The sequence below is a fragment of the Eptatretus burgeri genome, chromosome 6, assembly GCF_056783735.1.
Source record: "Eptatretus burgeri isolate ZD-2024b chromosome 6, Ebu_testis_v1, whole genome shotgun sequence".
In the NCBI taxonomy this organism is placed as follows: Eukaryota; Metazoa; Chordata; class Myxini; order Myxiniformes; family Myxinidae; genus Eptatretus; species Eptatretus burgeri.
In genome coordinates this window covers 60,900,539-60,972,627 of record NC_140966.1, presented here as the reverse complement: position 1 = coordinate 60,972,627, position 72,089 = coordinate 60,900,539, and the positions used below count along the sequence as shown (strand labels likewise).

The window sequence follows — 72,089 nt, the reverse complement described above, 5'->3', positions numbered from 1 at the left end:
ACAATCAGTGCTGTTGTTGTGAAATAAACAGAATTCAGCATGCTGCACTATTTTTGAAAGAAAAGTCTTTGAAAACTACTCAGATCTATATTTTTGGTCTCACAATTTGTGAAATTACGAAAGAAAACGGAAAATGAGTGCAAAATGTCCTCCTAACCCCATGATTTTTTATTTTTTATTTTTGCCAAGGATATAAATAAAAAGAATAAACAAATTGCACCCACTCGCACCAATTTTTTGGAAAAATAAAAATAAAAAGTCAAAGAAACAAATAATGAACCAGCTCAGTAGCTTTGGATCTGACTTTGGTTGGCAGATCAAAACTTTCTCCAAGTGTCGTCAACTGCTGAAATCTTTCAGGGTCAGTTGAGAGATTTTTTCCAACCACTCTTCTTTCCCCTTCCTTTGAAGCAACTTGTATTGTCACACCCCGTAAGCGCATGGAATGGTAAGAGTAGCTTCGTAATTGGGTCGTCAAGCTTTTCACAAATGGCATCAAATGAAATGAATCCTACTCCCCGTCCTGTTAACAGTATTTGGAACACATCTTTCCAGGGAAAGCATCTTCGAAGTGCATCGCCAAGACCAACACATTTGTATCTGGTGACCAGATAACAGCGTGCCGAGTTTGGAATCAAGTGGGGGAGTAACACACATGTAGATACAAACCAGCTATCCGCTTCCTCTTGATTGCTATAAATCTCATGTAGATCCACCGTCTGATTTGTAGCGATGCACGCTACTTTCTAGTGGTTCACGAACCCACCTGCTAGATCTAAACTTTGGGTTTTTGCTCATCGTTCGCCCATGTCGTCTGCCATTTTATTGCAGGTAAAGTCATTGAAGTTGTCTTTTGTTCTTAGGATTGCTCAAAAATGCCTTGACATTTCAGGGAAACACCTGGTCCCTTGACTGGATTCAAACTTCTGGGGATTTCACATTCTGACATCTTCTCGTGCGCTCATCAGCCTTGATGGACTGTTCCACGTCATATCTATTGGCAATAACACGTATGACGTCACCTTCTCTGAAAGCACCCTCGATAAACTCTTGTAGTCCATCAACGAGATCACTTGTAGTTTTGATGCCAGCACGTGACATTAACGTATGGAGACACAGGCCATGTAATCCAAGAAAACTGCTTTATGTGACTGAATTTCAGGTCTGAGTTGGATCAGGAATGACTGCTGGTCCACTGACGACGATAGCAAACCTTCCAAATCTCTCAGCAGATGTGCCTTGTTCGTTTTTGCGAGTGATCCAACTGCGTTAGCAGTAGTTAAGGGCCTACTAGAAAGTTCATACCTGAATAGCTGCTGAAGGTCAATCTTTCTCTCTTTCGATAACACGAGTGATATACCAAACAATTGTCAATCAGAATCCAATGATTTCATCTTTCCCTCTTTAATCCAATGTGTTTCGGTGTTTTGCATCTGGAATACGAATCATTGTAAATGATACATTGGGTGACGAGTAGAACCTTGTTGTGCACTTCTTCTTCTTCTTCTTCTTCTTCTTCTTCTTCTTCTTCTTCTTCTTCTTCTTCTTGCATACGGCAGCTTGGCTGCCAGGTAGCTATAATTTTTTTGGGGCGCAACTATTGCTGATGCCGTGCCCCTAAACCAGTATACCGGTACTCATTTCACCGACCTCGGAAGGATGACGGCTGACTCAACCCCACCTGGTGTTAATTCAGCGGATAACAGGACTCAAACTCAAGACCCTAAGATCCCAAACCAGCCACCCTAACCACTGAGTTTACACCAGGCTCACTGTTTTGCACTTCTGTGTCTAGTTTGATTTCCCGTGGTTTCTCAAACATCAGCAAGCTGGGGAACTTGCAAAGATCTTCAGGGACTACGCTTTCAGGTCCCGCGGCACAGACGTCGTGTATGCCTATTGATGGGTTGATTGCCAGCCCTTGGCACTGACGTGCTGCTCTTCGAAGGCTCAGTGCAGTATGAAGTGAAGCTAAACGTTCTGGTTCGTGTTGCAAGGCTAAGTCCTCGGTGACTCCTTGCTCAGAAGACATCCTCTTGAGTCTTGCGATCTTGTTGATTGCAACCTTTATGTCAACCTGTGTACTGGACACCAGTTATGCTTGATGGACCTTTTTTTGCGACTAAAACTTGACCGCTTGCCCGAAGTGCTTCAGAGGGTGTTTCTTCAGCTTTTAGCGAGATAATTTTGACCGTCTCCATGACCACACTATATTAGGTGATTTCAGTAGATTTGCAAGAATGCATTCATATCATAGGCCAAACCACTCTGTACATCTTTTTGTATATCAAGAAGCAGCAAATCAAGTGATCTAGAAAATACATCTGCATTTTCCACGGATGTGTCCACACTTGTACGTTTCAGGCGATCAGCTCTTGTTAGTATCTGGGCTAGACATATTTTTACTTACGAAATCTTTAGATTTAGATTAAGTATATTGATGCCTTCCGTTTCTGTTTGTTTGTTTGTTTGTTTGTTTGTTTGTAGGCATGATAACTCGAGAACGGAAGAAGCTACCAATGTCAAATTACACCACATGATTCAGGAGGGTGATGGCTAGTGCTGATTAGATTTTGGTCAAAATCAGTCAAAGGTCAAGGTCACAGTGAGGTCAAACATCCAAAACATTCGATTTTTGATGGTTTGGTGCAGAATCATCGTAGAAACTTCTAGTTTGCGTCGCGACCTTCTCTCGAGACAGCTTTTATTACACAAGGTCAGAGGTCAAGTTGACGATTTCGTAAGTACCAGTCTATGACTGCTTGTTTGTTTGTTACTTACGAAATCTAAAGATTTCGTAAGTATATTGATGATTTCCGTTTCTGTTTGTTTGTTTGTATGTTTGTTTGTTTGTAGGCACGATAACTCGAGAATGGAAGAAGCTACCAATGTCAAATTACATCACGTGATTCAGGAGGGTGATGGCTAGTGCTGATTAGATTTTGGTCGAAATCGGTCAAAGGTCAAGGTCACAGTGAGGTCAAACATCCGATTTTTGATGGTTTGGTACTGATAACTCAAGAACGGAAGAAGCTACCAATGTCAAATTACACCACGTGATTCAGGAGGGTGATGGCTAGTGCTGATTAGGTTTTGGTCAAAATCGGTCAACGGTCAAGGTCACAGTGAGGTCAAACATCCAAAACATTCGATTTTTGATGGTTTGGTACAGAATCATCGTAGAAACTTCTAGTTTGCGTCACGACCTTCTCGAGAGACAGCTTTTATTAGACAAGGTCAGAGGTCAAGTTGACGATTTCGTAAGTACCAGTCTATGACTGCTTGTTTGTTTGTTTGTTTGTAGGCACGATAACTCGAGAACGGAAGAAGCTACCAATGTCAAATTACACCACATGATTCAGGAGGGTGATGGCTAGTGCTGATTAGATTTTGGTCAAAATCGGTCAAAGGTCAAGGTCACAGTGAGGTCAAAAATTCAATTTTTGATGGTTTGGTACAGAATCATGGTAGAAACTTCTGGTTTGCGTCGCTACCTTCTCCAGAGACAGATTTTATTAGACAAAGTCAGAGGTCAAGTTGACGATTTCATAAGTACCAGTCTATGACTGCTTGTTTATGGTATTTCCTTTCTTGGGCCTCATGTTCAAAACCAAATACGTTTGCCAGCAATGAAATGTCACCAATCCTTTGTGCAACAGACTGTGGTGCTGTTTTCACTGTTGGTGTGACGATGTTTATCAATTTGGAGTCGCCATGTTTCTTGACACAACTACAGATGATGCATTTGTATCTGTTAAATGGGACTGAGTGAGACCTTGATGTTCTTTGAGGGACTCCTGCTAAGTTAGATGGTCCTTCACTGCCTCGATTCGCGATGTGCAGCCTTTCATGGGTATTTTTGACGACACGGGTGATGACAAATGACAGGCACACTGAAGTTGGACTCTGTCACTGCTCCGTGCTCTCGAGCAGATCTTTATGCATCATCAATTGGTTCATGTCCCTCATCCAAGAAAATAATTTGTCCAGGCCTTGTGATCTGGCGTCGGGCAATTTGTCAATGCCTCTCTTCAGGCATATGATGCAAACAGTTTTGTCATACTGTAAGGAGCGTTTCTTCTTGGCAGGGGATGGATTAATGTTCAATCCCTGGTCCATGGGTTCCATTGTCAAAGCTACTACAAACACTCAAACTTTTTTTACACGCCGCTCGCCTATTCATGCAACACATTTAGACTGAAAGCTGAGATACACATCTTGTGATACCAGTGAATATTTTCTAACAAAGAGGTGCAACGAAAATTGCTTTTAAGACCCATCTGGAGAAATGCCCGCAAGACTAATATGTTGCAAGTGGCTTAACATGTTGGGTTCGAGTGCTGACATGATAATACCGCATGTACATCGAGACGGATCAACATGTTCCAGTACTCGAGTTAAGAGTGGCCTGAAAGTTTATTTACCCCTCCCGAGTGAAGCATTCGTTCTTAAGCTCGTAATATAAAGGTATTATTGTGCAGTACTTACAATAATTAATCAGTCATTGGATCTGTATGCGCTCCATCATTCTGCTTGCACCAATGAATTTGTCGCCAAGTCCTTTTAGACATCTTGTGCAGCATTTGTGGAGTCACCTGTGCGAAAGAGGCCACGACTGCAGCACACACTTTTTCAATCATCCTACACCGGTTCGTCAACATTTTCTCCTTGATGAAGCCCCACAAAGAGTTGTCCGGAGTCGTTAGTTCTGGACTATGTGGTGGCCATGCGAGAAATGTAGCGGGGGTAAAGCAACTCTCAGGCCACTTTGTACAACTAAAACTGCAGTATTATTACTCTGAAATAATATCGTTGGATGCTTTGGCAGAGTGAGCTCAGTTTAAACAGCCAGCTCCTGTTACTGGTTTATCTCCCAAAATAGAATTGAATGCGTTGGAAATTTCTTCAATCTAGACTTTCGAGCCTGCCTTGCTCCATTAATTACGACATCCGAGTTGTTTGTATCCTTTCAGTTTTTTGTTCTCCTTATCCCTGCATTGAACCGCTGATTGATTTATTCCTAGTGATTGATATTATTGAAACAGCTTGATGAAACACAGTGCTGTATTAAATCTACTTGATAGTAATTGAAGCTGCAGGGACCTTGACCAAGGACTCGATACGAGATAAGCTCTAAAGTACTACATTGTCTGTTTCATAACCAGACTCAGTGGTGTAATGGTAAGAGCATAGACTCTGAGTCTGGGAGATCAGGAGTACAAACCCCGGCTAAGTTATACCAAAGACTTTAGAAATGGCACGTACTGCTTCCTTGTTTGACATTCATCATTTAAAAGGACAAGAAGAGGAAAAAACAACCATACGTTGGTATCCATGCAGAGGAGGAAACTCCTCTTTCGGAAATGCCCCGCTGAATGTGGTGAGAAAGACGGCGCCATTGTTGTAGCCTCTCTGGTACCTAGAAGGGCCTGGGAAGTGATGACACTTCCTCCAATCTCAGTGACTGTTTGTCTCATCTAATAGTCCTGTGTCGTGTCTCGTGTATTCGTCTGTACGTCAATGTCTGCGAGATGTGCGTGCGGCAGCTCCACTGCGAGCCTTAGATTCTGTAAAAATAAATAAATAAATGGAACCACACTCTCTCCTTACAATTGCACTCGCTATCTTGTGCTGCTTGTCAAAGGATAATAATCATGATGAGTACCCAAACTTAATGATGTAAGACCCCATAGATGTTGCTCAGCTGCTCCTTCTGCCAGACTTTATGAATAGTCCAGTTCCTTCCAGGTTGGCCCTGTAAGCATATCTAAACACTCGCAAGCAACTTACCTGGCAGGAACTTTTGGCCAATTTAACATGTCTGTGTCTGTGTCTGTGTCTGTGTCTGTGTCTGTGTCTGTGTCTGTGTCTGTGTCTGTGTCTGTGTCTGTGTCTGTGTGTCTCTCTCTCTCACACACACACACACACACACACACACACACACACACACACACACACACACACACACACACACACACACACACACACACACACACACACACTGTTTGATGTGTTGCCCCATTAGTCAAAGCCACATTCACATCCATTTTTTTTCATGACACACAACATACGGAACATGACATGTGCAACAACATACAGTACATACACTCACCAAGCTTTTCCCACAGCACCGATGCATGTTTCATACAACAAATAAAACAATTGGACCATATATGCCCATCTTGAGTGCTAGGGAAGACCCTTTGTAAAATCAAACCCGTTGTAGTCATGATGAAATGTTTTTTTTTTTGTGAAATATCAAGGTTTTGTCCCATTCCTTTATCCCAACCATAATATAGAGCATACTTAGACTGCCGGTTTGATGAATTCCAATGAAATATTTTGTGATGACAGAATGTCTGAAATGTGTGGCCTTGCGTGACTTTTGTGGCAAGAATCCAGAGGAGCTGTTTATCAATGAGGGTGATATCATCCAGGTGACAAGGAAGGTATGTTTATGCAACCGTAAAGGCATTTTTCACAAAGCTTAGCCCAAAGTCTTAACTGTGCTTTTTGTGAAATAATTTATCTATACGAGGTGATTCTTTAAATTAAAATAAACAGTGATGTTATTGCATTTATTGCTGCAGAAGTTCTAACGGTGTGTTTCCTTATTCATTATTTTACGTTAGTTTGACGATGGCTGGTGGCACGGAAAAGTTAACGGTCAACATGGAATGTTTCCATCCACTTTCGTCAGACCCATTCAATCCGAGGTGACCTTGAATCTACCATTTGAGAATGTTATTGAATTTGCATTAAATGTGCATGCATTTTACCAATTCGTACAAATCTTTGTTTTTCACAGGAAAAAACGCTCAAACCATCTGACGCCGGTACGTGGTGATGAAAAGATGGTTATGGAAAGTATCACGAGGGAGGGTTATCATACTAAAACAAGCAATTTGTTGTCTGCCTGTCTGTGGTCGATGCATTAAGTCGTCACTTATCTGATCTCAAACAAATGTGAAAGGGGGAATAAGGGTCATAAGACAAGGGTTGTAGCAACTTGGTTTGCTTCTTCACCCCGGGGGTTTTGAATGTGAAGTCGATGCAAATTCTCAACATAAATGTGTATCGTGCAGTGCCGCTCCCACCGATGGTGGGAAAAAGGTATCACGAGTGACGCTTTAAAGGCCTTAATTGTATCACAAGTATATTCTGTAGGCCTTCGCGTAATTGTATCAATCGATCTTCATCTTATTTTCACACTCAATTAACCGATGTTGCTTTCGACTCAACTGCAAAAAACCCAAGGAATTCCATTGGCCTATTGCCTTTTTCCACCTTTGAAAAACACAATGTTGAGGTGTATAGACAGCAGCATCGTTGCATGTTATCATCACATTTTTCCAAGGCCACTTCTGAGAACAAAAGTAACGAGAAAGCACGTTAAAATGCAAAGCCCGTCTGCTTTGTATTCAAACTAAACTTGATGAAAACAAGTTAAAAAGAAAAAAAAAATGTAAAATTTATCAATTGCTGTTCTTCATATTCTCATAATAATGGTTTGTTGAAAATTTGATGTCAAAAGCTCAAATGGTTTTAAAAAAAAAAGAAGAAAAAAAGTTATGGCCTGGAAAGACGCACTAATGCTAAAATGGTAAATAAATAAAGAATAAAAATGGTAAACTAGTAAAGAAACACGGAAGTGATTGCAAAATCCAGCTGTCTCGTGCTGGCATGTAGCAGATGGGCTAATAAGACTTATTTGTACTTACTGTGACTTTGCCCTTTGACATTTTGACCCAATTATTAATTAGTGTTCTCCGTATTGTCATTATAAAGGTTTGTTGAAAATGTGATGACAAAAGCTTAAATGGTAAAAACGTTCTGGCCTGGACAGACACACACAGAAGCAATTGCAAAACCCGATCTCCTGCTGTGCAGTCGGACGGGCTAATGGTAGTAGCACAATAATAATATTGACATTTACAAAATAATAATATTAACAATAATGAGAAAGCATCTGTAAATGCAAAGCCCATCCACGTCCGCTTTGTATTTAGACTTCTTTTTCTTCTGTTTTGTAAACATGATGAAAACAGCTATTAAAAACAATTAACGATTTTGGGTGATCTTGACCTTTTGACCTCAAAAGCAATAGGCTTCAGTCATCCAATGTGGAAACCCTGCTCAAATTTCAAGTCAATCGGATGAAAAATATTTTTTGCAACTTTGACCTTTGACCTTTTGATCTTTAAAAATTAAATAAAATTAAATTAAAAAATCGGCTTCTAACTTTCGATTGAGCCAATTCCATGACCCAATATGTAAATTCTTAAAATTTACAGTCAATCGGATGAAAAGTGATGATCTTATGCAGCCTTGACCTTTGACCTTTGCATCTAAAAAAAAGAACAAAACAATCAGCTTCTGGCTTTTGATTTGTGAACCAATTCAGTGACCCAATGCGCAAATTCTTAAAATTTCAGGTCAATTGGATGAAAATTGACGTTGTTATGTGATGCTGACCTTTGACCTTTTGACCTTTTAACCAAATTATTAATTAATCTTCTCCATCTTCTGATAGTAAAGCTTTGGTGAAAATTTGATGACAAAAGCTCAAATGATAAACGAGAAAGCACCTCAAAATGCAAACGACAAAAATGAAGAAACGCAGAAGCAATTCAAAGACCTGGCCATGTCGCATCACACAGCGGTGGATGAGCTAATAAGGGCTATCTATTTGTGCTCACTGTGACTTTGCCCTTTGACAGGCGAAGGGCATGACTCCTGCCCCATTAGGTGTTCCCGTTGGGAGCAGGTGTTTGTTTTTAAAATTCCACTTTAGTACAATAAGGAGGGGTTGTCCATGTGCAACGTATTGGCAAAACCTCACACAGCGCAAACATTTTCGGACAAATGATGATGTGTGGCGTTGTGCATATATTGGAGGCTCGGGGGCGACAAGACAGAAGAGAGGTTTCTGGGAGGAGTCTGCGAAAGTATCATGAGGGAGGGTTATCAAATGGTAGTGGATCTGAAGAAAGGTTGTAAGAAACATGCCTCATGTTTCCTGGTTTTGGAATAAAGAAACCTGTAGGACACCGTTGAATCCCTCACTTTCGGAATACAGTACTTCACACAACACAACGACTTTTTTTTTGTTTTGTTTTAAGGCCTTTGAGCCCATCGGGCTGCCAGAAGGTAATAAGATTACCTTCCGGCAGCACGATGGACCGGTGGAAAGGTCTCATCTCGGAACACCACGTACGTTCGAAGTTGTGTGCATAGTTAAAAACTTTCAACAAAACACGCAATAGATCATCTTGACATCTTGCGATCAAAATCTGGTGGAATTTCTTGGTTGAATTACACATGGAAATTCTTTACCACAAGCTACTCTTCCATATAGGAAAAATTATTCTCTCCTTATTTTTTTTCATAACTTGGAATGGACCAATTTGTGGTGGGCATGTGAAGAGGGCGATTCAAATATCATACGATCATATGATGAAACCAATACTTTTCCAGGCGTTCTTCGGCTTTGGAGACGTACTGTCAGAATGGGAAATTTTCATCGACCTTCAATGGAGAATTATTTAGGGTTAGCAGTTAGCACATACAATTTGTACACTTCTGGACAAAGTCAGTGTGTGATGTCATTCTTATTGCCTCCTTTGCATTAAAAAAATGAAATAAAAACCGTGCTCCCAAGATGCTCTTTAATGCATCCTCGATAGGCAACCATCATTATGACATACAATCAATGTGCAGTCAATCTTCTGTAAATTTCGATACACTTGATGGTTTTGTTGAGCAGAAATTTTACAATGATTGGCTTTTCTGCCATCTTGTGGTCAATTATTTGTCTTGTACATCTCTGGTGAGCCTCGTCGGCAATAACAAATGCCACACGAGCTTTTTGGCGCCTAGATGACGATCCTTGTGCAATGTAAGGCACACACGCAAAACTCAATCCAAATCTGCTGGGACGATCTGGTGGCCACATGGTCTCCATCTGCTGTGTACACCGATGAAGATTTGGTCTCCTTTTTCGGGAGGCTGCTTTTATGTGGGCAAGGACTTGCAATCAACACAGGACATGATTTTCCTCGAAATAGTTCTTTGTGGTATGCTAGGAGCACCAGGCGAACCTGCCAGGGATCCCCTGCAGAGTACGACAGCCCAGATTTACATTCAAACTGGATTGGACGGAAACCAGGGAGCTAGATGTTTTGTTGCCCACCACGTTGAAGTTTGCCGTAAAGCAATGGTCTACGACCGCTGGGTCTGAGCCTTTCCCCTCAATGGATTGGTCAGTGCTAGGTTCCATTTACCGGATCACAGCAAAGATCTCCCCTGGTGGGTCGTGCTCAGGCCTGCGACTTTGGACCTCGACATCCTGATTGCGGTGCGTGCCCGTATCACTGTGGTGCTCTGAGTCGTGCACCTGGGCATTGCCCGATTGGCTCAGTCCTGGAGGCTGACCTCGTATGTTCTGCACCAATTAATTGCCCAGCGTGTCGCCGGTCATCTCATGAAAAGGTGTGGGCTTCGCTAGTCTGACATCTCCCAATCGGATGCCAATTTGACCTGCTTGTCCACCCATATCTCACAGTGGCCGGTAGAGGATGGTGAGCCGTGGCCAAATTAGACTCAGCTGATGGCTTTCCTCACTCATACTGTTATGTATTCCACCCAAGTGCCCTACGGTGATTCGGTATCTTGGTTTCCTGAAGAACCCATGAAGCGGTGGTGACTACTGCCAGAAACCATAACAAAGGGGTCTTGAGGTTTCCAAGGGAAGCTCATTAAGCAGTGTCACACGGCATGCAGGGCAGACCCCAATGTACCAGTGCTCCACCTTTTGGGGATACTCCATCCAGACACTCAAGTCGTAGGCTGTTGTTTGGGCCAGGCCTGAAATATGCGCCACTATGTTGAGAGATGGAGAGGGAGTTATCTACCCCATTCCATGGCGGGAGTGGGACGGGGGTCAGTGTCCGAATGCTGGTGAGCATTCAAGATCCCACGGTGTCTTTTTCAAGAGTAGGTTGTTGTGTAGCGGCACTCCAGGCCACATTCCAAATCCCTGCCCTTACATCTGCTGGGAAAGGCAATGTCAAACCACTCGGTGCACTCTCTGCCTCGAGACTGCTTTGACAGCACCAATTGCTGTTAAAGAAGTATGGACATTTTATCAGATAAAACATCATAAAACAATGTAATTCTCAAACACGTACAAACCGAATAAGTATTGATTTTGGAACAGTACAGATGAGAAGTGTTTCTTCCAGGTCTGATATGAAAGATAGATATTTGGAAAATGTAATGCTTTTACTTAGCTTGCTCTGTACCCCATTCTCACCCAAGACCTTCACTATGGAAAGGCGTTGATTGAAAATTTTCCACGAACTGAAGATGAACTCGGATTCCAGGCTGGAGCCATCATATTCATCACAAGCAAAGTATGCTATGTACCATGTGCTTTGTTTCGTGTATTGTTGTTTTTAACGGCAGCTTCAGGTTTTATGAAGTCGGTATGGCACTCAAATCAGATTTCTAAGAACGAGACACTCACAATAGTCCAAGACACACTTAGGTTTTCGGTATACTGTTTGTGGGGTTATTCATGATCAAAATATTGCAGTTATAGGGTGAGGGTGAAGATTTACCAAATGGTAATAAGATCAATTCTCCTGCCTGGAGCACAGGCCTTGGCTTTGAGAAAGGAAGAGAACAGATTGCTGAAAAGAACTTCCAGAGGGGTGACATGGATCTCCCTGAGGGTAAGGAAGAGAAATGAGAATACAGTATGAGGAGGTGGGCAAGAGTAAGGGGCATTAGCGAAGAGGCAGGTATGGGGTGGTGGAGCCAAGTTTGCATTGCTTTCAGAAAGTGTTTGGGAGGGAGGAGAAGGATGTGGTCAGGCAGTTCTTTCATATTGATACACTTGGCAGGAGGAGAAGGGGCAGACTAATATTGAGCCAGAAGAAGGTGGAGAGGGGCATTAGAGAAGTGGGGCTGCTCGGGATAGAGAGGTGTGAAGAGGGAAACCCATGCGCTTGACCCCATTTGCAGGGATTAATTGGAGCGATGAAAATCTGAGGAGCAGTAGTAATAGTAGTAGTCAGATCAGGTCAGGTATGGGAGCATGCGCTGGAGCAGTGAGTTGCTGCGTCCACTCCAGGGGTCTCCGTCTGGCCATCCCCCAGGCAGATGCCTGGCCCATCCCCATCTCCTTGAAATGCTGATCAACCTACTGTAACCACAAGGCACGTGGTCGGCCCATTGGCCTCCTCCACTCATGAGGCTCCGTCGATGAGAGAATCTGGTGAGCAGGGTCAGCGTCAGGAAAATGAGCCACATGTCCATACAGTCGCAGCTGATGCTCACGGACTATGCAGGTAACAAATCTCATTTGAGTCTCTCTCAGCAACTGCTCGTTGGACACAAATTCCGACCAGCGATAGCCAAGGATTCTCTGAAGAGACCTGGTACCAAAGGAATTAAGTCTCCATTTCAGGTCCCTGGTCAGAGTCCAAGTCTCACATCCATAGAGCAAGACTGGAAGCACCAAAGACCTGAAGACTCGGACTTTCATCCTCCTGCACAGGTACCGACAGCACCACACCCCATGATCCAGTGAATCCATGACTCCCCAGGGCCGATCCAGACGTCTGTTGACCTCTGGCTCACAGCCAGCAGAGACATGAATATCACTGCCAAGGTAAGTGAATCTCTCCATGATCTCAACATCCTCACCATAAACAGGAACAGACAAAATAGCAGCATCCAAGATGTCATTGAAAGCCTGGATCTTAGTTTTGACCCAGGAAACCCGTAATCCCAGCGGCTCTGACTCCTCCTTCAGAACCTCGAGACCTCGAGGAACCCCAAAAAGGATATTCCGAGTCTCCACAAAGATGACTGCATCATCTGTGAAATCAAGGTCAGAGATCTTCACATTCCCAAATGATGCACCCCAGCTGATCTCTCTGACATCCTCCCCAGAATTCAGTCCATACAAGCCCTGAAAAGTGTGGGGGCCGGTACACACCCCTGATGAACTCCAGTAACAACTGGAAATAAGTCGGAGATGGTGTCACTCCATTTCACAGCACTCTCAGTACCAGAGTGTCGTTCAGACATCAGATTTATCAATTTTGGTGGCACCCCAAGAAGACCAAGAATCCTCCAGAGGGCATCCCAATTCACTGAATCGAACGCTTTACAGAGATCTACATAGGCTGGAAGCAGCCCATGCCGAAACTCTCGTCTGCGTTCAGTGAGGACACGAAGAGCAAGGACACGGTCAATCGTTGATCTCTTTGATGTAAAGCCTTACTGCTCTGGGTGCTGGTGCTCAAACAATGGTGGTGAACCCCATCAAAAATGATCTATCTGAGCAAAGACCTTGCCCAGCACTGAGAGCAGTGTCACTCCTCGGTAGTTCTTGCAGCCCTGTCACACTTCCCTTTACAGAGAGGGACAACAAGGCCACTCTTCCAATCAGTTGTGATGATGTCTGTGTTCCAGGCAGAGCAGAGAAATGCATGCCATCTCCTTTGCCACACCACCAGCGTTGGAATACCAAGTCCAGCGATGAGCCTGTGGACACGGAAACCATGAACTAGCCACCCTAACTCCATGACTTCTTGCAAAGTCAAGGATCTTAGTGCTATCCTGGTTCACAGTTCCAGACCCATTGGGACCGACACATGTCTCATCACCATCCTTATCAGGTCCAGTCGATGCATTGAAATCACCCAAGACTAGAAGAGTATCTTGCCTGGGGCACTGATGAACCACAGACTCAAGCATGGCAAAGAATGTGTCCTTCGTGGTGAGAACACTCACTTCAGTCGGAGCATATACAGAGACCAGGGAAAGGACACCAAGGAGTGACGGATCCTCAGTCTCATCATACGCTCGTTGACCGGTGTTACCTCAATTATTATTGGAGGCAGCTTATTGGACACAGCTACAGCAACTCCTTGAGCATGGTAACCATCAGTGACCACACCAATAGTAGGTGTAACTACCCGCCATGATCTCGCCACTATCCAGTCTCTGAACCTCAGAGAGTGCTGCAATACCGATGTCCAAACGCTTGAGCTCAGATGATAACAGAGACAGGTGATCATCCTCTCTGAGGGAAAGGACATTCCAGACACCCACCCAAAGGGACCGCCTCAGGTTAATCCAAGTAGACCGCCGTCTCGTGGACGACACCTCAGCACCACCTCGACACATGCTACTGCAATCTGACCCAGGAAGGTTTCCACATGTTTTTCCTCCGATCATCAAAGAGTGGGGGTCCTGAAGGCATTGCCCCAATCCTGTCATCCGATGAGCTGCCCTGCGAAGTGTGTTTTGTGGAGTGAACGGTTTCTTGGTGGCTGGACTGCAAATCCTGCCACCAACCTCCTCAAAAAAATGTAACCCAACTGCAGGAGGACGTCCGCAGACACAGTTGGGCACCAGATCTGCGTGGCCGTTGGCTCACAAAGAGCTCCTCCACCCTTTGACAAGTTTGTTTTTTTAATCCTGTTGGGTGTCCTTATCATACACCCTTCTCACCAGAACACCTGGTAGGGGAGACGGTTTAATTGCCGACAACCCGACCATGGGACAGGTGAGTACAAATATACATGGTACCTGTGGCAAGCCACATATCTAATCTGGCTTGATCTGACACAAGGTAGATCACAGTTGATCGGAGGGTCAGTTGTAGTAGTCGTAGTAGTAGTAGTCATCGTAGTAGTACTAAATATGTTGAAGACCTCATACTTAATGTGTACAGTAAATAGTCCCCTTATTACTCTGCATACGCGAAGCGTGAAGCGGGGTTAAGCAATTCGTTCACTTCTGTCTGTGCGTCCCTCCGTCCAGTTTATGAACGAGGATCAAACAACTTCATCTAAATTGAACGTTATATTTTGAACACAAATCAGAACATGAATCATAAAACGAACCTGTAGTTTAGCAGTACTTTGGCTTTGAATTCGGCCTGATCACACATGGGCAGAGAGGAGTGAGATAAGTTTTTTGTCTCCCTGTCTTACAGTCAAACAAAATTGAAAGTAATTCCAAACAGCAAAGGATTTTTCAGGGCATCATTTTTTTAAGGACGTTTTTAAGGATGCCATGAAGGAACACAAACAACAGGCATGAAAAACTAATCTAATGTGTTTAATATGGTGGTTTATAATGCACTGAATCTACAGCGGTAAACGTCTGGATTTTTTTTAATCATTAAAATGATTAGAAAAAATAACATAAAACCTTTAAAATCATTATTTTATTTCTATTTATTTATACAGGGTGTCCCAAAAAATATACAACTTTTCATCTGCAAAGAGGATGGTCATAACATATACTTTTAAAAAAGATATATGGCTTGATAGAAAGCTAAAAGGTTGAAGTTTATTGTACCAATGTCAAAATTGCCACCAAAATTTAAATTTTGGTATAGAATCGTCGTTGTCTTTTAGACCACATGTTCGACGTAGGCTCCACGTTGTCCGATCACTGCCTGCAAACGCGTTGTCATGTTCTCCATCACTTTGGGAAACGTTTCCTGAGGAATGTTTTGGATTTCTCGGTGGATGTTTTCCTTCAGCTGATCAAGAGTCTGAGGCCTAGGGTTTCCATAGATCCTGTCCTTGAGATACCCCACAAGAACAAGTCTGGAGGAGTAAGGTCTGGGGAATACGGTGGCCACTCAACGTCTTTGTAGAGGGAGATAAAGCGGCCCTCAAAATGTTGGTTGAGAAAACGCCTTATTTCCCTGGCTTTATGGGGCGGTACCACATCCTGCTGGAACCACTGGGTTCTCATTTGGATCAGGTTGTTTCTCCTACGGGCCTGAGTACGTAGCTCAGGCAGATAGAATTCCTGAATCATTTCGCGATAGTTCCTCTGGTTTACCGTGCAAGTCCTCTTCTGACCACTGTGACCCTTGTGAAGGTCACAGATGGTTCCCACATTGGTAAACTTTACGATGGTGCACTTTATTGTCCGAAAGTTTGGTGCATGGCGCAAGTGGATACCGAAATGTCTCGAGTAAAGACGCTGCACCTGTATGACACTTTTCGTCTGGTGCCAAAGTTCAACAATTTTCGTCCGTTGTTGTACGGTCAGTCTTGGAATTTTTCTGGCGCTTGCTTGGTTTCAAAATAAACTTCAGGGTCTCTGCAACAAGAAATGAAGCATAAGTGACAAAATTACTGCTTTTTTAGGATCAAACGAAGCATTTTAAAAGTTTTATATTTTTTTGAGACACCCTATATACTTCAACACTGTGTAGCATCAGGTGTTCTATGAACTCTCTAGTTTCCAAAGTGTCGATTCATTTACATTCCTTTATTTATTATCCATTTTGATGTATTCATGACAGTACCATCATTCAGCCACACAGATACTAATAGCAGCATATGTTTTTTGTTTAAACACTGCAGTGGTTGAGCGTTATCTATTACCTGTCATAAAAAACGAAGGTAATAAAAATGTGTTAATTGTCCGCAAATTATTTCTCTACAACCATTTTAAACTTGTAAAAACGATCACGTTTATGTAATTCTTCATCCCTCCCCTCGCACCCCCCCCCCATCCCACCACTTATATGAACCAATTGGTGTCCCTTTGTCCAGACACTCGTAAAAGGCTGGTTCGAGGGAAAGCTTGGATCAAAAAAGGGAATCTTTCCCACCAGCTGTGTGGAGCTGCTGACAGAGGAGGCAGCGCAGGTAAACGTCGAATGAGTTTGTGCGTCCCTTTGGTTCATGCCATGGGGTCTCGCATGTACCAACACCAGCGCCCTTTCCACAAGGCCGATCATTTTTATCTGATTTATATTAGAGAAAAAAAAATTGCTCATTTAATTAAAAAGTCATTGAGAATAATAATAATAACTATAAAATAATGATAATAATAATAGAAACAATTTACCAAACACAATTTTAGAATACTGTAATAATGCAAGCACGATTACTTTAACGGCCCCAATTATTCCCACCTTCTCGTGGGGTCACCAATATGATGTTTTTGGCTCAAGTCTTTCACGGATCGGCTGGCAAGATCTGCCGTTTCACTGAAGGCGATTTGTGGCAGGAATTTTGTTGGTTGTTCAGGGTGCCAGTGATGGTTTGTCTGTTCTTCGGTGAAAGACACTGAGAGATCTTGAACATACACCAATTAATGCTCGCAGACAGTTTCAAACCAACATACCGGGTGGCCCAGAAGTAATAGGGCAGTCAGAGAATTTTACATTTACGTAGAAAAAGATCCTCCATGGTTGAAATCTTCCACTTTTGGGGATTCTGCAATCAAAATAATCAATTAATAAAATCAAACAAAAATTAATCAGTAATTAAAATAATAGTGATAAATTATAAAAGAATAATGAAATTGTCATGACTATTGTTCTGGCAACTGCCTTATTACTTCTGGGCCACCCAGTACCAGTATATCAGGTTTAATGTCCATCCAAGGAACAGCTCGTTCAGTGAGATAACACCCTGCCTGTAAAGCATCAACCATGCAAGTTTATAGTCAGGTCGGGAATCGAACCCAGACTAGACAGCTCAAAGGTAAGCATGAAACCTTTGCACCATCCTGATGACGATGATGACAACAACGATTTATTATTTTGTCAATTTCCCCTGCAATGTTGTTTATTGAATGTTTTGTGGTTTGTCTTGTTCCTGTCTGAGCACTTGCCTAACTATGCTGTGACAACAGGTTCAAATCCCTTACAGAAGAGAATTTTTGCAGAATTACAAACCTACAAGGTTATGCATGCTCTATCCTCTAAATGCTGAGCATCAACTGAAAAAGCAGCATGTACCATTTTTAAAGTGTTTGTTATGTTCCAGCAGGGGTCAGAACCTAACCAATGATGACCTATCAGACAGACTCAGAGATGCTCGAACCACAATGTAGGTGATACTTCATCGAGAGCAATACTCCATCAAGCTGTGGATGAAGGCCTTGCAGGTGGATAGGAGTTCAGGTGTGCCAAAGAGATACTTTGTACGACAGAGGATGCCCAGTTAGCAGATGGCTTTGGAGGCCAACTTTAAAATGCGGTTTGTTTGTTTTACAGCGATGCACTCCTAAACCGTTGGACAGAATGAATTCAAAACTTGTGCTTGTACTCGGGGTGTGCATGGAAAGGCTTCGGGTGGTTTAAAAAATAAATTAATACTCCAAGCAGTTGGAACATTAAGAGAACTGAACCACTGGGATGGAATGAATTGAAAACTGGTGCTTGTACTTTGGGTGTTGGTTTCAGACGGTTAAAAAAAACAATCACCGGGGGTTAGGGTTGAGGGAGGACCCCAATTCTCACGATGTAAATGTGTATCGTATCTACCTGGTGAAAGCCGTTATTACGAGTCGTAATAAAATACACTGGAGACATCATAAAAGTGGGGGAGGGAATTAATGTATCCATAAGGATGGGTTCTTGGGCTGTATATCAAATTTCAGTAATTTCTGTTCAGAACACCACAATAATATTACTTATGCATTTCTTCAACTAAGTTATGAATAAACTTTGATTAAAACGATCAAAGATTAATTTTTAAAATGCTCAGGATGACTTTATCATTTCCATCCCTCATGCAGTTTTCCACCCCACTACCTTTTCACACCTCCACCGCTCCCTATCCCTAATAATATGTACCCACACATCCATCCAATAACACTCATCTTCTTCATTCTCCAAAAGTCCAGGGTTCATGATGACCTCTGCTCGTCCGACTCCCTTTCTTTTGCCTCTCGAATCATCCATCTCCCTGGGTAACTGCATCATCTCTCCAGCCTTCAATATGGCACATCAACACCATCTCGTCTTCCGTCCCCATTCCAAACATTTTCTATCATCACTAACTTACGTTTGTACTGCTACCTGCGGGATTCTTGCTCACCATATGTCTCAAATACATTTGCTCTCCACTGCCCCATTTTCCGTATAATACCCCTGAATACACTCTAATTCTCTATCATCTTGCTCTTCCATGAGTTTGCACGATAACTTACACGTATGTGCCTCCATCTTTGAGGCCTTTCAGTTCTCTCCTCTGGGTTTGGATCATGACCCAGCCATAAACTTCACGACTCAGCTACAAATTGTCACCTTGGTGTTTTACATGCAGGGTAATACATCAATGTGTGCACTATCCGTCGGAAGGAGGTTAATCAGGACGTGTCTGCCAGCAGTGGTCATTGGTGGATGTGAAAGATTCCACGCAATCTGTCATGAACAGTAGGGGGTTGGGGGGGGGGTTATCTTTAAAGGTTGTTTTGAGTCATGACTTTAAAGGTTGTTATCACCTGCCACCCAGTTCATGAAAGTCTTGGGCCAAAAACTTTTCCGTGCAGACCCCACAAGGATATAGGAATAATTAGGGCCATTAAAGTAGTCATAGTGGTAGTAACTCTTCCATGAGCCTCAATGCTGGATAGTAAAAAAGACAAACAGAATTTTCCTTGATTTACTCAACCTGTTGTTTTATCTCTGCAGGTACTTCTAAATCCTCCTCCAATGACTACGCCAGGTAAAGGAACCTTTTCATTAATATATAATAATAATAATATGAGAATGTTATTTTGGTTTTTTTGAGGTAAAGCTTACATGTAGTACATCTGATAAGCACAATGTTTAAGAAAAACAAAGGTGGTATGTTGGTAGTGGTATGGTAAAAGGTATACAAATAAATAATAAAATTCAAGGTGATATTTCGGTCGTGGTGGTAGCAAAGTGTATAGAAATAAATTAATAATTCAAGATGCTATGTCGATCGTGGAGATAAAGAGGGTGTAAATCTATACTAACAAGTGTGTGTGTGTGTGTGTGTGTGTGTGTGTGTGTGTGTGTGTGTGTGTGTGTGTGTGTGTGTGTGTGTGTGTGTGTAAGCGTGTCAGTGTGTCTCCTCCATAACTCCAAAACTATAAAACCGAGCAGCCTGAAACTTTGCATACACACTAAGAAAACTCCAAGGAAGTGCAGGAGTGAAAATTGGGTGTTTGGGTTAATTAAAATTTGGGTTAATTTTGATGATAATTAACGGCCTTGTTTAATTATAATCCTTCATCAGGCGATCCTCGGCCACTTAACTGTTTGGGGTCTTAAGGCGTTTCCTGAGTAACCTCACTGGGGTCTGAAGCCACCATGTTTTTAGGCCTGCTCAACCATGCCTTGACTTGGAACAGGCCGCAACGATTTTTTAACGATAAAGTTTTTTTTTTTCACTTTCCTCTCATATTAATCGAACACCTGTTTATCATTGCTACAAGTTCCTGTATACATCACTTTTTTTAAAGTAATATAGTTTTCAAATTAGGAGCTTGGAGCAATTTCATGCATCATATGAAATGATTTTCCATGATGTACTCTCACGGACTAATTAACGTATATCATCGAAATATTATTTCGGTTTTGAGGATCAGATATCATCTGGACTAAATAAGTGTCGAAATCTTGAGTGAAATCTGATTTTAAAGAAATAACGAGTCTTATAACAAAGCCGATGTACCTATTTCCTCTAAGCAAGCAAGGTTATGTTCCCTCCTCTATAGATACACAAAAAAATTTGAAATTTCCAAAGTATTAAACTCACCTTTTTCTACTTTTTGGAGAATTATAACGAGTGAACAAAAAATTTAGAAACGCGCCAAATGAACTAGCTTCATTGAGATAGATGATTTAATGCATTCACTGTCAGACCTCGTGTCCTGTCCCCCAGAGGGACTGCCTATCCATAGCATCTGCCATATCTGTGTCTATATTTTTCAGGTTTCGCGATGTCCGGTAAAAACAAAGCAAATCTGGTAAAAAAAACAAACAAAAAAAAAACGGATGTTTAAAAAAAAAAAGTTATAATGTTTGTGCGGACTCTGAACCGATGTACAAAGTGACGTGTGCCAGACGAGCAGGCAAGATGGCGGATTATCTGCAATGTTGATTTCATGGGTGATTGAACTTTGTGATGTCTCCAGGGTTGTTCTGAATTAAGCTGCAACTCTTTTTGTGGATAAAGTCTTTATTTGAATGAATTCATTTTATTTCATCAATTGCTGCGTGCACGGTGAAGACTGCCTTTAAAGTTAAGGGGATCCTACATGGTATGCAGCGACAGCCTGACCAACCGTTCCTTATCAACCATTTTATTGGAGTGCTTGCATGAGTGCTTAAGCCACTTGCTGAATGCCTTACAGTCGATAACGGTACCGCTGCGTCCTTCTGAGCGAATTGTTCACTCATTGCGGATGCTTTTGCCTGCCACATCATTCAGATTGAGTGGTTCATGTTCGGTCACCCTGAATGAGTGGCTTGTGCTCTGTCACCTTGAGCGAGTGTTTCTTGTTTTCTAAATTACCAAAGCAATTTTTTTTCCCGCCAGTCACACGCAGATGTATGTAAAGATTAATGTTTGTGAACATATCTATGAAACGTCTATATAAATGCAACGTTGTTTTTCGATGAAAGCTATTCAAGGTTGTTGGATTGGTGCTGATATCAGCCAAGCGTGTGTGTGTGTGTGTGTGTGTGTGTGTGTGTGTGTGTGTGTGTGTGTGTGTGTGTGTGTGTGTGTGTGTTTCATTAAGGTTATCTCTTTGTCTATCTGTCCCATCCTTGCTCTACCCCTCCCAATAGAGTGCAGCACCCTCCACCCACACCTCTCTCACTCTCCCCCCCCTCTCTCTCTCTCTCTGTTTGTCTCTGTTTCTGGACATATCCAGATGGTGGTTATGTCTGGACGGTGTTTGCCTCCAGATGTGGCTGGGCAGGGTTTGTCTCCGGATGTGACCAGGCGGTATTTGTATCCGCCCAGCTTGGATCCAAACGTGTCCGGGCGGTGTTTGTCTCTGGATATGTCCGGATGGAAGTATGTCTCCGGATGTGTACGAGCAGTGTTTGTCTCTGGCTAGCTTAGCTCCAGACGCGTCCGGGCGTTGTTTGTCTCTGGACGCGTCCGGGCAGTGTTTGCCTCGGGATGCGTCCGGGCGGTGTTTGCCTAGGGACGCGTCCGGGCGGTGTTTGCCTAGGGACGCGTCCGGGCGGTGTTTGCCTCGGGATGCGTCCAGGCGGTGTTTGCCTAGGGACGCGTCCGGGCGGTGTTTGCCTAGGGACGCGTCCGGGTGGTGTTTGTCTAAGGACGCGTCCGGGCGGTGTTGTCTCTGGACACGTCCGGGCGGTGTTGTCTCTGGACGCGTCCGGGCGGTGTTGTCTCTGGACGCGTCCGGGCGGTGTTGTCTCTGGACGCGTCCAGGCGGTGTTGTCTCTGGACGCGTCCGGGCGGTGTTTGTCTAAGGACGCGTCTGGGCGGTGTTGTCTCTGGATGCATTTGGGCGGTGTTGTCTCTGGACGCGTCCGGGTGTTGTTTGTCTCTGGACGCGTCCGGGCGGTGTTGTCTCTGGACGCGTCCGGGCGGTGTTGTCTCTGGACGCGTCCGGGCGGTGTTTGCCTAGGGACGCGTCCGGGCGGTGTTTGTCTAAGGACGCGTCCGGGCGGTGTTGTCTCTGGACACGTCCGGGCGGTGTTGTCTCTGGACGCGTCCGGGCGGTGTTGTCTCTGGACGGGTCCAGGCGGTGTTGTCTCTGGACGCGTCCGGGCGGTGTTTGTCTAAGGACGCGTCCGGGCGGTGTTGTCTCTGGACGCGTCCGGGCGGTGTTTGTCTAAGGACGCGTCTGGGCGGTGTTGTCTCTGGATGCATTTGGGCGGTGTTGTCTCTGGACGCGTCCGGGTGTTGTTTGTCTCTGGATGCGTCCGGGCGGTGTTTGTCTCTGGATGCGTCGGGGCGGTATTTGTCTCTGGACATGTGTGGGCGGTAATTAACGCTCCACCGCACATCTGCTTTCCATTCCTCTCACCTCACATTGTCTTCCCTTCCCCCACCCCCTCCTCACTCCCTCTTCCTCCTCTCTCTCTCCCCACCCCTCTCTCCCTCTTTTTCTCCCTCCCCCTTTAGCATTCCCCTCAGCGAAGCGGTGGGTGGTATTTGCTCGTAATTAAATAATCCAAAGGTGTTTGTTAGTCGTGGAGATGGTGAAGTGTATGTAAATAAATAATAATTCCCAAAAGTATATACAACCCTGGACTATTCTCTCCAGTACTATATACAGTACACTGTATTATCTATTATAATGTATAAAGCTCATTCTAACCACTGATTGACCCACTTACTGACTCACTGACGTATTCAAGTTCGGTACCTTCCAGGTGATGTTGAAAGCTGGAACGTTGCATGCCAATGAACATCGAAGCCGACACACCGGAAAATAATCATAGAACCGTTTCAAAGCATCCGGAAATGAAAATATAAATAAATGAAATAGACACCTATCAACAAAGTCAATTCTGATTGGACGTTCTCCACTGATGCGTCATCTCCCAATGGTCTCGGTGGGAGGAGCTTGTTCAGTGTTCAGCTCTCCAATTGGAGGTTGCAGAGTCTGAGGCGGAGCCTCTCAGGCTGTTCTAGAACCTTCTTCATAACCAGCTGTGGTCATGAAACGAGTTTGTGTTCCTCTTCTCATCTCATGGAACACAAACACAAACACAAACACAAACACAAACACAAACACAAACACAAACTGAGGATACCTGTTATACTTGAATCTTACCTGTTACCTTTGGTAAAATTCAGCTGATTACTGTACAGGTGCAAATGATGAAGTTCCCAAACATAAGTCGTGAAAACAATGTTGTTGTTTATTCATTTCGCTGCTGTAGGCTTCCTTTTTCCTAAGATTTTGCTGCATTGCAGGGAATGACTCCAGCCTTGTGACTCAGAGTTATGAACCATTAATGGACGATGAGCTGAAGCTTTCCAAAGGGAACTTGGTGTTCATAACAAATCCGGTAAGATCAATAACCCCTATCCATCACCTTCACCCTTGGATGACTCCAACAAAGCCCAATGGGTGTGCGTATTCAAACCAATGTTTACTAAGTAACGGTTAAAATTGTTTCTTGGAAAAGGGAATTTGAAACGTCATCCTTGCAAAAGTTTATCATGCAAGTTCTTCTTTGCACCGAGATGTATCTGTCGAAGCAACCACCCTTGATGATCTTCGTAAAACCAAAACACCTAACGAGGGATCTGTGCTTATTCTAACCTTGCACCTAAAGTTTGGGACCTTGCACCTAAAGTTTAATCTGGGAGGGGTTTGCCTTCAAAGATGAGAAAGTGCTTCACAGCAGGGCAGTTCCTACAATCCTTAGCTTAACATTGTCTTGAATCCTTTGCAATGTAAATAATTGAGCATTTATTGCTTGGGAATCTTTTGCACATAAACGAACATTTGGCATGGTTTTCCGATGGTTGTAATCTCCTTCTATGGGTACCATAAGATGGAACAAGATCCTCCTCAACTCGAGTTTGTCAGTTTAGGTTTCGATAGGATAGTTTCAATCTTGAGCACGAGAGCGTCATCAGGTGGCCACATCACAGCATCTTCACTCCAAGGACTCATTCAAAAGATTGTCACTGAGCCCCAGACAGCTTCCAGTTGTAGCTCGTTTTTTGACCACATTTCACAGGGTTTATTTTTATTATCCGTCACTCCAGTCGCTCCAACCTTTCCTGACACGACGTCGACTTTCTCCAATTTCCAAGTTCTCTTCGCATCATCTTTTTAAGTCTTCATTACTTGACCACTTTGGCTCTTTCTGAATTATTTTGACCAGAGTCAGTAGAATGAATGAAAAGAAACACTTTACTCTCTCTGTAACCAGACTCAGCAGTGCAATGGTTCGAGCTTCCGCACAGTCTGGGTGGTCGGTACTCGGTAGTTAATATCCCCGCCAAGTCAGATACCAAAGACTTAAAAATCACATCGTACTGTAAATTCTGCACCAGGGGATTCGAACTCAGCTCGTTTGATGTACGTGCTGCTTCCTTACTTGACATTCAGCATTTAAAAGGTTAGAACATGGACAAACAATACTGGGAAGGCAATGGCAAACCACCCAGAATAACCCTTGCCAGGAAACTGCTTTGGCAGCACCACAAAGGGTATGGTACAGGTTTCAGGGATACATGTTTATTGATCTTCTTTGACTACTACTACAACTACTATGCCTGGTGTTGGCTTAATGGTTAACATGGCTGGCTTAAGATCTTACGGTCTTGAGATTGAGGCCCTGTCGGTCCATTAAATAACATCAGGTGGGTTGACTCGGCCTATCAGCCTTCCGACGTCAGCAAAATGAGTACCACTTTACTGGAAACAGGGGGCACGGCATCAGTGGCACAGCTATGCTCCCAGCAATGATGCAACCAGCAGCCACATGCTGCATATGAAAGTATGACTTCTACCATTACAACTACTATAATTATTAATAGTACTGATACCTTCTTGTGGGATCAGCCAAGGAATGTTTTGAGCCAAGTCTTTCATGGACTGGCTGGCCAGATCTGATATTCGACTTTAGGTGACTTGGGAAAGAATTTGAAACTTGTTCAGGGTGCCGCCAATAATTTGCCTACTTTTCACAAAAGACACCAATAGGGTCTTGAACGTCCACTAATGTCGAACAATCACTGCTCGGAAACGAGTCCTCCAGCTTAACGTCCTTCTGAAGGACAGCACACACATTGATGTCTGTGAAACGTCGGCATGACATTTTATTGCCGAGTTGGGATTCAAACCCATGCTAGATGAGTGTGCATAGCTCTAAACTATCCAGCCAGCCCATACATGTTTCTTGATACTGTATTGCAAATGGTGAAGGTTGTTATACACACCCCTTCCACAAGGGGTCAATAAAACACAGGATAACGATGTTAATGTTTTGTATTTATTTTTATTTTCCTGGCATAGCCACAATGTGATGACGTATTCGTGATGGACTGGCAAGCTATGGCAACAAAGTTCCAGGACATCTTAATGGGTTCACAACAATCTGATGATGTACGAATGACAATATTTGTCCCATGTACTCTCAGTAAAAACTGCTTCAAAGTTGCCTTGCACCCACTCTGGTCATAGGCCAGACAATAGCTATCACTCATTTGAGTTGTGTTGACCTAGAAACTTGCTTGTTTAGCACAACAATGCCCCTTCTCACATATCCGTGTCGGTGCCTGAATCTTCGGCACAGTTTGAGGTGAGAGTTCACTATTTTCCTCTCGAGTCACGCAATTCGTTATCCAGCTGTGACCATTTCCTCTTTCCTTGGATAACATACACATGAAGTGAATGGTTGTCAGTAAGATAAGGTTGCCAAATACACTCCCATTTGTGTGAACAAACAATTTGTGCAGTTGTTGTTTCTTTATAACAGTGTCTGGGGCTCATGGAGGAGATTGTACGTGAATCAAATGTACGACAAGGACATTAGTAGAGCATCACTGTCCAGAGCTTACAGACACTTGCCAGGACTTGTTTTGTGTTTTGTTTGTGTAGTTTTGTGTGGTGTATTTTGTTTTTTTTTAATTTTTTTCAATTCTTTTTTTTCTGTGGATCATTTTATCTCCAGATTACCCTCAAAAATTTTCATACTGATCAAATATAGTGTTCTACATATGCAATTATGACATCATAACAAAGGCACCTATGATATCATAAAAAAATCACCCTTATTCCCCATGAAGAGTACTTGCCATGTGCCAAGTTTCAATTTTTTTCCTTTGTGCAGTTTCAGAGATACAAAGGTCCACAATTTTTCCGTTTTTCCAACATGGCTGCCAGACCATGTGACCTATGACATCAAAATTATCAATAAAACATTCTACACTAGTAGTCGCTCCTATGGTGAAAATTTCGTCTCAATCTGACAAGCGGTTGTGGAGAGAATCACTAAAGTTCTGTGTGCACAGACAAAGACAGACAGACAGACAGACAGACATGAAGAATCACTCATAGAGCGACACTTGACAAAACAGGGCAAAGTATGATGGCACTCAGTAGAGCCCATACCTCTGCCAGGTGGAATAGTTCACATTTTGTATCCCACTGATGGGCTGGATCCGAAACAAAATATTTTGGCCTATTTTGACCTTTTCACTTAAGCTCACCTCAAAATTAATAGGTGGTTGAACGCATTGACCTGATAAGCAAATCCTTTTCATGTTTCACATCAGATGAAAATTAAGGATTTTAGAAAATTTGGCCCAAATTGGCCTTTTGGCCGATTTTGACCTTTTGGCCTATGCTCACCTCAAAATTAATATGTGGTTGAATTCAGCGACCTGATATGCAAATGTTGTTCAAATTTCAAGTCAATTGGATGAAAATTGAGCATTTTAGAAAATTTGGCCCAAATTGGCCTTTTGGCCGATTTTGACCTTTTGGCCTATGCTCACCTCAAAATTAATATGTGGTTGAATTCAGCGACCTGATATGCAAATGTTGTTCAGATTTCAAGTCAATTGGATGAAAATTGAGCATTTTAGAAAATTTGGCCCAAATTGGCCTTTTGGCCGATTTTGACCTTTTGGCCTATGCTCACCTCAAAATTAATATGTGGTTGAATTCAGCTACCTAATATGCAAATGCTGTTCAAATTTCAAGTCACACACACACACACAAGCATTTAAAGGCCATTTTCCCCGCTTTTCACAGGTTAGGGGGCTAACAGGGGTTAGCCTGGATGTCAATCCTGGATCCTGGAGCCTGGATCCAGGATGTCAAGTCAATTGGATGAAAATTGAGGATTTTAGAAAATTTGGCCCAAATTGGCCTTTTGGCCTATGTTTACCTCAAAATTAATAAGCGGTTGAATTCAGTGACCTGATATGCAAATGATCTTCAAATTTCAATTTAATTGGATTAAAATTGAGGATTTTAGAAATTTGGCCTATGTTGACCTTTTGGTCTTTGTTGACATTTTTGGCCTATGCTGACCTCAAACTTAATAGATGGTCGAGTTCAGCGACCTCATATGCAAATGTTCTTCAAATTTCAAATCAATCGGATAAAAATTGAGGATTTTAGAAAATTTTGCCCAATTTGGCCCAAATTGGCCTTTTGGCCGATGTTGATCCGAAAATTAATAAGTAGATGAATTCAGCGATATGATATGCAAATGGTCTTCAAATTTCAAGTCAATTGGATGAAAATTGACAATTTTAGGATCAATTTTAAAATTTGGCCTATTTTGGGTCGACCTTATGGCCAATGTTGACCTTTTGACTGAAGATAACCTCAAAAGTAATAGGTGGTTGAATTCACTGACCTGATATGCAAGTCCTCTTCAAATTTCAAGTCAATCGGATGAAATTTGAGGATTTTAGAAAATTTGGCTCAAATTGGCCTATTGATCTATGTCGACCTTTTTGGTCGAACAAATTTTACGAAACTTCAATGCGGGACCGTCGCAGGATTGGTGATATTAATCTCTGAAAATTTCAGAACGGTCGGTTGAGTGGTTTGGGCTGGAGGCGAGCAGACAAACAAACACACAAACACAAACAAATGGAGGCGATCAACATACTTGTCTAAAAAATTATTATTTTTTGCCAAGTAACAAACGGACTCAAATGGAATACCCTCTCCTCCGGGGAGGGTAACTTGGGTGCTGTGACCGGGGATCGCCGATGATTCCCGGTATAGCCTACTCGCAGTATTCGGCAATTGGTGGTGCTTGAAATTCTGCCTGATGAAAACATTTTTTTTTTCAAATAAAGGGATACCAAGACACAACACTTAATGCGTCCCTCTTGGATCCTTGCAGGACTTAAAACCATAATAATTGAGGAATTAAACAATGGGTGGAAAAATAATGGAAAAATTAAATAACTGAAAATTAATATAAAATGAAAATTAAATAATTGAAAATTGGAAAAATCAAAAAAAGGAAAATTATATATATATTTTTTAAATCACACAATTGAAATAAATTAAATAACTGAAATAATTTTAGATAATAATGAAATTAAAAAATAGCAATGGAAAAATTATACTTCAAAAAGTGTGACACCACGGACACCAAGACAAAACGCTTAATGCCTCCCTCCGGGAACAACATCAAGGCCATTGTTGGACACAGCACAATTTCAACCAGCATGTGGGATTTGAACCTGGAACCCTAGTATTGATTATCATGGCATCTCTGTGTGTTCCTCCTGCACGACCAGGATAAATGATCTGGGAATAAATGTACTTCACTTATTGCAGTTGGACTTTTCCACGTCTAATCTCTGATAATTGTTTGTTTTCCAGTGTGTACAGAAGGGATGGATGGAGGGAGTGTCGGGGGATAAGAAAGGCCTGTTCCCCTCGATGTGTGTCGATGCTTCCGTTATGTAGGGCCATCTGATCTTCTGCACCCCACGTCCGTGTGACATGTCGGAAGTGGTGTTTTTTGGTTCGTCAGTGTCTGATGATGACACGACCAACAGATGCTGCTCTCACAGCGTTGAGCTTTACTATGTACAGGACATTTGGGGTTTATTCACATCTGTAGAGGTCTTAATGGCCACTCTGCCTCCCTCCCCACCTCCGCTGCCAAGTACAACCGCCTGTGGAATCTTTCTCTTGACCCACCTCACCCATGGAATTGTGGTTTTGCCAGGGTCCATCTGCAGGGGCTGGTTATCTGTAGGATCAAACCTTTTGCCTTGAGAGTGCATTTATTTGGCTTCTCAGTGTCTTCAGAGGTTGTTCCAGGTCAGTGCCTCAGATGGTCACTCACGTTGCTGGTTGACTTGACTTGTATCTTTGTGGGTCAAAGTTTCTGGACTCGTGAACTTTTGGGCCATCACCCCCAACCTGCATAGATATGATGCTATTGGTGTTGCCACTGTGAATGCCCATTTTCTCCTGTCCTTTTCTCCTTTTCTCCTGTCGATGATCCAGAAAACACTTTTACTCGGATCAATGTTACTCAGATTTGACTTCGTGTTGCTTGGATATATGAATAAAAGCACAGGATATGTCTGTCTCCGTCTGTCCGTTTCTTTTTCTTTCCTGCCTCCTCTTTCAGAGATATTTTAAGTGATTTTTCAATCACCATTGAGAGATGGGACCAAAAGCGATATATAGCGAGATATTTCAAAAAAATTATTGGGCCCGATGTGTGCTACTGGATCATGGCGGAGGTACCTGCTCCACCGAGTATCCTTCTAATATTTTACTCGTTTTTTGAGCCATGAGACATGGTACAAGCTGCAGCCAAAAGAGTTTTGTAAACCCTTAATTCATTCATGAAAGGCTGGAGGACAAGCCTTGTCTGACGATGATTTGTTCTTTGCAACGTTTTCCTGCTCTGTTGTATATTAGGGGGAAACAACCATTTCATGAAATGAATACGAACATCTTGGTCTTGTTATTCTTTTTTTAACACCCTCAATTTATTCCCACCTACTTGTGGGGTCAACCTCGGCCTGACGTTTGACTGTAGCAAGAATTTCTTCAGGATGCCAATGATAGCTCACCTACTCTTCATGAAGGCCACCGTGGGATGTTTCACGTCCACCAACTAATGCCAGCAGACAGAACTCCCGTTTAACATCCACCTGAAAGACGATACACACACACACACACACACACACACACACACACACACACACACACACACACACACACACACACACACACACACACACACACACACACATTGATGAACCACCCTGGATGTGAAACACCAGGACACCAGTTTACAGCTTGGTCGGGATTCGAACCCAGGTGAGACAGGGTGGAGGAGAGTGTGTGCACCTCGAGGTCATCCTGTCAGCCCCCAACAAACATTCGATTAATGTAAAAACAAGCAGTCATAGACTGGGATTTACGAAATTGTCAACTTGCCTTCTGACCTTGTCTAATAAAAGCTGTCTCTCGAGAAGGTAGCGACGTAAACCAGAAGTTTCTACGATGATTCTGTACCAAACCATCAAAAATCGAATGTTTTGGATGTTTGACCTCACTGTGACCTTGACCTTTGACCGATTTTGACTAAAATCTAATCAGCGCTTGCCATCACCCTCCTGAATCACGTGGTGTAATTTGACATTGGTAGCTTCTTCCGTTCTCGAGTTATCGTGCCTACAAACAAACACACACACAAACAAACAAACACGCAAACAGATGATGGAAGTCATCAATATACTTCCGAAATCTAAAGATTTCATAAGTAATAAATGATCAAAGAAGGTTCCACACAAATACTTTCCCCCATCATCAGGTCAAATTGGTTTTGGCGGGAAACACAAATAAACATTCGAAATCCATTCAATGCGCTTTTCAACCTTAATTACCTTCAGCATCTCAGGGTGTGGACTCGAGACTCTCAGCGAGGAGCTAATTAACGACAAGAGGCAGCAGGTACACAAACTACCAAAGGGTAGGGCGAGTCCACACTCATGATGGTGGGCTGGCCAAGCTCGTGAATGCACCACCGCTTTGTGGGGGCGTCTATTTATTACGTACACACGAGCAGGTTGGTGCAGACAGCCGGCTCTGACCACAACATTTCAGTGGGAATACCAAAGTTATCGCCGGTCGAAAACAACACACCACCCACTGGATGTCTCACCTCGTATGAGGGGCGGTTCAAGCATGACGTCATGGCTGCAGTTCAATGTTTACATTTCACGCAAAGAACGATATCATGTCACATGAGGCAACTATGCAGGAAGTGACGTCATCATCGGTCAAAGCACTCTTGGGAAAACCAAAATGGCGGCCAACACAGTCGTGGTTTTTGAGCATTCTCGCCTGCAACACAGTGCCATCACTCACAAACATTAACCGGAGTGAACAGTTCATTTTGGAAAGTCGCCAGTTTACTCGATGAGAAATTGTAGAATAATTGCGTGTCGGTGGTGGAAGTGTTGGACCAATGAATCATTAATTATTACCAAGATTGAAATCCAAAATGGCGGCCAACACAGCGCGTCACTCACAAACATTAACCGGAATGAACAGTTCATTTTGGAAAGTCACCAGTTTACTCGATGAGAAATTGTAGAATAATTGCGTGTCTGTGGTGGAAGTGTTGGACCAATGAATCATTAATTATTACCAAGATTGAAATCCAAAATGGCGGCCAACACAGTGCCGTCACTCACAAACATTTGTAGTGTCCGGAGGGCCGTAGAACTCGGATAGTCGTGAGGGTTGTCGAACTCTGTTTATTGCCCGTCCGAATGCACACTACTGCAGACTACACAAAGACGCCTCAAGCGGCACGAACCCCTATATCCCTTGCAGACACGTGGCCACCAAAACCACTCCTCCACGCCTCCACAACGCTCCCCGCATTGTCCCTCGCCCACGTATGCCAGTACACCACAACATTAACCGGAGTGAACAGTTCATTTTGGAAAGTCGCCAGTTTACTCGATGGGAAATTGTAGAATAATTTCGTGTCGGTGGTGGAAGTGTTGGACCAATGAATCATTAATTATTATCAAGATTGAAATCCAAAATGGTGAGTGCAGGGTGAGCCGTGGGGATACCAAATGACCTTACATTTGATGTAAAGCCAACTCGTGTGGTTATTGCAACCTTAGCTCCTGGAACACGAGCGGAGAGAGAGGGACATTGTTTCTTGAGCATGATTGTAGTGATTAATGTGATGAGACCTGGAGTGTGTTCCGTTAGCAAGCGGCTTACTCGATGCTATCTACGGTGGTCGAGTACCAGGATGACATTGTTTTTGTCCTTCACCCCTCAAGCGAGGTCTGAGACGGGACATTGATATGAGCTCCGACCAACACACTGATCATCCGTCCATGTACTTTTGTGTATGCGAGGTATTACTTAGCTCGTGTACTTGATATCTCAAAAACCGTTAGAGATTTAGCTTTCTTATTACACAGAATATGCATTCACAATACCACCAAAAAGATGGGGGACCGAGAGTATCAGATCCTTGTTGTTATTTTCCCGCGCACCCTCCGCACACAAAACGTGGGGTTAGGTAATTTTGTAATTGGTTCACTTCTGTCCGTCTGTCCGTCCGTCCACAAATCTTCTTCTTCTTCTTTCGGCTTCTCCCGTTAGGGGTCGCCACAGCGGATCATCCGTTACGATCCGCATAATGATTTGGCACAGGTTTTACGCCGGATTCCCTTCCTGACGCAACCCTGGTCGCCTCTTACAACACAGGGATATGGTACACCTATTTTAACCGGGGTATACACCGGCCCAGTACACTGGTACTCATTTCGCCGACCTCGGAAGGATGACAGGCTGAGTCAACCTCCTGGTGTATTAATTCAGTGGCGCAACGGGGCTTGAACTCAGGACCTCTTGGATCCCAAGCCGCTGCCCTAACCACTGCGCCAACACCAGGCTAGAGATATATATATATATATATATATATATATATATATATATATATATATATATATATATATATATATATATATATATATATATATATATATATATGCACAGTTACCTTTGCTACATTGTCATCTGCTGCTTCTTCTACTTCAACATGGTGACACCTATTGTTACCAAACATCGGATTTCAACAATTATGTTGGTCAGTTGTGTGTGTCATTGTGTGTCTGTCTGTCTGTTTGTGTGTTTGTTTACCCTGTAGCAGCCACACCGTTTCAGCGATCATGACCAAACTGGGTTCAGACGTCGGCCATGGTCCAACTTAGACACTTGTCGTTTTTGGTGAATCTTGGTCAAAGGTCAAGGTTAAGGTCACCAAAAACCCGAAATTTTTATTTTCGCAATAACGTCCGCTAAAATGGTCGTATCGACTACAAACCAAATCCAAAATGTGCATCTTCCAATTCTGCATCCAACCATATGTCTCATTGTGGTGTCACACCAACACCCTTCTTAGCGTTCGGGTGTCGAATGTCAGGGGGGGTCGGGTCAAAACTTTCAAATTGTGGTAAAAACGCCATTTCAAGTCCGATTGACTTCCAAGTTATGATCATGACCAAACCAAGTGCTATAACTCGTTAAACAGTAGCACTATCGACTTATAAGAACTAAGTTGATTTCAGGTTTTTGTTTTTTCAGAGATCATGGAGATATGACAAAATTATTCCGGCAATTCCTTGCTCAACGAGCAATTTCATTTTTTTGTTTGTTTGTTTGTTTTTTGTATATCCTTGTCGAGGCTCGTATGAGAGCAAACACACAACGCACATTAAGAGGGGCATGAGACAAGAGGGGCAGGAGTCGGAAGGACAAAACAGTGGGGAACAGAGACAGTTGATCTGTGGAAGGGAGAGGGATGGGGTGGGGAACCTGGGGTACACAAAGATGGACATTACAGGGAGTTTCAGGAAGGAAAGCAGGGAATTTGAAGGAGGTGGGTTTGGGGCGGATTAACGGGGGTAGAAAAGATCGAGGATTTGGATGGGGGACAATAAGATGTGATGATGAACAGCCGTTTTGAATGCCTGGAGGGAAGAATGGGATTGAACATAGTGAGGGAGTTTATTCCAAAAGTGGGAAAAAAGAGTTTTGAACGCGAAACAACTTAATTTCATTTGAATATTACATTTTGAACATGAATCGGAAAACGAACCTGCAGTTTATCAGTACTTTGGCCACCAAAATTCAAGAAGGACATAGATGCCGTGGACAGGATTCAGCGCAGGGCTACTAGATTGATTCTGGGCCGAGCTCGATTCAGCTATGAGGAGCGGCTGAAGGAGACAGGGCTTTATTCACGAGAAAGGAGGCGGTTATGAGGAGATATGATAGATATCATTAAGACAATGAAAGATATCGATAAAATAAGTGCAGATGAATTATTCAACAGAGTAGACAGTGCTTGGACCAGGGGCCATAGCCTGAGGGTAAAGAAGAGGAGAGTTAAGACGGTAGTAAGGAAGGGGACTTTTACTTAGAGAGTAGTTAATGCATGGAATGGCCTCCCTGGAAAGGTAGCGGCAGCAGAAACGGTAGATAAGTTCAAATTGGAATTAGATAGGTACCTGGAAGTTATGGAGATGGAGGGGTATGGGGATGTTGGCAGGACTTTTAAGTAGTTTGAGCATTGATGGGTGATTGTGTGCATGTGCATGGAGTGCTGTTGGTGGGGGTCTTGTCAAGAAGGGTCATACAGTTGATGTTGTGTGTTTTTAACCAAGCCCATGCCCCCTCCTCTGAGGAAATAAAATAAAATAAAAATACAAAACTTCAAAAAAAACCCACGAAAACACCTTATTTTAAAAAAATAAACAAATTTTACATTTTCTTCTTTGGATCTTGTTAACCTCCGCCATCAAAGATGGACGGAGGTTACTGTTTTCACCCCTGTCTGTTTGTTTGTTTGTGAACAGTATTACGGAAAAACTCTTCAACAGATTTCGACGAAACTTGGTGGGGGGATTAGTTATGGTCCAAGGATCATGCCATTAGATGTTGGACTTGGTCCAAAGTCCAATATGGCTGCTATGGCGGCCATTTTGAAAAAATATTAGAATTTTTGTTTTTGAATTTCTACATGTTTTAAGTGATTTCCAAGCAAAAAAAAATTTTTGTTAGAGAAAAAAAAAAAAATTTGCAACTTTTTTTTTCAAAAAAGATTAGATTTTATTTGAAAAATACTTGAATTTTTTTTGCATTTCTACATGTTTTAAGTGATTTCCAACCCCCCCAAAAAAATTTGTTAGAGGAAAAAAACCCCAGAAATTTTGCAACTTTTTTTTTCAAAAAAATTTCGATTTTTTTTTTGGCATTTCTACATGGGCGTCAATCTAGTTTAGTTTATTCAATCGTGGTTCAGTCAAGTCTGATCCGTTTTGGCCTACAATGAATAGGATATCAGGTTCACTTAAGTGACCCAGCAGTATTGGCGGCGGAGGTTTTGCCCTCTACCGAATGCTCCCCCTCGAGTGTTGATGTTGCGCAGGAATGGTGGGCTGAATGGCCTCCACCTGTATCTGATTTCCTTGTGTTGTATTATTACTTTGCCTCTGAATCCGACCCCATCGAATGCACGCAGAGAGGAGTGAGATTTTTATTTTATTTTAATCTGTCTACCTGTTTGGCAGTCAAATTGAAAATCATTCCAAACAGGAAACTTACTACTTTTAAGGACATCATAAATGACACAAACGACATGCACAAATAACTAATGTATGTGTGAAATATGGTGGTGTGTAAGATGTTGCATTAACGGCGCTAAACTTCCATTTTTTTTTTTTACAGCGTGTGCGCTGTATACGGTTGCACCGAGTTTGAAATGTCCCCAGTGTCTACCACGTCTCTGGTGTCCCCCCCCCCCCACGTGCCTCAAGACAGCCAATGACGGCCGTCCGATAGATGGCAGTGCGTAACCTAGACGGAAATGGCGACAATTGATGGAAATACTTGAGTATCTCAATGGAAATTTGTGAAACTAATGTGTTATATATGTGAAAACCATTGAATTTATTGCTTGACAGAAAAAAAAACCAAGAAACACTCCCCTCTCATGTACGAACGAACGAAAGACGTCATTTCCGCCCACCATGGCATTTCGCGCCGAACGCTGAAAGCTAAGTTCTTCTTATGCCATCATTCTTTTGCGGCCTCCTGCCACGCTGTATCGAACGATTTCATTCCTTCTCTTATATATAAAGGTGCTTATCACAATAATAACAAGATTTTTACATTTCAAATATTAAGTACACTTTTTAATTGTTTTTCAACTGCAAAAGCATAAATTGCATATTTTAACATTAGTGTACTCATTTGCTTCACCACACACGCTGTATTGAAGGATTTCACTTGTTTTTTTTTTAATACGATCTTTAAAATTAGTTTATTTCAATTGTTTTATTAACCTTACACTGCGTGGGGAAATGTGTTCTCTGAACCCTCTAACTATTCTACAGCAAGCAACCATTTCGAATGAAGTGTGACACACACACACACACACACACACACACACACACACACACACACACACACACACGTGAACATACACACGTGAACATACACACACGTGAACACACACACACACACACACACACACACGCACACACACACGCACACACACACGCACGCACACACACACACACACACACACACACACACACACACACACACACACACACGCACACACACATCTCGTTTTAGTAATTGATGGAATTCATTGAACTCTGGGAAACCGTTATTGAGTATTATTATGTTATATCGAGTAAAGACACCTGAGAGTTCTCAGTGAACCCGACACAGCCCACAGGTGACCTGTTACTCACCTAATAGCAGGCAGGCGTGAGACGACTAATAGCAGCTCGGCGACAGCTTGGTTTACGGATTCAGGACATTATTTTACTGTTTTCATGTAATGTTTGTGTCCTCACAAGCCAAGTGTGACCACTACTCATGTAGGGGAAAAGTTATTTCATTCTCTCGAATAAAAATCCACCTCAACATTTGACTGATGCGAACCTGTACCATCCTCTGTTACAGGGCGTCGGTGCTACCCAAGCGGTTTCTTGGCAACGGTCATGCTCGATGGTATGGATGGTATGGATGGTATGGATGGTATGGATGGAATGGATGGTATGGATGGTATGGATGGTATGGATGGTATGGATGGTATGCCATCCCTCTCCCAGCAGTAGTTATGGCGAGAGTTTGTAATTTGTTCAGGGTGCCGGCAGACGAAACACCAGGATGACAGTTTACAGGTGGGTCAGGATTCGAACCCAGGGTCGACAGCTTTTAGAGGCAGTGGACATTTAACGACTTGCATACAGTGAGGGGTAGAAGAGGGGGGGGGATTGTACCGGTATGTATACATGAGGGATTGAGGTTTCAGAAGGAGAGTGGTCTGTCCAATCACGACCGTCGGTATATATGTATTTAAGAGGGTTAGAGTACTTATCCTACTCGTCTTCTTAATACTGACCCCATTCCTTGTGTATTGGATCTGAATAACCATCAATTGGCATAATGCTCACGCCATGGTTCTGTCTCCCTTGTATTCCGTCCTCCATTCACGACAACAGACCTCCCTGCGAGTTTTGGGTTTGAAGTGTCAATTACTCAATGTTATCTCTGCTCGAAAGTCACCCTTGGCGTGGGAGGGTGGTGGTGTGGGACGAGGGGGGATGGGGTTCATGTTTGTTCCCGTCATATTTGCGTACGTTTGGCAAAGTTTAAATCAATTAGGGCTGGTAGAACGTCCTACAGGCATGCAGACTCGTCTATCAGACGTCTAGCCTGGGTTAGAATCCCGACACGACAGGGTGACAACTATAAACAGTCATCCTGGTGTTTAGCATGCAATGTGAGACACCGATGTGTGGGGCGCCGTTCCTCGGATTAATGTTAATAGTGTAGTAGACAGTAGAAAACTCGTGCAAATGATGATACAAGCATCAAATTTGGCATTTCTGTTCTGCAGGGCTTTCTGATCAAATCTGCCTGATTGGCCATTTGAAAATCCAAATTTTGAAAAATTTGAAAAAAAAAAAAAAAAACTTCAAAAAAATTTGAAGTCACAGCTGGCTGAAATTCTTGAAGTGCAAGTGAACATCCCAGACAGAGAAGCAAGGGGAGATGCAGTCATCATTGATGGCTCAGCACTTATCAATGCCCTACCTCCACGCACTTCAAAGATATTTGATGACTATGCTAAAGAAGACATCATCCCAAAGGTGGAATCCTATGGTGCCAGGTACGAGAGGGTGGACTTAGTGTTTGATGTGTACAAGAAGTCAAGTCTGAAGTCCGAGGCAAGGTCGAAAAGGGGTCAAGGAATCAGAAGAAGAGTGACAGGGACCAGTAAGACCCCAAGTAACTGGAGAAGCTTTCTTCGAGATGACAGCAACAAGACTGAGCTGTTTCACTTCCTTGCGGAAAAGATGTGTGAAGCACAGACAACAACCACAGTCATTGTCACAAAAGGAGAAGATGCCATTAGCAACACAAGGAAGTCACTGGATGCTGTGTCTCCATGTTGTCATGAAGAAGCTGACACTCGAATATTTGTACACGCCAGGGATGCAACGACGGATGGTAGCAAGTCCATTATCATTAAGGCTAATGACACGGACGTACTAGTCATAGCAATATCTGTACTGCCATCCTTACAGGAACTAGGTCTTGAGAACATGTGGATTGCATTTGGCCAAGGAGCCAAGGTGCGATGGATTCCAGTCCATGAGGTAGTTTCTGCAATCGGGCCTGAGAAAGCTCGAGGGATCCCATACTTCCATGCGTTCACTGGATGTGACGTCGTGTCTGCCTTCCACGGTAAAGGGAAGAAAACTGCATGGCAGACCTGGAACATCTTTCATGATGTTTCTGAAACATTTACCAATCTCAGCCAGCATCCAACATTGATTCGTGATCTTGACTTTTTTGAAGTTTTTTTTTCTTTTTCAAATTTTTCATAACTTGGATGTTCAAATGGCCAATCAGGCAGATTTGATTAGAATCCCCTGGAGAACAAATGTGCCAAATTTGATGCTTGTATCATCATTTGCACGATTCCTCTCAAAAATTGCTGTTATCTGCCCCACTATAAGCCGGGTGTCATGTAACGTTGAAGAACCCTCTGTGTCCATCTCGAAGAGAAGGCGAGTTGTCATCGGCACCATGAACAAGTTACAAATTCCTGCACGGACTGCGGGTACCAAAGTGGACTGGTCTACTTGGACACTCCATGACACCAGGTTACATACACAGGTCGCTGGGAATGGCTTGAGTGTGGTTGCTGGTAATTGCACCCCCGACCTAAAACGGAGCTGGTCCATGCAGGGAGGGACAGCGTTTCACCTTCAATGGAGACCTCACGATTCTTGCTGGATGATCAGGGCGAAATAAACTTCCCAACAGGTAAAACCTCGTTTTTTGTATAGATTATTATCAGCCATAATGACCAAATAAAAATATTTCTTCGAAATTCTTGATAAACATTGAAGGGCCATGTGCGAGGAGCAAAGTCCACGGAGTACATCGACGCCGGAATGCTTCACTTTCTCGTACGTTTTATGGACTTGGACTCATTTCAAACGGGTCCACAAACACCTTATCAACTTGATGGCCGTCGCTTGGAGATCGTTATCCTGTCGTTTCAGATGTTTTCACTCCACCGTACCGAGTCCAAGATACCGGCGTCACTGATACATCAGACAACCTGCAGCAGATTGAGGAATCACTAAAAGTTGGACTTTGTTTAAAAGTTTCCGGCGGTTCATAAAGGACGCACACGCAAAACCACAGCGGACTCTAACATACATCAGTTGAGAAAAACCAGCTCGTTTTAGTAGTGTTTGGCTGGCAGGGTGGCCGAGAAGTACTCACGCTCGACTCTAAGCTGTCCAGCCAGGGTTCGAATCCCGACCAAGCTCTAAACTTGTCATCCCGGTCATTTCACAAGCAGGGCGATTCACCAATGAGTGTGCCGTCCCTCGGATGGACGTTAAGCTGGGTGTCCTGTCAGATGGCGTTAGTTGGTGGACATTAAAGATCCCTTGTGTACTTCATCGAAGAGTCAGCGAGCTATCCCTGGTCCCCTGAACAAATTCCACAATTCCTGCACTGATTCCTGCTGGGAAGGCAAGGAACAAACACCCAGTATGATCCTCTCTGTGAGGCTGCTTTGGCAACCCTGACTCTGCCTTTGGGTAGAGTACCATAGTCAGTAGTACAGTACAGTATAGTAGTTGTAAAACCAAATATACTTGACAAATGATCAAGGTACTAATTGTCGATAGGCAGATGTGCGGGGTATGAATACAATTTCATAACGTTTTTGGGGGTGATTTCCCCTTTTTTGTGAGGTCAGACCAGGAGAAAGCCTGCTACCGTTATGGTAGTGGACCACACCACCTGAGGCTCCTCTCCTCCAGGCTCCTCTCGGAAGTGCCGACGGTCTGTGGAGCGGACGAGCCCTTCGGATAGTGCAGTGGGGTCCTTTATGGAGGAAATGCCATCAAATCACGATTTAGCCAAATGGTATCTGCAACCTGCAAGTCGTGGAAAAGGTCCGAGGAAGAGCAGCCATTAAATGACACCGGTCTAATATCATGATTAACGGTCGCTGATACTTTGTCACGTATGGGTCCGCAGATCGATGATAACAGACCATCACGTGACGCAATACATAGCATGACCCAAAAATGCTCGAGGACAACTGCAGAAAGGGCTGAGGCTGATGAAGACCCAAGAGGTAATGCCAACTTGATCCAAGAGGCAACGGGTGGTGAAGGTCTCCACATTTAACACCCAACACCGAGTGCAGATCAGGTTAAAGTGCGACGAATGGCAGTGGCACAGAAGTATGACATGGAGGTGAGTTGTCTGCAGGAGCATCATGTCTGCCTTGAAAACAAGATGATAATGTATCAGGATTTACATGGATGGACCCTAGTAACAGTGTCTGCAACAAGAATCGATGTAGGAGCCTCTGTACGAGGACTCGTATGTCATCTTAATCCTCGTGAAATGAAATGTCCTCCACACAGAGATGCTGTCAACATCAGTTGGCAGTTTGACATATCTTATAGCCGAGAAGAGAATATTTCAGAAGAGACGAGAAGAGCACTCGGTGGACCACATACCTCCGCCAGGCTGAACAGTTCACGTTTTGTGTCCCACCGGTATGTCGGATCTGGATCCGGACGTGAACCAAAATCGAATGGGCTTGTACTTGCCACCTACCCAACTCATCCACCTGGTTTTGGCATAATCCATCCACAAGTCTTTTGAAGTATCATGCTGTATGTCGTTTTTGTGCCCCACCTCTCAATAATGATCGAAGAATCACTTTTTAAAAAGTAATTAATTAATTAATTAATTCTCGTATCTGGATTCGGATCTTCACCAAAATCGAATCAATTTGTCCTCGACCAAACCCGTCCACCAAGTTTCCGTCCATAACTTCTTTTTGAGCTATCCTGCTCACAGACAGGTTTGATTTTGACAGGTCATATCCTGCTCACAGACAGGTTTGAACAGACAGAACAGACAGAAATGGTGATTCCATTGATGGAGGATTCTGACATCTAGATAGGGTCCTGGGTTAGGAAATCTGACAAAGACATGAACATCAGGACAGCTGATGTTTGTGTGGGTTTATTAAGGGATAATATAAAGAGTTTGGGAGTGATGCTGAAGGCTTGGACAGGGAAAGGAGGGTAAGACCAGAGTAGTCCTACATTCAAATTCACAGTTAAATCAGTGCTGTTGTAAGGTGCACATTTGTGGATTGTAAGGAAGAACTGTTCTGTGCAGTGAGGATTACATCTATCTATTACGTACGCCTACATAGCGGACCCCCGACCCACCCACACATCTACCTCCCATCCACCACACCCCTGCGCGGATGTCATGAATTGATGACTCCGATTGTAATTCCACCACGACATGAAACAGCAACAATGAAAATCACAGCACCAACATCAACACCACCACATTCGGGCTGATAGGAGGGCCGAAGCCTGAGGAATTATGGAGGCATGCACACTCCCCTCGAAGCTGTCTCACCTTGGTTCGAATCCCAACGCAGCTATAATCCATCTGTCCGGTGTTTCACAGGCACCGTATATCATCACTGTGAGCGCCGTCCCTTGGATGGATGTTAAACTGGCCGTCGCATCCACCAGCATTCGTTGGTGGACGTTAAAGATCCCACGGTGTCCTTCGCGAAGAGTAGGTGAGCTATCGCCGGCACGCTAAACAAATTACAAATTCCTTCCATAAAGCCGCTGTCACACCTTGACGTTTTAGCCAGCGTATGGCAACGTATCAAAATGTATGTAAAACGCTGGCGTACGCTGAACTATTGATGTTTTTTTTTAATTTTTGGGCGTATAATAACGTGTTGGACGTATGCATAACGTATTAGTAACATACACAGAACGTTTTAATCACATATAGATAACGTATACCAACGAATGCTGAGCGTGTTGTCGGCGTTCACAACCTGTGCCCAACGATAGTCTAACTTATGTATAGCGCGCGGCAGTGTATCGCCGACGATCACGTGGCGTTAGCTATTCATAGGCTGTGGCTGGACGATTCAAATCATAACCGCACGAGACATCGAAGTGTGAAGCCGCTGTCACACCTTGACGTTTTAGCCAGCGTATGCCGACGTATGAAAAATTTGCCGAACCAAGCTGGCACACGTCGAATACGCTATGGCTAAGTTTTGTATACGTTAAGAGCACGCTGACATACGTCATTGTACGCCGAGTACGTCGAGAAATTTTCAGCATGTTGAAAATTTCTCGACGTACTCGACGTATGACACACATTCCGCATATGCTGGCATAAGTTGTAGGCACGCTACGCGATCGTTGACACACGTCGACATACGTTACTTGTACGTTACTCATCAATCAAAACACGTCAAGGTAATGGTTAGAGTCAGTGTTCCAGACTCCCTGTTTTTTTTTTCTTCGGTATGACGGTTATGATTTAAATCGTTGAGTGGCAGCCTATTAATTATATTATATTATAACGGCACGAGAAATCGAAGTGTCAACATCACCGTCATACCGAAGAAAAAAAACACAGGGAGTCTGGAACACTGACGCTAACCATTACATTGACATGTTTCGACTTATGAGTACCTTACAAGTAACATGTGGCGATGTGTGGCAATGATCGCGTAACGTGCCTACAACACGTTACTCATAGGTTAGAAATAAGTTTCGGGTACGCTAAACATTACCTCGACGTGTTTCGACTTATGAGTAACTTACATGTAACGTGTGTCGACGTATGTCAACGATCGCGTAACGTGCCTACAACTTATGGCCAGCATTATGCGGAACGTGTGAGTCATACGCTGGCATACGGCGGGAAATTTCAAGCATGGAAAATTTGTCTAACAGCTCAGCGAACTACGACGTTTGCCAGCGTACTACGATGTATACCAGCGTTCTACGACGTATGCCAGCGTACTCTTAACATATAGAAACTTACCCATAACGTACTCGACGTCTGCCGGCGTTTTAGCCCAATTTTGCACACGTCAGGCATATGTTGGCTAAATCGTCAAGGTGTGACAGGGCCTAAACCAACAGAGGCCATTTCCTCAGCGGCGCCCTCAGCCAATGATGCTACCCCGCCTCCTCATGTTGCACACGGAGGAAGAATAAGAATATGGAGACCACCAAATTCTCACGTCAAGTTTGCGTGGAGTGCAGTAGGCCCTGAGACTCGCATGAAGCCTGTGCAATGGTTGCCAGGATGATATGGTTGTTCGTGCGTGTTCTATCCCTTATAAATGCTGCTCGGGTGAAGCAAGGAAGCAGCACGCGCCATTTTTATAGTCGTCATGGTCCGACTAGGACGGGGTCGGGGTCGGGGCCGGGGTCGGGGTCGGGGCCGGGGTCGGGGTCGGAGTCGAACCGCCAACCTCGCACACTCAGAGTGAACGGGCGGGGATGGTCGTTACACATGTTCGATGTTTGAACGCACCCGAGCACCCGCACCGCCTTCAAGACGTGTTGCGGTGAAACTACTCAGCAGGGAACCTTCCTCGCGACGCTCACGTACGACACAACCCGTGGAACAAGCGCGTGTCTGTACATCGCAAGGAAACCTTTCGTGTTGCGCATAATACCGTTCACTGCGACTAATCAGTCATTGTGCTGCCCGAGGAAGAAGCCGCACGGGCAATCCGGCGAGAGTGCAAGAAATCCACTCCCTTAAAGTCAATGGAGTGGGAATAGCAACTGAACACGGGGGCAATGTGGGGGCAACGTGGAGGCAATGTGGAGGCAATGTGGGGGCAATGTGGAGGAAATGTGGAGGCAATGTGGGGGCAATGTGGAGGAAATGTGGAGGAAATCTGGGGGCAATGTGGAGGCAATGTGGGGCAGGCCCGTCGCTGGGGGGGGGAATTTGGGTGCAATGCCCCCCACCCACTTCTACACCACCCATTTATGCCCTGTTATGTTGCACCTTGTGAACAACTTAGTGTTTAAGGATGAGTGCCCACTGTGAACTTGCTGTTTAAGAGTTCACCTGTGTCAACTAAAACCCTCATTCCAGATGTTCAACATGGTGAATAATAAGGCCTTCTTGGATAAACTGTTCTTTAATAATATCCTTCTTTGAATAACAGTCAAGAGATAAGTGTGCGCTTCCCAGCACATCTCCAAAAGCAATTGGGAAGTCAATACAGTCCAAGACCACAAGATAAAAGATAATAACGCAAGCACCAACGCCAGCAGCCAAGACGTCGTGTCGAATGTCGATGTTGTGGGTGGTTATAGATATCGTGGATCATTTAGTTTTAAGGAATAGCCAATCAGCGTATTCGATATGGAGACCCTATTGAGCAGGTTACCTGATTGGTTGTAAGTTAGGTATAAATGTAATATAGTCATAATATGATAATATGATTAAGGAAAAGACATAAATTTACGTTATTAAAGATGAAGTGTGCGTGCACCACGTGACCTTAACAACCCGTCAACCCTCCATCTTACAAAAGTAATTTTATAATAAAAATTAAAAATATGTGTGTTTGCAATCGTGCTTACATTTGAAATGATGCAGATAAAACCTGTTTTTGGTGCATCGATCATTTAATAAATAAAACCGTCAACCGTCAAATGTCGCGAGTCACGAGGGACGAATCACAGAGCACGAGCTTGCAGCAAGAGAAAAAGACGTGGATGATGGATATACGAAAATGGCTCAGAAAAGGAAAAAATGCAAGCGACGAAAATGAAGAAGATGATGAAAGACATGTTGGAGGAGGAGGAGGAGGAGGGGGAGGAAGGGGAGAAGGAGGAGGAGGAGGAGGAGGAGGAGGAGACGATCATGTCGATGAAATACCGACAGAAGCTGGCCAACCTGGCAGAGATTTCCACACTCCTCAATGCTGACCAGCTAAATAGAAACCGGTACTATGTGTCTGCTCTTATAGATGTTGTGGGATTTCTCACCGAAAATGAGATACCTTTTAGAGGGAGCCTTGATAATTTTGAAGATATGTCAGACAGGCACAGTGGGCTCTTCCTCTCACTTTTAAACTACACACTCAAAAAAGACACCGAGCTCGCCGAAATAATAAAGCATATCCCACGAAACGCAAGCTATACTAGTCCGGAAATGCAGAATGAACTGATCTGCACATTGAGTAATGTTGTGACGGATGCCATCGTGGAAGAAGGAAGCACATCGTGGTTTACCATCAAGGTGGATGGGACGAGGGACCCCACTGAATGTGAGAACATATCAATCATCATTCGCTTTGTATCAGAATCAAATGAAGCAACAGAGCGTCTACTCACAATAGCTACAGCCGACGCTGGAGATGCAAAAACATTGTCAGACCTAATAATTGCAGAGCTGACAAAAACAGGACTTGACACGTCAAAAATATTAAGTCAGGTGTACGAAGGGGCTTCGGTAATGGCTGGGAAGCACGGTGGGGTGCAAAAGTTGTTGCAAGAGATATTGGAAAGAGAAATCCCCTATGTGCACTGCTTAAATCACCAACTCCATCTGGTAGTTATCCACGCACTGGCAGCAGAGAAAGCTGTCACTGATTTGCTCGGGGTTTGTTGTTGCCTGTACCAATTCTTCAGAAAGTCCACTGTTGCTGTACAATATAAAGGTGAGCGGTGAAAACGACTTCTTGATCAAAGGTGGACGGGACATTTAGCCACCGTGTCTGCGATCATAGGATCTTTTAAGGATATCACATCCTTACCGTCGGAGATTGATGCAGAGCGCGCCTACGGTGCAGAGATGAGGATGGAGGCTATTGGGCTTTTGCGGGAAGTCTCTGGGCCTGCCTTCTTGTTCATTGCTATCTTTGTACAAAAGCTGCTGACGTTGTTAGATGGCCCTAACAGATTCTTGCAGGCAGAGGACATGGACTTGCTAACGGGGTTGGAACTGGTGGCGAGTGCTACAGAGTGCGTGAAGAAACTCCGCTCTGAGGATGAGTTCACTGGTCTGTGGAACAAGGCCAACGATGCTCGCACTTCTACACCTGCACCACCAAAACGGAGACGCACAATGCATAAGAACTTGGAACAGTTTGTAGATTTGGAGACTACAGGACAAAACAACGACAATGACAAGACGGAACTGCAGAGGGTTTTTTACAGCGCAATTGACACTGTGCTTGGCGAGATCGCTCAGCGCTTCAGTGAGCGCAACACACAACTCGCCCGTTCACTTGCTGCCTTGAATCCTGAAAATGGCACGTTTTTGGATCCCCACTTGCTCCAGCACATTATGACATTAACAAAGTCAACCATCAGTGAAACAGAGTGTGTGGTTGCAAAGCAGTTTATTCGCTCACAGACAGAAAAGCAGCCAAACGAGAGATGGACAACACAAAAACTCCTCTCAACATACCACAAAACACTGGAAGCCATGCCAAGTGTAGTGACTGCTATGAGACTTGGACTAACACTTGGTGCGTCCACTGCCATGTGTGAAAACTCATTCTCAACATTGAGGAATGTCTTCACTGACCATCGACGGTCCAGGCGCCATGCACGCAAGGCACGACTGGTACAGCTGGTCTTCGAGAGAGACCTCACACGTAAATGCCTGAATGAATGGAAGGAGAAGGTCCTCAGAAGATTCCACACTATACGAGGAGTTCAGATTGTGTGTGTGACTGCTGGTGATGCGTGTGTGCATGTGGTTGTGGTTGCAGTGTGGTTGTGGTCAGCACCCGCCGTGGTCGGCTGCTTTGTACTTCTGATGTTTAAGTTAAATGTTGTGTTTGGTGCTTTGCATATCCCATATCTAGTGCTTTGTGCATAACCTTACCTCTGTGTAATTGACTGCTTTAAATGCGGACCTTGTGGTATCTTCAGGCTGGTCGTATTTGCTGTTGATAGTTTAACGTGATGATCGCAGGTCATAGCCTACTGTATCTTATTTGAAAGTGCACTGATTCTGGTGCCAACCTCCCCCGTTTAGTCATTGTATCTTTGGTATATTAATTTTCTAATGCCAATTCTTGACAACACCTTGTATAAGTGCACCTGAATTGGTACCAATTGTCTAATCATTGAATATCTGCATTGTGAATGTGCCAGATTGTTGCGGCTCTCCTGCATTCGAATAATTTTAGGCCAAAAACATCGGAACATGTTAAATCTAGCTGAGATCAATTTGGTTAGTGTGCGACGGCAACCTCAGTATAGATGTGTCAATGCTGCATGAATAAATAGTATACCGGGTTATCAAAAATATTAAATACAGTATAATAATTGTGCCCCCCCATCCAGTTCATATGCCCCCCTTAATACTGAGCCCTGGCTACGGGCCTGGTGTGGAGGCAAAGTTGAGGCAATGTGGGGGCAATGGCATTCAGCTCGGCTTTGTGTCCGTGGAACTGAAGGCTGCTTCACTTTCCCTGAGCCTCGATACGAGCGCCCCAAGTAGGTGTGTGTGTGTGTGTGTGTGTGTGTGTGTGTGTGTGTGTGTGTGTGTGTGTGTGTGTGTGTGTGTGTGTGTGTGTGTGTGTGTGTGTGTGTGTGTGTGTGTGTGTGTGTGTGTGTGTGTGTGAATCTCGTGAAGAACTCCACCCCCACTTTTGATGAAAATATACGCCGACCTCCGGACTCAGGTGCAGCTAGGTGATCACCTGGCGACGTTCGTGTGAAGCTTTGCGTCAGCGAGTTGTAGCGTGGCAGGAGTTTCACACCGGGGAGATAGCGACTGACGACGACCGGACCGTTTCGGCTCTCGTCCATTCGCCATCGAGTGTAGAAGGAAAATCGAGAGGTGAGAGCGGACAGACCGCTGGGAGAGGAGGCTGGTGAGTGGTGAGTGGTGAGTGGTGAGGCGTGACAGGGGGAATGAGGTCTAGGATTGAAGAGGAACGCGGTGGATATAAATATATTCTATTTGAATAAACCATGTGGTGGCACCGGGGGATGGGGGGGGTGAGGGTCCACGATGGGCGACAGAGGGCAGCTAGGTATCCCTGGTATAGTCCAATGAAAGGTAGACGCGTGGAATGGAGATGTTGAAAATAAACGCGATTTCAACGTTTGGGATATAATGGTCTTCATAATACTTTGTCATAGTCGGGATTATCTGTATAACTGTAAAATAAATTTAAAAATTTTGATTCAGGAAGTCGCAATAGCTCAACGGTATTGTCACTTGGAGCTGGGTCGATACTTACCCTCGTCGTGTCCTCCGACACAAAAGGCCACTCGCTGTATCTCGAGAAGTGGAACGACACTCGGTAGAGCGCACACCACCAGGCTGAACAATTTACGTTTTGTATCCCACTGATAGGCCAGATCCGGATCCGGATCTTCACCAAAATCGAATCAATTCGTCCTCGTCACACACCCAACCTGCCCACCAAGTTTCGTCCAAATCCGTCCATAACCTTTTGAGATATCCTGCTCACAGACAGACAGACAGACAGACAGACAGACAAACAGACAGGGGTGAGAACATGACCTCATCCACCTTCTGTGGTGCAGGTAATAAAACCCTGGACCTCATAAAAAGGACCTTCACAAACCTGGACAAGGTATCCCTGCCCGTACCTTGATGCGACCACTACTGGAGTACGGAAACGCTGCACGGCATCCTCATCTTGTAGCGGACATCAACAAAATGGAGAAGGTGTGCAGAGGAGCCACGAGGATGGATGGGCCCTGCTGTGCGTGAGCTGCATGAGCAAGAGCGACTCTGCAAGCTAAACATGCATTCACTGCTCAACCGGCGCCACCACAGGGATATCGTTCAGGGGTTCAGCATTCTCCACGGAATTGAGAGTTGATTCAGGTCAATGGTGCACAACAACTGATCCCTTTGCAGAAGTGTTCAAACTTGGTCTAAACAAATACTGGTGGGGAGAACGTTTCTGCCTTCACTGGCAATGCATCCCTCCTCGAACAAGTTGAGTAGTCGTGTTCCAAAACATGCTTTCTGCAGACCAGAAGCACATGGAAGACATACAGGACACAACCTATCCTTCCGTACAGATGATGATGACGATGACGATGACTATGATGATGATGATGACGATGATGATGATGATGATGAAGACCTGAGGGTGGTAGCTCAGTTTCAAAAGGACGAGAGAGTAAAATAACAGCAGTTTCATTCATATCATATGTGCCGAACTTAATGATCAGCGAGGACCGTCCATTATTACGTACGCACATTGTGTGTGTGTGTGTCTTTGTGTGTGTGTGTGTGTGTGTGTGTGTGTGTGGGGGGGGGGGGGGGTGAGGCAAATGAAGAAAATTCAAACTGAGTAGAAAAAAAAAAGAACTACATAGACACAGAGTGGTCTTCTTTTGTATGCAGAACAGGGCTTCGGGGCAGCACCATTGCATGAGGGTTAAGCCGTTTCCAATTTCCAGGGTATTTGGGCCAAAGTCACTGGGTTCCAGATTCCTGCCCAAAACTACGCGGGGCATTACATCAGCAGCACAGCTGCACCTTCATGCTAGGTGCTACCCCGCAGCCTTGTGCTGCATACAAAACGAAAAAGAAGATTCTAGATTCTCTTGATTTCCTTTCCAAGTTCTGTCACTTCAACATGTTTCTAATTTCCAGGGCATTGCAGGCCAAAGCCACTGGGTTCTCACCAGTGACTTTTGGCACCTCGATTAGCAAGGGCATCCTTTCCTTTTTGTACCTAAGCACTACGTCCGCTCGCAGTGTCTCGATTTCAGTTTCCATGCTCGATGGAATGATCAGATGGCATGTGAACACCATGTCCTTTTTGATGATTGTCACTTGCTTTTGCACCCAGGACTGAGATATGGACGTTTTTTGCAGCTTTGCCGGTGGGTTGCTGCGTATGTTGTTATTCTTTTGTATATAGCTCTTCTTACATGTGTTTGACATCCCGAGAGGAGGTGATGGGGTTTTCTGTTTCTACCTCGCAGAACCTTTGTTGATAATTCGTTTTATAATTAACCCTTGTCTTCTTTGTAATTGTTGGCACAGGATTCGCCGCGGTTTCGATGTCGATTTCCAGTGTGGCATTTTCTATTCGCTCCGTTCTTGGAAATTCTCTGCAAGGTGAGTTTGGGAGATCTTTTCTGCTTTGCTTTCTTCCTGCTCAGAACACAAATTGGATTAGGTGATCTGTTGAGCTGTTAACACCTGACAGCCAAGCTGACGGTCGTTGTTCTGTGAACCTGCAGGTTGAGCTCCATGAGGCCGCCACCTCCTCTTCGTGGTTCCAAGTACATTGTGGAGACCCACTGGTTTTCTAAATCCTTTTAGGGATAGTAAGCAGTTTCCATCTTTTGCATTGCATTGCATTGGCATCCAGCTCCAATTTCCAATTGCATTGGCATCCAGCTCGTTGATTTCTCATTGTGGCCAGTTTACTGTTCTGCAACTACATTGCAACACAAGCGCTGCTCTGGATGCTTCATATGTTCGATTTTGTTTTTTGGGGAGAGAAATGTTATCAGGATTACTCATAATTGAAGGACACCACGGGATCTTGAAACGTACGCAATCCATTACGAGCAGGCACAAGAGCTGGCGTCAGGTGTTATCCAAAGGACAATCATCCGCAACGATCCATCACCCTGTCTGCAAAGCACCAAAACAAACAATTTGTAGTTGGACCTGTTTAATTGAGGAATCAAAGCCAAGCTAGTTAACCTGGAGGCAACTTGTAGTCGGACTTTCTACGTACATACAGGCTCGGCTATTTCATCAGTCTGATTCCTCATTTGCCAGTGATTACTTAACGTACCAGCTGCAGGACCACAAGGACTCTATAAAGGGGATACATGCTCAAGGTGCTTCCAGAAGTTGCAGGAACATTGAAATCAGGTGAAACAATGTTGACAAAGAAGGATGGGATGGAGTTGACACAGTCGGGATGGGTCGAATGGCCATTTTTGTGCCTCTGTTCCCTTGCAGGCTATCCTGGTTGATGGCTTGTATACATCCCTTTAAAACCATCTAGATCCCAGATGGGGGTCGACCCGATCTATATACTGACATTTTAATGCCCCATAAAGGACTGATGGTGATAAAACTATGGCCGCTCTTCTTTCAAGCAGTGAATTGTGGATGTTGAAGATGCCACAGTATTTTTCAAGCAAAGACGACATTGCGTGACGGTACCCTGCCTAAATTGCTTGCTGTGGAACTTCCACAACCCAGTCCTGGGATACGGATAGGGCACAGATATGGGGTCAAATGGGCTAATTACCACAAGCCGGTCCTTCCATGCCCCAGTTTCGTTGCACAGTTATCTCCTTGCAATCAATATTTTAATTAAAACTGCTAAAACAAATCCACCAAAAATTGTATTCTCCAGATATGCACAATCAATTCAATGAGAAATTAATCAGAGAGACCAATAAGTCATATGAATTGTTGATAGTTCTCTGTTTAAGACGACATTGCGTCGTCAGGTGTTTAGGTGTTTACTTTCCACTTTGCTTTTCTAGCCTGATCTTTCATCTTAATACCCAATTTATCTGTCCATCTTATTCATTCGCATGCAGCACAAGGCTGCAGGGTAGCATCATTGGCTGAGGGCACCGCTGTGCCACCGATGACATGCTCTCTGTTGATTAGGACAGGAATTTGTAATTTGTTCATGGTGCCAGCACTAGCTCACTTACTCTTCATGAAGGACACCATGGGATCTTTAACGTCCACCAACTAATGCCAGCAGACGGAACGCAGGTTTAACATCAATTCGGGACAGCACACACATTGATGAATCACCCTGCCTGTGAAACACCAGGATGACATTTTATAGCTGGGCCCGGATTCGAACCCAGGATAGACAGCTTGGAGGTGAGCGTACGCACCTCCAGGCTATCCTGTCAGCCCAATTTATCTGTTTGCTCGAGTGGTCATAAACTCATAATAAATTTCTTTCTCCATTGGCTGTGTGGGTTTGATTCCCGTGGATGCTCACTCTCGCTAACCCACACTTGACAAGTGTGGTGAGTATGCCAAACACCTCTCAAACATGAGTGCATCGAGATCTTCATCCAGGAGTCAACCAAAATAAGCTGGTTTCAGGTTTTTACCCATTTTATTGATCCCGTTTTTTTTTTTTTCTATCTCTCCTTCAATCCAGTATATATCTTCACCTGCGACTGCTGAACATGGAAGCTCCGCACTATCATTTTAAAGTAAAGACCGAAGATGGTTCTCAAGAGATGTAGGCTACCCTTGCATGCAATCCTGCCCTCCCCAGTCCCTCCTTTTCCATATGCTCCATGTATGGCTGTTCCTAACTTTCCTTATCCTTACCCCAATCTCCTCTAAACTTATTTAGCTTCTCTTCCCATCGTCTCACACTCACCTACTTTCCTTTCTCTCTTATATCATCCTCTCTTCTCAACTCAAACCTTCACAATAAACTCCACCCTATCCCTCTTTGTTGCGTACATAGTAAATAGAAATTTATTATTTAATTGTCTTGACGTACCAAGTCTAAGACCAGGATAGTTTTGGAATCCAACATATTTTACTCGGTCGATGGATTCCTTGTACGTCCACACATTTTGCCCTGAGTGCCTGCGTAGGTGTGTGGTGTTGACAAGCCTTTATATCCCAGCTTCGTTATGACTATAATTTGGTATCCAGTTGAAATGTACCTGCTTTAGCTTTTTCAATAATGTTTAAAAAAAAAAAACCAATGTTATGGTGTAATTTATTTTAATTTTGTGTAACTTTTTAAAGTTAAAAAAAAAGAAAAAAAATTCCAGCATCTACTGCTCCTCCTGCACTCCACTTGAATCATCTGACCATGTTCTTGTACAAGTACAAACATCTCTGGCAGGAGTTAGAGAACTTCCACAGCGCCGCACAGTCTGTATATTCCCTCAGGCTGATTGGCAGAGATTTCAATCTGCCCTCTTGCAAAAGGATTGGTTTTCCATCTCCTTTGCATCCGATATTGACTCGGCCTGGGAAAGCTTTCGTAAAAGGTTTCTCTCTCGCCCTCCTCTCCCTCTCTCTCATGCACAGGACTATGCCATCTCATCTGTAGCTATCATATCCATCCTCTAGAGTCTAGACAATGTTGCACGAAATAAAAGCCGAGAGCAACCTCGTGTTATTTTACAAGACACGCAACAAGTGTGTGTCCTTTCTCAAGTCAGCCAGAAAAGATCATCTGGCAAACAAGGCTGAACTTCCAACCTACTTCCTTCTTCAACGTCCTGGTGGCACCTTGTTAAGTCCCTCTCTGGTGAAAGCTTCCTCTCCATCCCTCCCTTACCTCAAACAGCATCACATCTGACTTTTCTCAAGACAAAGCTAAATGTTTTAACTCTGTTTGCCTCCAAAGCTCATGTACCCAACGCAGCATTCTGTCTATTTTACTAGCTCATCCCCACTGCCGCCTGGACACTGTGACCTTTTCGCTAAAGAAGATAGAGAAAGTTCTAGTCACCCCTGAATCTATCCTGAAAATGGGTCCAGATGCCATCAGCACCGTGTTCTCAAATCCTCCTCTAATGCTCTCGCTTATCCTCTGTCGTCTCTCTTCAGTCTATCCTTTACCTTTGGCTGCCTCCCATCTGCTTGGAACACAGCTACCATCACTTCAAGAAAGGCTGGTGAGCCCACTTCCAATGAATAAGCAAAGTCAATGAATGGATAATCGCAGCTTGCATAATCTTTCTTTTTATCAAATGGCCTGATCTCTGACCATGAGTTTGTATTATATTCCAGCCACTCAATTTTGAATATATGCTGTTGCTTCTTCCCCAGATATGGATGGATTTCCTGAATCTCAAAGTGTCTGTGGACATAGTGCCAATTCTGAGCAGCGTTTTTGGCTGCCGGTTGCATCATTGGCTGGGGACGCAGCTATGCCGCTGATGCAGTGCCCCTATTACCAGTACACTGGTGCTCATTTCGCTGACCTTGGAAGGATGACAGGCTGAGTCAACCCCCTGGTGTTAATTCAGCAGAAAACGGGTCTCGAACTCAGGACCCTAGGATCCCAAGCCACCACCCTAACCACTAAGCCAACACCAGGCTTACTGTGGACATAGTTAAGGCATTTGACAAAGTCTGACACCTTGCTCTGCTAACCAATCTTTCTGCTTGTGGAGTTCGCTGAGATCCTCTACATGTGCAGTCAGTAATAGCTCTCAACAAAATATTCTCACATGCTCTCTCATTTGAGGCTGGAGTGCCCAAAGGCAATATAATTGGGCCCAGTCCTCTTCCTAGTTTACATTAATTACTTCTCTGATGCTCCACTCCCATATTTTCCTCTTTGCAGATGATAATACATCATGCCATCAAATTCCACATCCCACCAATGTGCCAGAAGCCTTCCCACTCTGATAACCTGGAAAGGATCAGATGCTGATCTCACATTTGGAACCTGTCTTCCAATCCAAACAAGTCACACATTCCCACCATATTTCTCTGGAACAATGATCAAAGTTACTTACCGATCTATTTCCACGATCAACTATTTGTAGAGATTCAGTCTCTCAAACTGGCTGTCAAGATCAGCCATGATGTCTTCTGGGCAGACCATATATTCAAAGCTGGCTTTTAAAGCCAGCTGCAAACTCGGCTTTAACGGCATAATCCTCCATCATGTCAAGTGCTTCCTTGGTTAATCTAAACTTCTCACTGCCAACAAGGCTGTTGTAGGTCGGTCAACTGGGATACTCGTCTCCCCCCATGGGCTGGTGTCCCTGTTTCACATCCGTGGCTCTTGGATGCTTGGGGATCCAAAACTCTCAACATCAGTGGCATCTCCCAAAAAGAAACAAAAGCACAGGGCCTTCTGCTCTCTCTCCACAGACAGATTGGTAGTCTCTCTGTTTTCTATCAAAGTTGCTCTAACATGCAAAGGCCAATCTACGTATAACATATGCAAAACTAGAAGGGCACTCCGTAGAGCGCGTACCTCCGCCCTGTAATGCTTGATCCATGAGAACATATCTGGCCCAATACATTTTTGAAATATCATGCTATATATAGTTTTTGAGCCCTATTTCTCAATGGTGAAGAATCACTTCGAAAAATTATCAGATCCAGATCCAGATCTTCACCAAATTCTAATCAGTTTGTCCTTGTCACACACTGAACCTGTCCACAAAATTTCATTCGGATCCGTCTACAACTTTTTGAGATATCCTACAAACAAACAGACAAACAAAGAAGACGCGCAGAGCACGATTCTTGCAAAATCCATAAAACAAATTTGATTTCAAAAAGAATTGTTGGTTGAATTAAATGGCCAAATATGCAACTTCTCTTCAAATTTAAAGTGAATCGGATGAAAATTGACAATTTTAGAAATGCGGCCTATGTTGACATTTTGGTCTGCATTGACTTCAAAAATAATTGGCTGGTTGAATTCAGTGAACTGAAATATATATCCTCTTCAAATTTCAAGTCAATTGAATGAAAATTGAGGATTTCAGAAATACTGTTGCGGACTTGGAAAGCTATCGCACACAACATTCAAGTTCCTATAGATCAGTTATATCGGTAAGTATGTGTGTTTTATAGATAGCTTCCTTTCCCTTGTCTAGTGGGTGGTTAAATGTTCATGCGCTGTGAAGTTATTTTAATAGTCAGGTTTCCTTTTCGTTATTTTTACACCACCACCAACAACTACAACAGCGCCAGCATCGTTTCATCTTCATCTCGCTTCTTGCCACCGACGCCATCACTCACGAGCTTGTCAGCACGTGCGTGGGCGGAGGCCACGCAGAGTGCACTTCCTCTGGCTGTTTGGTGGGTGGAGCCCACACAGAACCATGTTGCTCAACTTCCTGTTGGAGGAGCGGTCCTTTGGAAGAAGGCGGAGTTTGGGGAGGAGCCGTGCGGCGGCCCTCGACCAATCGGTATGCAGCGGGGAGGGCATAGACCCCCCCTCCCCCACGCGGGGGACAAGGAAATAAGAGCGAAGATGGCTGGTCTGAGAAAGGAGGAGAGAGATTTTTGGGAGGAGATTTTTAGAGAAGAGATTTCGCCACAGTCCTCGTCATCGTCAGCCTTGGTCCTCGTCCGCCTCCGCCGCCTCCTCCTCCTCCGAATGATCGCAAGCTTGGGCGATCACCTCGACTCACCTCAACTGGGTTCGGCTGCGCTAGTCCGTCCTACGGTGACTGGAGTTCCGGGAAAGAGTGGACGCCAGCCGTGCGCTCGCGGCCAGGGAGCCAGCAGCTACCCTGATCTTCAGCCCGACTGTCCTCCGGGCTGGAGATCCAAATAAAGACCAATTTGTCTGATTCTTTGGGTGTGTGTGTGTTTGTGGTGCCAGTCTAGTAAGTAGTAATTGTATAAGTGCTTTGCTGTATATTATTTGCCTATTATTCAGTTTAGCTCTTGCCTGACGTGCTTCCCTCATTCCCCACCTATTGTATAAATAAACCCCCATTTGTTAAATGTTTTCAGCTCGTTCGCGTCTATTCTGTCATTGACTGAGCGTGTCGCGTGTCGCGTGCCGGGGAATTAGCTGGCCATTGCCGTTATAACGGGACAATCGGGACCGACGGAACTCGGCAATCAAACCGCTCGAATCGCACACGAAACGAGCTCGCTAAGCCGCTCGTTCCGTACGGGTGCCGTCGAGGGTGTGAAGATTCGGTAGATCACCACGTGGTCTCTCGGTATTTTGAGATTTGGCGAATAACCCTGTACCACGTGGTGGAAATATTGACGCTTCACGGTCCAAAACAAAAGGACCCGTATTCTCCGGAGTTTTCCGGAGAAGTACGGTCTGAATTCCGGGCGATCGGTCAGGCCTACTTGCTGCTCCATCTAGCGGTCGTGCTCACAATACCACCTAAGTTGTTGACTTTTGGCCTATGTTAACTTTTTGACCTTTTGACATAAAAAAAAAAAAACAATTGGCTTCTTCCTTATGACAAACTCTACCATGTGGTGAAGTTTCGTGAAGATCGGTTTAAAATTGTGACCTGCTGGCGACAAACAGACAGACAGAATCACAGAATCCATCCATCGGGACCATACTCCATGCAGAGCGTTGGTGCTGCCTAAGCAGTCTCCTTGGCTATTGGACACAATCCTGGACGGGTCGCCACTCCGACACAGTATACCAGCATGCTGGCACTCATTTTGCCGACCTCGGAAGGATGACAGGCAGAGTCAACCCCACCTGGTATGAATTCAACAGTGGAGTGGGGTTTGAACTCAGGATCAGAGGATTCCAAGCCACCACCCTAACCATTGAGTCAACACCAGGTATAATCACAGAATCGACTGACCAATATACTTGAAAAATCTTCGATTTTGCAAGTAACAAACAGAGAGAAAGGCGTGAAAACATCACCTCCTTCACCTTCGGTGGTGGAGGTAATAAAGACTGAGATTGCTGCATTTTGATTTCTCCTCCATTAAATAGAAAATAATTATTGCAATGTGTAGGAAGTCCCTCTCCAAACATCAATGAAAACCTTTGTTACAGCATAATGGCTGCATTAGGGTAAAAAAAGACCATCTTTGTTTTGCTACCTTGAGTATGTTCACAATTTTTTATCTATAATTTATTATTTGCTCAAAGGATTTGAAATGAAACGTCTGATTCCCGTATCCGATGTATGCGGCCATTTCTCATCATACTAATTCACACCATTTAGTGTTTGTCTGTTTGTCTGTGGCCGATGCATTCGGTGGTGACTTTTACAATCTTGACCAAACATGCTGGGGAGGACTAAGGGTCATAATACAAAGTTTGTAGCTACTCAGTCTGCCTCCCTCTGCACCCAAGGGTTCTGAAGGTGGGGCCGACGCAAATTATCGACATAAATGTGTTTCATGTCGTGTTGCTCCCACTGGTGGTTGGAGAGGGTATTACAAGAGAGGCCTTCACCCTATTTTCGTACTCGCTTAGCATCTGTTGCTTTCGACTTGACTTCAAAGAATCCGGAGGAATTCCCATGTTTTATTGACCTTTTCTGCCTTGGAAAACACCATGTTAATGTATACATATGGCAGTTTGAGCGTCGTTCCAGGTTATCATGGCATTTTCCATAAAGATAATAATAATAATATTACAAAATAATATTACTAACAATAATAATGATAATAACATGATCCCCACCCCCCCCGCCCCGGCTGCTCCTGCAGTGGGTCAGTATTTCTCGTTTCTTAACCCTAATATTAGTGGGGCAACTTAGCTAAATATAGCATAACAATTGTGCATTTTGTGAGGAAAGCACCAAATTTGGCACACTAGTTGCCTATCATATTATGAATAGATTTGGATATTGGGCCATCTCAAATTCAGCCGCTGATGGCTGTGGCAGCCATTTTCCACTGCCATCAAAAATTTTGAGATGGCCCAATATCCAAATCTGTTCATAATATGTTAGGCTACTAGTGTGCCAAATTTGGTGCTTTCCTCACAAAATGCACAATTGTAATGCTAAGTTGCCCCACTATATCAACTCGGTGATTTTGAGCTTTCGCAGACTGGGTCTGGCCATCGATGGTCCGATGAACTTGTAAATTTGGACATGTACAGATCATCGCGGAATGAACGCGATGGTAAAATATATGTTTTCATAATGTTAATTTTATATTTTTATGTGTTTTATTGTTTTTCTATAATTATTCAGTACGTCTTAGACAACAGGTAAAAACACTCAGAATAAATTAAAGGCCAATTAATTTGCACCATCAATGTCCTAATGCATGTAACCCTTATTCACATGTGTTTGTTGTCCATAAACGTGTGCAAAAATTGCAGGTTTTTTTAAGGACATGTGACTACTAATTGTTATGTGACTCCTGAACGGTAAGTCTGATTTGGACGGATGTGGTATCAAAATGTGCGCAAGACCCTAGAGAAAAAAAGTCATGAGAGGAGAATTTGAAATCCCCAGCGGTTGCAAAAAATGGCGAGGGAGCACTAACAGCCCCCCCTCCCTCAGTGCAGTTAGAGTTATCGACAGAATTTGTGACTAAAGCACCCCCCTCCATCCCGCTCCCTCACACACCTAGCACCCGATATATGGCTCAGACACAATTGTTGCCTTCCCTCCCCTTCCTTAGTCTCACTCCCATGCCTCTCTTTTTCTCAATTTTCATTTTGGCAATTTATCCCTCCTCCCCCCCACCCCACCCCTGCTTTCCTTCCCCTTTGCATACGTAAAACATCCCTTATTTTAAAATAACCTTCAAAAAAGAAAACATGAATAATAAAATCAGTGATTGTGATGCTGACGCATACATATGCTACTAGCCCTAACCCGTCTCTCTCTCTTCCCCCCTCCCCCTCTATGTCCTGGTTAAGTTTAAATGCAAACTCTCCTCACACACCCCTGCCAAACCCATCGACACCTCCATGCCAATGTAATATGTCACTGTGCTCAGAGACTTTGTACATGGTCATACGTTAGACCTGAGCATTGTAACTAGGTGTCGTGGGGTTACGTAGTTCTTCGTGACACGAAGGAATGTATGACTTTGGTAGCTCTTATCATGAGGCTGAGGCATTCTGCCTTATGCTTACTCAGCACTCAGCCGGGGGGGGGGGGAGGATCATGTTATTATCATTATTATTTTCCTCAGGAATAATCAGACGAAAAGAAGAGTTGGGACGAAATGAAGGAGAAAATGATTTAAGCAAACCTAGCTATTAGATGAACGCAACGCACTCCCTTGTTGGCTCGATAAACAAAAGGAAAGGGACTATCTACACGTATCATAATGGAATAACTGTCTTGGGACACCTATCTGTCGTATGCATGCGGTTCTGAGAACCGCAACAGTATTTTAAAGGTGTTAATCCCCGTTTGTCCTTGGAAGAGCCGGACCTGGGGCCATCGCTCACAATTAACTTCGGGATATGGTGGGTTGCTTTAGAACCACGAACGCCAATCAGTTAACCACGAGTTCCAGTGTCCACTGTCTAATTTTTACGTTTAACTAGAGGTTACGTGGCTTACTGAATGGGGAGCGTGCCCTCGGCAAAGCACCATTCTTATCTTGATTAGATCTCAATTAGGGCAGCCGAGCGTTTACCTCTGGTGCGTGCCAATTATGACTGGTCAATTAGTTTGATAATTACCTCCCAGTCTATATAGGTTCAGACAATGCTAGATCGATGGAAGGACAGGTCAAGCATGGAGAGGTTGAAATGTCAACAAGAAATTTATTAATCAGGAAAAAATAAATAAAAATAACCTTTTATTTCCTTGTGGTGAAAATAAGTGAATTAAAATCAATCAAAATAATCTTAAGCGAATAAAAAAATAATCAGGCATTGATAGAACAACAGACAAATAGCAGATTCTTATCACAATGGCTTACTTAACGATTAAACACGAGACAAAGGTACCCAGCAGATCATTCGGGGGGGGGGGGGAGAAATCCGGTCTCGACTTACCAAGGTAGAAGTCGTCGTGCGTCAAACAAAATGTCCCAAAATGTGTGAGTGTGCCTTGGTCTGCTGCGAGAGCCCTGCCTCGCCATGCACCCACCTGCAAACAGGCTCGATCACCAATTGGCGTCAACTCCAGGAACCAGGGACGCCAAGAATCAGGTACGAGCAGAACCAGCAGGAACGGTACAACCGTCACTCACCGTCAGAAACTACCAGGAGCCGTAACCAACAGACAGCTGTAAGGAGCTGTAACAAGCTGTAAGGCGCTGAGATGCTGTGAGGCACTGTGAGGAGCTGTAACCCGCTGTCACAAACTGTCACCAGCAGTCAGAGATGTAAGGCTGTAAGGCTGTCACCAGCTCACCAACCGTCTGACTGGAACAACTGACTGGAGCTGAAAATAATCATCACCCAGCTGTCACAAAACTGTCAGGAAAACGGTCCTCACGTCCTTTTTATAGGCGACCAGTCTGGGCGCAGCGTCAAGCAGACCAGCCAAATCCACCTTGCCGATTGGCGCATTGCTGCACATCACTTCCAACCATCAATGTCGCGATCATTCCTTCCTCGTTCAGCCCGACATGAACAAGAGCTAGCAAAAACACACAGCATCCATAGAGCTGCCAAACGGGGAAAGAAATGTCGAAGGAAAAAGGTGGACGTCAACGTCAGTGAAAGAGGTGGGTGTCGAATGTCAATGAAAGATAGGTGGGTGAGGTAAATGATCCACAGCTGTATTTAACTGCCAGAATAACTGCTCACGGAAAGCCCCCAGTGTGCCCAGTCAAATGTCCTGTAAGTCCAAAGTGTAAATAAATTGTCCACCTCCAAGCCAATGTGTCCGAATGGAAAGGGGGTAGACGAGCCTCCGTTGAGCTAACGGCTATCTCACGTGCATGAATGTGTTGCAAAGAGAAAAAGGCCATCCCATCAGAAAGGGAATCTATTCTATACCCTTCTCCAACGCATCAAAATTACAATGCCACCAGACATGGGGATGGGTCTCTTCTGGACATGCATTAATGGAAATAACTGTCTGAGGACCTAAATGTTTGTATGCATTCGTCTGATCAGATTCTGTAATCCAAGTATATATATATATATATATATATATATATATATATATATATATATATATATATATATATATATATATATATATATATATATATATAAAATCTACTTACGTACTTGGATAGAAAGCTATTCTCTCTATCAAGTCCAGTCTGTTGCTGCTGGTTGCATCATTGGTTGGGGCGCAGCTATGCCGCTGATGCAGTGTCCCCCTTTTCAGTACACTGGTACTCATTTTGCCGACCTCGGAAGGATGACAGGCTGAGTCAACCCCCAGGTGTATTAATTCAGCAGCCAACGGGGCTTGAACTCAGGACCCTAGCATCCCAAGCTGCCACCCTAACCACTGAGCCAACACCAGGCTTGAGGAAGCTATTAAATCGATTTACTTGGAACAATTCGTTCCTTTAATCCCAAACTTGGCTTTTTAAAAAAAGTAAAAGCCAGTGTTTCTGGAATTGAAGAAGAAGAAGAAGCAGGGCCAATTGAGGAATAGCACCGAGAGAGTGGTTCGTGATGAAAGTGAGATGGCAGGCTTATTAAACAGGTATTTTGCTTCTACATTTGCACAAGAACAGTCAGGAGAATTGCTAATAGCTGAGAGTATGTATCAAGGAGGTGAGGAAGAGCTTTTACAGAATATCCAGGTTGGAGTGGAGGAAGTAAATGAATCGCGAGGGAATCCAAGAGAAGATAAGGCCAGACAATGTGCACCTGAGAGTATTGAGGGAAGTGGTTGAGCAGGACAGCGAGATGTTAACGGATATTTTCAATAGCTCACTGAAGTCAGGACAGGTACCGGAGGATTGGAGAGGAGAAAATGTAACACCATTATTTAATATAAGAAAGGATCCAGAGAAGAATTGGGAAACTGTAGACCTGTTAGTTTGACTTCAGTTGTGGGGAAGGTGTTGGTGACATTAATTAAGGACCAGATGAGGAACCATTAAAATAAATACAAACTGAATAAAGGTAGTCAGCATGGGTTTACCAAAGGTAGTTCATGTCCAACAAATCTTTCAGAGTTCTATGAAGCAGTGTCTGATTGGGTGGATGAGGGAAAGGCAGTGGACATGGTATATCTAGAATTTAATAAGGCATTTGATGAGGTACCACATCGGAGGTTGATAGCCAAAGTGAGATCTTGTGGAGTGGCTGGACAGGTAGCTAATTGGATTGCAAACTGGATTAGTGATAGGAAGCAAAGAGTGCCTGTGAGTTGAAGGATGTTTTGCTGGGAAGATGTAAGTAATGGGGTACATCAGGGATTGGTACTCGGACCATTATTATTCATTATTCACATCAATGATTTGGACAGTGGGGCAAACAGTAAGCTTTCGAAATTTGCAGATGACACAAAGCTTGGAGGTAAGGTGGATTGCAGTTGGGGTGTTGATCAGATTCAGGAGAGTATTGATACTTGCATAGATTGGGCTAAAGATTGGCAGATGCAATTTTACCTGAGCAAGTGTAAGGTGCTGGGGATGGGAAAGAACAATTATCATAGAGATTACAGGATGCAAGGGGTAATTTTGGAGCGTGTCACACAGGAGAAGGATCTGGGGGTGGTAATAGTATAGATACGGGAGGTAAACAGGCAACACAGTGCCAGGCAGCTACAGGTAAAGCAAATGGGGTTTTAGGCTGTATCAGGAGGGGGATCAATTATAAATCAAGAGGTGGTGTTAACATTGTACAGGAATTTAGTGAGGGCCACATCTAGAACATTGTGTGCAGTTCTGCTCACCACAACTCAGTAAGAACATCGATGCCAGGGAGAGGGTTCAGCACAGGGCTACTAGATTGATTCTGGGCCTACCTAGACTCAGCTATGAGGAGCGGCTGAAGGAGACAGGGCTTTATACACTAGAAAGGAGGCGGTTACAAGGAGATATGATGGAGATGTTTAAGATAATGAAAGATATCGATAAAATAAGTGCAGATTAATTATTCAACAGAGTAGACAGTGATAGGACCAGGGGCCATAGCCTGAGGGTAAAGAAGAGGAGAGTTAAGATGGTAGTAAGGAAGGTGTCTTTTACTCAGAGAGTAGTTGATGCATGGAACGGCCTCCCTGGAAAGGTAGTGGCAGCTAAAACAGTAGAGAAGCATAAATTGGAATTAGATAGGAACCTCAAAGCTATGGAGATCGAGGGGTATAGGGATGTTGACAGGACTTTTCGGTAGTTTGAGCATTGATGGGTGATTGTGTACATATGTATGGAATGCTGTTTGTGGTGGTCTCGTCAAGGGGTGTTGTGTGGTGTGTTTTTTTTTACCCGAGCACATGCCCCCTCCCTTAAGGGGGGGGATACAAAAACTACAAAGAAAACACAAAAAACACTTAATTTAATTTTTATTTTTTTTTGCATTTTCTAATTTTGATCTGCTGTTGATAAATTGGTGTGGTGTTTACGTCGTGCAGGCATGAACGGCTGGATGGCCTCCACCTGTGTCTGACATTCTTGTATTTTCTTGTGTTCTTTGTGACCGGTTCCAATGGTACCATTTATTCATCTACGACAGCAGGAACCTTTTAGGACACTGAAGGAGCACACAAAAGGAAATACAGTAATACTTCTCAAAGCAATAGAAAAAAAAAATGCTCACGAACCTCAACAACCATAGTCATGACAACAACAATTACGTGTTATAAAAGATCCATTTTCACGTGTTTCACTTCATTGTACATCCTCATTGACATTAACAGATAGAAAGGCAATACGTTTGTGAAGTGCAACATGCCGTCTTCGATTGAACCCATCAGCAAAGCGACAGGATGAGACGCGCCTAGTTTTGTTGAAATGTCCAGCGGATGCCATTCTGCAACAAAAGAAAAACAAACTCAAATGTCACAGTTTGCACTTACATGGAAAGGAAGCAGAACTGTATTGATTGTCATTACGAAAGCGGTTTTCAGGCCATGTTAAGGTTTCAAGAGATTGAATACAGCGAGTGTGCTTTCCTTTCAGTACAATAAATGTGTGGTTGGCTCGAATGCAGAAGAGGTGTCTGTTATGAGGAATGTCTCCTGGCTCACGAGCTTGGACCTACAATCTACTTCCAAGCCACTTAAGGGGAAACATATGCAGTAGCTGCAGCAGCAAGCAGGCCAGACACTAAATGGACACACATTAGGTCTCTTCTTTCGTATCGCTCGGACAATGCCGAGTCGACCCCTTGCAATCCCTCCGACGAGAGGCGGTCATAACGTTATCGGAGTGAGATACTCACAATGATCCAAAAAACACAAACTTTTTATTTCTTATAACTACTGCTTTTACTACTACTACTACTACTACTATGACTGATTGTAATGTACCATACTCTGTTAGAGAGTATCTGTGCTCCCAAAGCAGTTTCTTGGCAAGGGTTATACTGGGTGGTAATTGCCATTGCCTTCCTAGTAGTAGTTGGGGCAGGAATTGGTACTCTTCACGAAGGGCACTGTAGGATCTTTGACACCCACCACCGAATGCTGACAGACAGGACTCCAGTTTAACATCCATCCAAGGAATGGCACACTCAATGATGAATCATCCTCCCTGCGAAACACCAGGATAACAGTTTACATCTGGGTGAGGATTCAAACCCAGGATAGACAGCTTAGAGCCGAGTGTGCTTATCTCGAGGCCATTCGGTCAGACTACTATGACTCCCTTCGACTACTGCCTCAATTACTCTCACCTTCTTGATTAGTTGCGGCCGTGGAACATCTTGGCCCGGGTCTTTCACGAACTGGCAGGATAGGCCTGGCAGTTTACTGGAGCTCATCTGAGCAGGAACTTATCATTTGTTTTGGGTAATGGCAAAAACCCACCCACTCTTCATGAAAGACACATTGGGATCTTTAAGTTCCACCAAACAATGCCAGCAGATGGGACACCTGGTTTAATGTCGAAGGTCGCCCCTGGTGGATGCAACACGCTGCAAGTGATTGAGCGCCAATCCAACAGTAATTTATTTTGTCAGGTGACTCAGGTCCGGAATCAAATCCACATTCGAGACAGCTCAAACACAAGTGCGCTCACTCCCTCTGCACCATCCTGTAGGACTCCAGAAACAACTTTAGTTTCATGAACTCGTTTTTGTCTTATTCTGATGAAGATGGGTTTCTCCGTTGAATGATCATCCATTTTGGCTGTTGGAGTGGCGTGTACGAGTACAGCTTTGATAAATGTCATTCTGATATTTTCATGATCACCGTAATATCATGTACTTTCGTGTTAGGCTGAATTAGTCTTCTTCTTCGTATGGGTTGGTTGAGTTGAGCGAACTGGCTGGTGAAATAGGCAGTCCACATGTCTGACCTTCATAGACAGTGTTGTCTCAGGTCAGTGTTGATATATAAATTAATGTAAATCAATGTGACCATCATGCGCTGCTCTTTTGTGGCAATGGTTCATGGTTTAAAGCTCGGTGAAGATCTTTCTTTATCTCTGGTCCAACTACCGTGACTGCCCTTTGAAGAACTCGAGATGAAATTGCTCCTTATAAAGGTTCCTCAGAGGATGGTGAAGGTCTTCGATTGTTGGACTTCGTCAATCACCATTATCAGAAGTCAAACAATTGATAGACCTTCTCCCACGAGCACCCCAGCTCGTCCGAAGTATTATTTGCTTATCTCGAAAGTGTCAACCCCCACTTTTATCCCACCACTCGTGGTGCCAAGAGGTCTGACCACACCTTTTGTACCACTCCAGGAGGTCCATTCGCTTGCCTTCCTGCTGTCTGGATGGCTTTGTGAGGTGTAAAATTATTCTGCTTTGGCTGAACTGCTCACAAACCCATCCATACATAGAGTACATGTAACGACACTGCATATAGGAATGAACAAGGTCACAGATTTATCAAACTTATATCTCGGAAAAGTGACATGATGATAACGGAATTATTAAATTGCCCATTTTGGTTTCGGAGTGCAGGGATTGCTGGGAAATTTTGATACTACTATGACTGATACTCAACCAGGCAGAAAAGTAAACAATTTTTTTCGAGAGCGCAAAGAAAAGGTCACGCTTGTGCGGCTCGGTCCAGCAACCAAACAATAACATGTTGGTGCACCTCTGTTGGTGGGGTCAGACAAGGTTAAACAGGTTGCCACACCGGCATAAAAAAATGAATAAATCAATAAAAATTGCTTGGTGACATCACAGATCCAACAAACGGTATCTTTCTTGAGAGTAGACTTTTGGCTCAGGACAATTTCCCTGTACAGTATTCAACAAGCCTATTTAAAGGTCGATCCCCACCTCTCCCCCAGTTCAATCGGACCTTGTAATGAACTTTTAAAGGTCATGGCGGAACTATGAGCCTCCAGCGAAGAGTTCCAATGTTCATACTTATTGCTTACAAAGAAAGCGTGATCGATACATCCGTTCCTCTGAACCTCTTAATAGGCCGCAGTGGTGTTGCTTGATTTGGTAATGCGTTATGACCCACAATGGAGCTTTATTTCCATTTCAGAGGTTGCGAAACAAACCGCAACTTTCCAACACGAGCACGTGATGGAAACTCCATTAGATCTCACGCCGGACGGTCCAGAACCCAGTACGCTTACAGATGGACGCCACAAAATCCTCTGCGGCGTTGGGGGGGGGGTGAAAACCCCTCCTTTATTAAGCGCAATGGAGAGATTATGGCCTATACCGTTTCCAGCTAGGAATCTATTTATAATCTGCCTTCCTGAGTCCACCACCTTCACCGGTTGTTTCAGGGACAGAAATCCGTCCACAACCTTCTGCATGCTCTCCGGAACAAAGACAGAGTGAGAGAGGGGGAGGGGAGCTTCTGGAAGACATTTTACTGTCTACTAACCCCGGCCGTCGACGTATCTGGCCCGAGGAGATAAGGGAACAGAACCGTGTTCTTGGCGAGACACACGCGCTGTCTTACCCTTGCCCTCTCGGACGATACATCACGACTCGAGCGAGATTGATGGGCTGGATGTGCCCCGGAGCCATCGGCACCGCTCATGGAAATGTCCAACCTCCCCATGTGGATTGATGCGGGGAGAAGGTGGCGCGCCCAATACACGTGCAATTAGCTCTTTTCCGAGTCTCACCCATCTGCCGGAGAAGGAAACGGGCCATGGATTAAAAACAAAAGAGAAATATTCAAAAAAGGAAGGGGCGCTTTGCGTGCAAGGAGCTCTGGACCACCGGACGCGATAAGGTCTTGGGGGAGGGTACCCACCCCCATTACTTCTGGCGATTACTTATTTTGAATGGAGAACACCGACAGGCAAAGTCAAAAGGACTGTCCTCTCTTTGTGGAACCACTGCAAATGATAATCACTAATTAATTTTATCATAGATATTGTGCACCACATAGGAGCGGAAACAAAAATCTACCTTTTCTACCCGCCCGCCGGATCAAATCCACTGGTTATGGGTGAAACGATCGACGTTGGCCAAACAGTGTTTGGCTGGTGGTTGTTGTTGTTTTAAGAACGTACACTTTAATTACTGGGTCACTAATCTGATTTGTAATTTTGCAAGTCTCATGATGGTCGTATGTGTTGGTGATAGGTCTTGGCCGGTTCAGTGCTCTGGGATTTCTAAAGGCCAGGACGAACGGGAGGAAACGGTGGTCATGTGCCGGATGCTGCGAAACACACGTTCTGTGCGCGAGACACGACCACCATTCCCGGCAGGGCATGATCCCATTTCCTTTGCCTTCGGGCCTAAACACTTTGGTTCTAGCTCGGTGGGCGGGCTCTGTTGGTGACTCGAGATGAGTCACGGACAGGCACAGTGGGGCAGCCCCAGCCTGAAAAAAACAAAAACAAATAAATATTCACTGTGAAGGAAACCGCTTGTTTGGTTTGAAAAATGTTCAACCCAATCCACTCCTATCACCTCCTTGAGCACTTACAGAGACCTTTTTGCTATCATCACCAATCGCAACCACCCACCCCACAAGCCCAAATGACATGACCAACATTATCTATACATGTCCAGCACATCGAGAGCCCAGTCGGCCTTTTCTATGACTTCGTTATTGTGAAAGAAACCTTTAAATTAACCTATTATATCAATTTAATAAACCAGTATACAGTATAAACAAAGAACCCCCCAAAATGAACCTATTATATCAATTTTAATAAGCAAGTATACAGTACATACAAAGAATCACAAATCCATCCATTCATCCATTGAGACCACACTCTGTGCAGAGCGTTGGTGCTGCCTAAGCAGTCTCCTTGTCTATTGGACACAATCCTGGATGGGTCGCCACTCCGACACAGGATACCAGCATGCTGGCACTCATTTTGCTGACCTCAGAAGGATGACAGGCAGAGTCAACCCCACCTGGTATTAATTCAACAGCTGAGTGGGATTTGAACTTAGGATGCTAGGATCCCAAGCAATCCCCAAAATAAACCTATTATATCAATTTTAATAAACTAAGATATACAAATAATCCCCAAAATAAACCTATTATATCAATTTTAATAAACTAAGATATACAAATAATCCCCAAAATAAACCTATTATATCAATTTCAAGAGCAGTTTACAGTACATACAAATAAGCCCCAAAGTAAACCTATTATAGAAATTTTAATTAACCAGTGCACAGTATATACAAATAATTACCAAATTAAACCTATTATATCAATTATAATGAACCAGTATGCAGTATATCGAAATAATTCCCAAAATAAACCTATTATATAAATTCTAATAAACCAGTGTACAGTATAGATAAATACCCCCCAAAATAAACCTATTATAGCAATTTTAATAAAACGGTATACAGTACAGACAAATAATCCCCAAAAATAAACCTATTAGAGAAATTTTAATTATTTTGGTAACATTTGATTGAACCCATCAGCTGGGAGGATGTAAGTAATGGGGTACCTCAGGGATCAGTACTAGGACCATTATTATTCATTATTCACATCAATGATTTGTACAGTGGGGTAAAGAGTAAGCTTTCCAAATTTGCAGATGACACAAAGCTTGGAGGTAAGGTGGATAGCAGAGGGGGTGGTGATCAGATTCAGGAGAGTAATGACACTTGCATAGATTGGGCTAAAGACTGGCAGTGTACAGTATATACAAATAATTACCAAATTAAACCTACTATATCAATTTTAATGAACCAGTATGCAATGTATAGAAATAATTCCCAAAATAAACCTATTATATGAATTGTAATAGACCAATGTACAGTATAGATAAATACGCCCCAAAATATACCTATTAAATCAATTTTAATAAACCAGTATTCAGTATACATAAATAATTCCCAAAATGAACCCATTATATCAATTTTATGGAACCAGCATACAATATAAATAAATAATTCCCAAAATAAACCTATTATATCATTTTCAATAAACCAGTATTCAGTATAAATAAATAATTCCTAAAATAAACCTATTATATCAATTTTATGAAAGCAGTATACAGTATGTATAAATAATCCCCAAAATAAACATATTATAGAAATTTTAAGAAACTAGTATACAGTTTTTGCAAATAAACCCCAAAAGAAACATATTATATCAATTTTAATCAAACAGTATACATAAATAATCCCCAAAACAAACCTATTAAAACAATTTAAATAAACTAGTCTACAGTACACACAAATAATCCCCAAAATAAACACATTGTATCAATTTAAGTAAACCAGTATACAGTACATATAAATATTCCCCAAAATAAATCTATTAAATCAAATTTAATAAACCAGTACACAGTACACACAAATAATCCCCAAAATATACCCATTATATCAAGTTTAATAAACCAGTATACAGTAAAGATAAATAACCCCAAAAATAAACCTATTATAGAAATTTTAATAAACCAGTACACAGTATATGATTTGTACATATCATATACTGTGTAATATGCAAATAAACCCCAAAACAAACCTATTAAATCAATTTTAATAAACCAGTACACAGTACACACAAATAATCCCCAAAATATACCTATTGTTACGGATCTGGAAACCATATGCATTCAACGTACAGGTCCCAAAAGTTAGTTATGTCGTTAAGTACATGTGAGCTAGAACCCCTCCTTGTGTCTAGTGGGAGAATCAAAGGTGTGCATTGCGACGGTTTAGGTAGGTTATATCCTCCAACGACCATCCAACGAATCATCCAACCAATAAAACCAACCTGCAACTGAACAAGTGTTTCTCTTGCCCAAGTCTTGCTTACCGAGGACGAATCCTAGTGAGGTACATCTTTTGGGCGGATCCAGACACGCCTGAAGGAGGCAAAGTTTTCCCAACAATGCCAAAACCCCGCCCAGAAAGGGGCGGGCCCATGGGAGCCCTGTCCAATCAAGGCGGACAGTGATGTCTGCTTCACCGAGCCCGCCTCGTACGGGGGCTCTTTTCGTTGCCTTTTGTTCGTTCTTAAGGGGTTCGAGAGAGATTTTGGGGAGAGGCGAACGTTGGTTGGGTGCGTCGCGTGTTGGAGCTGGGGACGGAGTCCAGTTGACTCATGAAGGAGTCCAGCTCTCCATGGCACAACGGATAGCGCATTGGACTTATAGTGGGAGCAGAAATTCGAGGGTTGCGGGTTCGAGTCCCGCCGGCCTCCGCGGACACGAGTCCCGCGCGTGTGACTGTGGGCCGGGCTGCACGGTCATTGGCAGGTACCCCACCGAACTGTGACCCCCAGCTCGTCTCTCCTTCTCTGGCAGTGGGGTTCTTTTCCATAAAACATCTGTGTGTGTGTGTGTGTGTGTGTGTGTGTGTGTGTGTGTGTGTGTGTGTGTGTGTGTGTGTGTGTGTCTGAGTGTGTGGGCCCATCTTTTAAGTAGAACTGCATAAGTGTTATTTCACCATTGTAAATATTCCTTGTATATTTGCGATAAGTCTTGCCTGTGTCTTTTTATTGTGAATAAATCATGGAATAAATG

At 43.7% G+C, this 72,089-nt stretch overlaps 1 protein-coding gene and 2 long non-coding RNA genes across 13 annotated transcripts in view; 2 read left to right on the top strand and 1 right to left on the bottom strand.

The window, feature by feature from the left end:
• LOC147024911 (SH3 domain-containing kinase-binding protein 1-like) overlaps positions 1-29,845 on the top strand; it is a 72,197-nt gene extending 42,352 nt beyond the window's left edge. For 6 of the 10 annotated variants that reach the window (XM_085885295.1, XM_085885297.1, XM_085885293.1 and 3 more), the window contains 8 exons: positions 6,396-6,449; positions 6,633-6,716; positions 6,809-6,836; positions 11,320-11,414; positions 16,602-16,697; positions 19,478-19,511; positions 23,724-23,818; positions 29,125-29,845. In XM_085885295.1, coding sequence (XP_085741421.1) covers positions 6,396-6,449; positions 6,633-6,716; positions 6,809-6,836; positions 11,320-11,414; positions 16,602-16,697; positions 19,478-19,511; positions 23,724-23,818; positions 29,125-29,211 — 573 coding nt within the window. In that variant the 3' untranslated portion in view covers positions 29,212-29,845. Of the gene's footprint in view, positions 1-6,354; positions 6,450-6,632; positions 6,717-6,808; positions 6,837-11,319; positions 11,415-16,601; positions 16,698-19,477; positions 19,512-23,723; positions 23,819-29,124 lie in introns of all 10 variants that reach the window. The other 4 variants (XM_085885291.1, XM_085885289.1, XM_085885292.1 and 1 more) reach the window with 2 other exon arrangements.
• A 16,831-nt stretch (positions 29,846-46,676) lies between these two features.
• On the top strand, positions 46,677-53,350 carry LOC147024910 (uncharacterized). Its single transcript, XR_015059262.1, has 3 exons — positions 46,677-48,580; positions 50,746-50,820; positions 50,946-53,350. It is a non-coding gene; the product is annotated as an uncharacterized LOC147024910 (long non-coding RNA).
• An 8,967-nt stretch (positions 53,351-62,317) lies between these two features.
• On the bottom strand, positions 62,318-68,653 carry LOC147024909 (uncharacterized). Of its 2 annotated transcripts, XR_015059260.1 has the most exons (4): positions 68,548-68,639; positions 68,090-68,262; positions 64,920-65,017; positions 62,318-64,738 (listed from the first exon to the last, which is right to left on the bottom strand). It is a non-coding gene; the product is annotated as an uncharacterized LOC147024909 (long non-coding RNA). The 2 variants fall into 2 exon arrangements; XR_015059261.1 differs by lacking the exon at positions 68,090-68,262 and having other exon boundaries at positions 64,515-64,738; positions 68,548-68,653.
• Between the last annotated feature and the right edge of the window lie 3,436 nt (positions 68,654-72,089).